The 62,750-nt window shown below is 44.6% G+C and overlaps 1 protein-coding gene across 2 annotated transcripts; it reads left to right on the forward strand.

Moving 5' to 3' along the window:
• Nucleotides 1-34,435: 34,435 nt before the first annotated feature.
• HAO2 (hydroxyacid oxidase 2) lies at nt 34,436-58,374 on the forward strand. 2 transcript variants are annotated; one of them, XM_045546933.1, is made up of 8 exons: nt 34,436-34,545; nt 45,810-45,948; nt 47,896-48,047; nt 49,749-50,032; nt 51,566-51,775; nt 56,381-56,539; nt 56,904-56,973; nt 58,046-58,374. In XM_045546933.1, the coding sequence occupies exons 2-8, from the start codon at nt 45,818-45,820 to the stop codon at nt 58,099-58,101; spliced, it is 1,062 nt and encodes a 353-aa protein (XP_045402889.1). In that variant the 5' UTR covers nt 34,436-34,545; nt 45,810-45,817; the 3' UTR covers nt 58,102-58,374. The 2 variants fall into 2 exon arrangements, with proteins under 2 accessions (XP_045402889.1, XP_045402890.1); XM_045546934.1 differs by lacking the exon at nt 34,436-34,545 and adding an exon at nt 41,258-41,338.
• Nucleotides 58,375-62,750: the final 4,376 nt, after the last annotated feature.

The following is a 62,750-nucleotide window of genomic DNA, read 5'->3' on the forward strand; positions in this document are numbered from 1 at the left end:
TGGGAAAAGCAATGGCTCCATTAATTAAGTAGTTTAGTGGTTAACAAACATTTTCTTGAGCTCCTAATAGTGTGGGGAATTGTACTAGGCTTCAGAAATACACGGTCAGTACCCTTAAAGATTTTAAGTTTAGATGGGATGATATATGTGTAAATAAATAATTGCAACACACCATTTTTTAAAAACCCACAAGTAAGGTATTTACAGGGACCGTGTAAGCACAGATGACTATAGGAACACTAAGGAGATTATTTCTAAGTGTTTTTGGGAGGTGAAGTTCAGGGAAGTGACATTAGAACTGGGTTCTGAAGTACAAACAGGAGTGTGATAGTGGGTAGTGGAAGAAGTCACCTCGAGGAACAGGAAGAAAAGGGCTTTACAAAGGCCTAGACAAAAAATGTGGCTAATTATTTTGGGAACTGGAATTCAGTTGGTAGTTGGAGCTTGTACTGTGAGCTATATTGTCAGGCAGCATCAGGATAGGTCAGGCCAGATCACAGGGACCTTGACTACTCAACCCTGGAGTTTGGATTTCATTGTGTGGAAAATGAGAAACTTGCACAATTTTTTTGTTTATTTCTGTGGGAATTTTCTACTATTTCTATAATAAACATAGGTTACCATGATCATCGGAGGAAGCGTGTCATTTTCCAAGAAAGGATCACCCTGGTGTCGCTGTGGAAGGCAGAAACACAAGATCAGAACTAGAAACAGGAAACCAAGTGTCACAGTGTCACAGTACCTCAGGTGCAAATTGCGGAGAAAATGCACCAAAATTGGAGATGGAGGGAAGGGAAGGTATCTGAGAGAACAAGAAGGGGAGAGACAGGGGAGTTAGGGACTGAGTGGACATTGGATGGAGAGGAAGGGGTCTAGCATGACTCCCAGAGGCTGCCTGCATGAGACTCAAGACAGCTGCCTTTTATGGTTTCTATATTCTCAGACAGGCTGAGAATGCCCTTAGGACAGAGACTTCTGTGTTCTAGAGGGTTCTCACCATGTCTCGTGCAGAGCCCTGCTCCTTTCTGGCTCTCTTTCTGACGGTGGACTTGAAGCCTGGGGAGTGCTGGGTTATGATGAGTTCTGGTTAGAGTTGTCAGGTAAAACACAGGACACCCAATTAAATTTGGATTTTGGAAACAATAATAATAATTTTTAATATAACTAGGCCCCAAGCAATATTTGGGATGTACTCATACAAAAAAAATGTTTGTATGAAATTCAAATTCAACTGGGCATCCTATATTTTCATTTGGTAAATCTGGCAACCCTAGCTCTGGCGTGTGTGTGTGTGGGGGGGGGAGTAATGGGAGGACGCTTCATTCTCACAGAAGGTGGGGAAGGCACTAGAGACAAAACAATGAGAGTCACACTGAAAGAGGCAGTAGAGCAAAGAATCCCTCCTGAGATCACTAGCTCCCCATCACGGAATGCCCTGACTAACAACAATCCAACCATTGGCTTCCTGTGTAACTTGCTTGTGGACAGAGATTGCGCTGATCTGGGGACAAGCCTTTCTGACACACATGAACAAGAAATAGAGGACTATTTAGTGCATGGCTTTTTAGTCAATCTGGGTTCAAATTCTAGCTGCATGGCTTTGGGCAATCATTTACCCTTCTAATCTATTTCCTTTTTTGCATAAAAGAAATAGGTTAAAAGGATATTTTAATTATTTATTAAATTTAAAGATAATTATTAATATTGCATAATAAAGATTTTGCAAAATAATTTTTGCTTAATAATAATACTTTACCTTCAGAGACCACTTTAGTGTTTTCACATTCACTTTTTTTTGTTATCATATCCTCACAATAGCTCTGTGACATAAACAGTACAGGACAAGTTTGACCATTCCCATGATACAGACTTTTAAAAAGAAGAAGAACATTGACCAGCTTGGTCAAAGTCACAGCAGGGGAAATTGGTTAGTACCTGAACTGGAACTCTTTACCTGATAACAATATGAAGACTAGAAGGGAAATGGGACCTTCCAGTGGTTCTTAACTCAAGAGATTTGGAAATGTGAGAACAATTTTGATTGTCACAATACCTGGAGTTTCTGCAGGTATTTAATGTCTGAAGCCTCAAATGCTAAACATTCTGCTAAACATTCTCCAATGTGCAGGACAGTCCTGGCCCCAGATTCCAACAGCCCCCCATTGAAAAACAGTGGTATCCCTGCCCCCTCATTTTGCAGTTGGAGAAACTGAGGCTCAAAGAGGTTAGATGACAGGTTCTCCTCGGCTTTTACATATGAGATAATCAAAAACTGTTTGCTTAGTAAGAGATTTAGAAAGGGCAATGGAGCCTTTTGGCTTTTGCTCCTCTACATGGAGAATGTGGTGCCCTAACACTGCAGTCCCCAACCCCTGGGCCATGGACTGGTACCAGTCTACGGCCTGTTAGGAATCGGGCCACACAGCAGGAGGTGAGAGGCAGGCTGGTGAGCTAGCGAAGCTTCATCTGTATGTACAGCCACTCCCCATCGCTCACATCACTGCCTGAGCTCCACCTCCTGTCACATCAGCAGCGCCATTAGATTCTCATAGGATCGCAAACCCTACTGTAAACCACACGTGCGAGGAATCTAGGTTGCACACTCCTTATAAGAATCTAATGCCTGATGATCTGGGGTGGAGCTGAGGCAGTGATGCTGGTGCTGGGGAGTAGATGCAAATACAGACTATCTTTAGCAGACAGGTTAACAATGTAATAATAACAGTCTTAAAGTGCACAATAAATGTAATGCCCTGCAAAAAGGTTGGGGACCGCTGTCCTAACATGTTGGTGTGGCCATGGGAGGGGAAAAGGCCATTGAGTTCCCATCCCAGGTGCACAGCTGGCCATGTGGCCAAAAGCAGTTCCCTTGTTAACCTTGAAGACTCAGGTTCTGAGTGGGAGACACAGGGTCTCCTGTCTAATGCCCTGTGGTGTCCCCTCATGCAGATGCGATGAGGACGTGGAAGGAGCCCTCCAAAGGAAGGCACTCATCAAAAGCAGAGTTAGACTTCCCAGACCTATGGCTCTCGGGGTCCTCACGGTAAATGACAGCACAAGAACTGGCCAGGCCATCCTGGCGGGGTGGGAGCCCTCAGCAGCGGTAGGACCCAGTGCCCAAGCCACACTATTGGCGCGGGGTGTGCAGCTTACAGCCAGCATGGCCTTAAGGTGCATCTAGTCCAAACCGAACATTTTACACATGAGGAAATAATTAAAATGCAAGAATCATCTTTTCATGATTTTACTGCATGCAGTACAGTGCTAAGCGATCGACTCAAACTGCTGTATTTAATTCCCACACCAATTCTGTGAGGTAGAGGCTTGTATCCCCTTTTAGACACGAGGAAAGTGAAAATAAAGAGTCTAAGCACATTTGCTGAGGTCCAAAAGACGAAAGCGGCAGAGGTGGGATTTGAATCAAGGTCCTCCGGGTTCCACAGACAGGATACTGCTCCCTGGTACGCACTGAGGATGGGAAAGGGACTTCTTCAAGAGGGCCCCTCTGCCTCTAGGGACTGACACCCAAGCCCCCACTCCTGCTTCAACTACTTGGTCAGGCATGGAGATTCAGGCCAGGGGGGCGTGGTGTGAAATCACCCCCTTACACACATACCTTGTGCTGTGGGGAGGTCCCTGAACTTCCTTTATAGCTTTCATTCCTCCCAAAGTAGCTGCAAAGAAGATGTGATGTGAATATTAAAAGCCCCCGGCTGGAGGACTTGCCTCCCCCACCCCCAGTCTGGAGCCACAGAACTTCAAAGCGAAAGGAAGTGCATGCAGGAGGGGGGAGGTGTGCGGTTTTCCCCCGGGCCCCTCTGAGCTGTGAACATTTGCAGACCCCCAGGCCCAGCCCCCCACCAGGTGTCCCCGGTCCGCGCCCCGCCCCCACCGCGCCCCGCCCCTCCTGCTCCCGGCTTTCATGTGGATCAAGGCCTGGAAGATGACAAGCCTCCTGACTGATAGATACACGGAGACTTCGCTGGTGATTTATTGGCTTTCTGCACCTGACGAGAACCACTAGGTCTATCTGAGGAGGGAAATATATGGGCTTTCCTGACTCCAAGTGGCAGCCCCGGGGCTAGCATGTGATGTCAAGCTGGGCAGGGGAAAGCAAAGCTGTGCACCGGCCTGTGTATTGTAAGCCGGCCCGGGTCGTAAAAGTGTCAGCACGCGATATATTTCTTGCGGGGGATCCTCTCTGGGCTCTTGCCAGCGCCTTCTCTCCCGTGGTTGGCAGTCCAGGCTGGGCTGAGTGTGCAGCCGCCTTAGCCGGGGCTTTACATAGCCAGTGCCCCGAGGTCGCGGTCCCTACGCCCTGTCCAGTCCTTACTCCAGCCTGGAGTCTCTCACAGCACACCTGGCCCTGGGGGACAAGACGGTAGTTAACAGCTGTCACTCCTGTCGTTGATCGCCAGGTGAGGTATGGAAGCTGGTTCCATCCGCGTGGGTTGGCCTGACTTGGTCCATTCTTTGTCCCTCTGGCCCCCACCCCCCATGCCCAGGCTTCTTCCTCCGGGTTGACCAGGGACTAGGTCTTGTATCTTTCAGCTGCGAGTCCTGAGGGTTCTCAGACAATTCAGGGTGAGGGTGGGGCAAAGAGGAGGCCGCCAGATGTACTGCTCACAAGTGAGTGGGGAAGGCTTGAGGAATAAAAGCTAGAAACCACGCTTGTACCCCCGTGGTGACTGAGAGGGCTTTACGATTCTGATGAATCCCAGTGTTTCTATCGCCTAGCTGTTCTGTCTGCAGAGTGTAGGTGGACCCCCGGGCCCACAGCACTCAAGAAATATGTGTTGGTTATTCTTTCCTAGAACTCCATTCCGCCATGGTCTTTGGAAATGGGCTAACTCTACATTTTGTTTGCAACGGTTTTTTTAATGTCTAAATTGAGCATATGCTTTGCTCTCGTCCTTCATCTTCCCTCTTTTTCATCTCCTGCCCTGGTCTTGGAAAAAACTTTTGGCGAGTGCATGTCCGGCTGGATGACCTCGTACGGTTGTCCAGTGGGGAGAAGGAGCAGCTGGAGCAAAGAGAACACACAGAGAACAACAGCGAGAGCTGCGCTGTGAAGGGGTATTCGCAAGGTCAGTCCATACCCTGCTGGCCTCACCCAGGCGGGGGTGGATCTGCCTTCCCTCCCCATACCCTACCTCACTACACAGACACCCACAAGCAGAGTGGCACTCACCCTCTGTGCCCCTCTGTGCATATTAGGAGAAGGGCCCCCCCCCCCAGAGAGCCCAGGGCCTTGCTGGAGTTTTTGGCTCAAGGAGCAGAACCCAGGCTGAATTTCAGCCCCACTAGTCCCTGCCAGGGGTCCCCGTACAGGGTCAGCCTGCACCACCTAATGGGAGGCCCAGCCTTCATGCTCCTCTTTGAGACTCGCCTTCCCCTGCCAGGCTGCCCTCGGAGCTCATTGTAGACACCTGGAGCCCAGAGCCGGATTCCCAGCTCTGCTGTTTACAATGTGTGATGGGGCTCACAGTTAATCTCTCTGAGTTACTTTCCCCTTTTGTGACGTGGAGCTAGGGCTACTTCTCTCGCAGGGCTTCTGTGAGGGTGAAGTGGTTCCCGCTGAGCACTCGTCTAATAGTCTAGGTGCATCCCCACGCGCATCTAATGAGAATCCCTTTTTGCAAGATTGAGGATTAGGAGATAATTCTAAATCTTTGAGCTGGAAGAGCCTTTAAGAGCTAGCTGTGTCCATCTCAGGCCTTAGAGTGAGTAAGGGATGATTGGACAGCAGGGGCTCAGGCCTTGCCAACTACAGGGCTTTTCTGCAAATGCCCAACACGAGCCCTGGAGTTGCCTCCGATCCTCCTGCCACAGGCTTCATCGCTGTATCTGCCACCCCAGTGCTGGCAGGGAGAGGCCAATGTCCTAGATCCCCTAACACCCAACACTCCACACAGGCTTGTCACCAAGCAGGCCCTCGGTGAAGGCTATTATGCCGGCCTGAGCTGACCCAGAGCTGTGGAAATTGCAACTGTTCCTTCACTTCATTGCACACCTCACTGGCAGTCTGGAACTTTTCCCAGAAGATTTAGATGATGCCTCTTCTTTGACTTTCATGAATGTGTGAACACAGCCACCCTCCTCATCTTTGTCAGCCCATCCCTTCTGGGCCAGGACATGTGTAGTCCAACAAGGCAGTGATCCAGGAGAGGTGCCAAGGCACTCAAGAGTTCTGGAAAATCCTCGGATACCTGAGGCTCTCACTTAGCAGCCTCCCAACATGAACGGAAAAAAGACCTGGGCCCCTGAGAGGAGTCAAGGGAACAACTTCGTAGGTGATCTGAGGACACACCTGGGCATCTGGGAAGGCCACCTGGAAGACTCTTCCTGGAACATCTCAGGACCAGCTCATGAGCCTGACTTTCCAGAAGCACCAAACTCCCCCTCCCTGGGGAAGCAAGGCTGTGGAGTATAATATTTAATTGTGTGCTTTCAAGAGGGGCTGACCCGGGCAGAAATGAGGATGATGTGGCCCCGTGCAAGGTACTTAATGTCCCTGAACTTCGTTCTTCATCTGTTTGCCTCCCCCAGTGTCCTGAAAGTACCACAAAATACCTATGTGTTTACCCAGATGATAACAAAACTAAATATTGACATGTTGCTTCATTTTCTCTTTAAACATTTTTATGTTATCACAATATCCTAAAGTTCTATTTTGTTTGTGCCTGGTTTATAGACCTATATCTGTAGTAAAAATAAAGAAATACATAAATACTTCAGAATTTTATAACAAATGAGTGTAAGTTACCTAATTTTTATGTCCCACAGATGGCTGTCTAGAGTCAACACAAACCTACCCCAGAGTCTGATCTTGGCCTTAAGTCAGTAACCAAGGAAGGTCACAGTTCTGCATTCATATCAGGCCTTAAAAAGATTTGGAGCCTGCCGTCATCCTCTGGTTTCTGAAATACATTGTTGGGCCAAAGCTTTCAAGACATTTTTCCTTCTTTGCTTTCTATCACAGCCATTTAATATTTTAGACATTTTCCACTGGAGGCAACAATCACAAAGATTAAAAATATTAGGCCTTTTTTGTTACGACAAGAGGCCCATTCACCATTCTGTGGCAAATGTGTCTTACTCTTACTTTGTAAACCTATATCTTGCTCTTGCTCTATAATCCTATCTTTCTCTCCTCAATAAACCTCGTTTCATGCTTACCTCAATTTTGGTATGTCCAGTCATTCTTCGGCCAAGAGCACACTGAGAACCGAGAACAGACAGATTACTGACCCCGAACCATGACATTTTGGTGCCGTGACTCGGATGATTCTGTCTTAGGTTTGCGGGGTCATGTACAGCCCCTCTTCCTACGAATCAGAAAGGAGATGTCTGGACCAGTACTTCGGCCACATGGCCTGGGATGTTACCTAGGGACACCCAGCTCTAACAGACCTCAGTGATGGGTGCCCAGAAATCAAAAATCCCTCCTAACGCCCCTTTGGGATACATTCTCTCAGACTGGGACAAATTTGATCCAGACACTCTGAAGAAGCAGCATTTAATCTTTCGCACAACTGCCTGACCACAGTACAAGCTGGACAGCGAAGCACAGTGGCCGCTGCATGGGACTATAAATCACCCCACCATCTTACAGTTGGACCTCTTTTGCAAAAGGGAAGGAAAATGGGCCAAAATACTGCTACAAAAATATTAAAGACAAAACAAAAGAACTTTCTGATGAGAAGGTCAGTCTGTGGTTTGGATCTTGGGGAAGAAATCAGGAAATCTGAGTATACTTCCTATTGGATTATTGATTCTCTACACTTATTTGTGAAAATGGGCAAATCTTTTATACCAGGGCAACCTTTTCCTGTAAAGGGCCAGATCTTAAATATTTTAGGATTTGTCAGCCATACAATCTCTGTCTCAACTACTCAACTCTGTCAGCATAGCATAAAAGCAACCATAGACAATATCGTAACGAATAAGTGTGGCTGTGTTCCAATAAAACTTTATTTGCAAAAACAGGCAGCAGACAAGTTTTGGCCCACGAGCTATATAGTCTGCCAACCTCTGCTTTGTCAGACTTAATAGCAAACAGAGAGGAAGATTCTTTAAAAGAAAATGATATTTATTTTGAAGTAGCACTGCAATGGGAACGAGTGCCGTAGCAAACTGTATGCCTATTCAAAGAGGTTGAGGCAGGGGTAGTTTTTAAAAGTAAAATGAGGATTACATAAGTTGTTTGAACTAATTATCCTTGGCCAGTGGATCAGTAACAAGGGTAGCGTCAGTCCAAGGTTGGACAGGTGGTTGCTGGACAGACATCCTTGCAGAAGTATTTTCTGTGTGAGGTTGCAGTGGCTTTTGTGCCAAGTTATAGTTTTTGCAGAGCCTTTTGTGACAGCTTTGTTATCAGGAATATGTGCATAAGAAGCCTCCCTTCATAGTGTTCCCCAGCTCCATTTGTCAGAGTTTTAACACAAATGACCCCACTTTGATTTAGACAACTTTCCTAGCTTCTTATCTGTACCTCTCAGTATAGAAACAGACATACTAAAATTTTTCCTTAGGTCTGGGGCTAGTTACTACTAAACATCCACCCTAGTCTCTGGCCAACCTTAAGGAAGAAGCCAAAGCGAGTAGAGGGGGAGAGAATGAGACCCAGTCAGGCCAGCCCCCACAGTGAGCCGGGGGTAGAGGGATGTGGTACGCCTCTAGCACAGTGCCCGGCACGTGGTTGGGGCTTTATTTCCTGAATAAATAACTCTTTAACCAATTGGTTGATTTATGGGAATATGAGTTTGCTATTTAGTTGTCTCAGAGTACTCTTGGTCTCAAGGTCAATCCCAAGCTTTAATATCTCACCCCACAATCAACCTTCTTTGCCAAAGTCTGGAATGCTGGCAGTTCTCTGTGGCTATGCTCTGATCAACTCTAACGCTCCCTTGGCAAACCTAAACTGCCTTGGGCACCAATGTTACCCAAACATGCCTTGAATCCCCTGACTTCCCCCCAGTGATCCTTTCCTGTGACGAGCCCTCCCCATTCCCCTGGGCCAGTGGCATTGAGGAAATCACTGACCAATGACCCAGATGGCTTCTCGGAATGGAAAGAAGGTCAGCTTGCATCTGCACATCTTAGAACATCTCGTTCTTGTTTCCCCCACCAGTTAGTCCTGTTGAAGTTGTACATTGAGTGCCCAGCCAGGTTTGGAACTGAGCAGGAAGGGTCACTGAGCAGAAGGAGGAGGCAGCTCACTGTCTTCTGTGACTCCTTCACCACCTTTGTCTAAAGAAGTCTGGCTTAAGAGCTGGTCGGGCAGACAGATTTCCGGCTCTGGCACAGATTTCCAAAATTACTTCTCTGCCATGACTTATCATCTGTGACTTGACATGTTCTACACACATGGGCATGTTGTACACATTAAGACATGCTTCCTGCATTAGAAGATTTCCCCAGATTGGGAGCATTTTCCTGATGCAGAATTGAAGATTGAATTGAGGCATTTATATTGACCTCAACATCCATGGGTCTGAAGGAGGTTTGGGACATTTTCCTCCCTTCAGGGGTCCACCCCTATTCTAAAGAGCAGCGGTATTTATAATGAGGGCCCAGGACATGCTAGGGGGAGAGCTTGCTGTCTGTGCAGTGGAGGACTGCTGTCTCCCTGATCGGCAAGGTATGACAGCCTGGCCTGAGCCAGCCTTTCTCCTTCCCTTTCTACATCAGGAGAGGCTGCGGGCTGTAGCTCAGCGTTCACCTGGAACGCCTCCGGTTGCTAAAGGGCTGGATGGAGACTCTGAGACAACCTGATGGATCATCTCATAAACAGAGCCCGCAGGAAGGAAAAGAAAATTATGCCAGCAGAATGCACTTACGAGAAATAGATACGTGCGGTGCAGGGAGAAATGCTTTGATATTAAAATTTTTGTAACTTAAAAAGGCATGAAAAATGATACCAACCACTAACTAATCAACATTCCTTTGTGAATGCAGCTTCAGTTCCTAACCAAAAACACATCTCTGCTATTGTCTTGTCTGGATCCAGATGCAAACATGATTAATTAAGTTTCGGGGAGGAGTGGGAGGGGCTGGTCTGGATGGATGGCTCGCTGAGGGCCCTTTCATACACAGGCCTGGGAGAATCCCTAAGGCTGGGCGCCTATTTCCCTCCAACTGGCAGGGCTTGCCTTGCGTGCACTGACAGCCACAGGGTGCAGGGACTGGGCTGCCCCAGACCCGCGGAGTGAGGCAGCAAGAGGCTGTGAGGAGAGGCTCTACGAGCAGTAAGGAGAAGCTCTTGCACCTCCTGTCGCCACTGCCCACGGCATGGTAGAGTAGCACATGCACATGACACGTCTTGTTGGGAGAGCTGGACACTGCTACCAAGTAGTTTGGGACCTTGGGCAAGCTGCCTCTGTTTCTGCATTTGTAAAATGAGGGATTGGATTAAAGGTTCCTTAAAGTGGCTTCCATTTCTGTCTTTTTATTATGGTGCCTGAGGTCCGTCACACATAGCAGGTGTCTATCAGTTGATGGCCAGGCAAAGGGGCCTGTGACGGTAGGGCTGAGAAGTGGCTGAACCGCAGAGCCCTGAGCAGCATGGCAGGGACCAGTGGACCTGCTTCCTGATCCCTGCTCTCCTGCAGTCGTCGGCCCAGTGACTCTGAACGAGACACCCAGCTGCTCTGCACCTCAGTGTCCCCATTAGAGAACAGAAACACCAGGCCCAACTTACCCTGGGGTGTCAGGAAACAAGCAGCATTCTCTTCCTGTGCTAGCTGGTCAGAGGGGACAGTGACACAGTGCACAGAGTGGTGCCTTCTCTGGGAGTCTGCTCCCCGGTAGGAGTCGAAGGCTCTCTGAAGTGCACTTTAACTGAGTGGTTACGAGGGTGGAATCCAGAGTCAGACTGTCTGCATTCAGGTCACCCAGCATCCTAAACGCCAGGCAAGTTGCAAACCTCCTTTGGGCCTCATTGACTTCATCTGTAAAATGGGAATAATCATCGTAGAGCATACCTCATAGGATTGATGGGAAGATTAAATAAAGTAAAACATATAAAATGCTTATAATTATGCCTGGCACATTCAGCAAGTGCTAAATAAGTGTTAGTATTGTTACTGCACGCCACCCCTCCTCCAGCTTTGGATGCCGACCAAATGTCCCTTTAGTGTGCACAGAGTCATGTATTCTCCCCAGGGGAGAGTAAGTGGGGCTGTCCGAGCCTTCAGCTACACAGAGTAAGCACGTTCATTCATTCATTCGACAGATATCGCTGAGTGCCCTTAGCTAGGTTTGGAGAGACAGTGTCACGTGGAGCTCCCAAGCTGGCTGAGAACTGGCCTTACCAGAAGAGCACACAGTGGGTGTCTTCCCTGCATGCTGAGCAGGGCAGGTTTGTGAATGGGGGAAAGGTTTCTATAAGGCCAGCTGGACCCCAAAGTGGTGTCAGTGCCAGGTATAAGACTAAAAGCTTCCTATCAGACTTAAAGACCCTAGTGGGGCCAGAGCCAAGACGAGGGTTTAGTGAGCTATTTATTGGGGATTTTACTGCCTCCTTCTAAAGCCAACTGATCCTACTAGTGTTTATCCTCTCTCAATGTCAGCTGTGACTGGCTGATTTTTTAGATCACTCGCCACACCCTCTCAAACATTAGAACAGTGAATTGTCCCAATCAAGGTCTATAATTTTTTTCTTCAGTTCCAGAGGAAAGATGATGACTTTTACATGTGTATGATTTTATTCCTCGGAGCATCTGTGAAATATGCAGCATTCTCTTATGTAGCTGGGAAGTGACTTTAAAAATATTGTCTCTAATCCATCTTCATATTTTCAAGAGGTAGATTATTATTCCCATTTCCCAGATGGAGTAACTGAGAGCAGAGTCAGGAGACAACTTGCTCAGAGACCCAGAACCACAGAATGATTTTGTGATGGGGCCAAGATTGGGTTCTTATTTCCTGCCTCACAGTCTATTGCAACCCAGGAATGACCTTTCTGGGCAATGTTAGAAACATGACCATATGAAATGGAGAATTTAGATTGCAATCCCCTGGACTATGTCCAGGACACTAAAATGAGTGTACTGCTCTTGTGAAATGCATTCTAAGAGCTATTACTGTTCTGAAAGTAATTTAGGGCGAAGCACATCTTCCGTGGAGACTCCAGGCGAATCCCAGCCCCTTTCCCCACTCCAGCCCTATGGACAATGACTTGCAATCCACAGCAACAAAGATTTAACCCCTGTACTGTGAAGGGCACTTCTCTGCTAGATGTTTATAAAGGAACCAAAATGAGAAGGAATTTCCCTTGAAAGATCAGCATGAGGATGAATACAGAGATGAAATGTCGGCTCCAGCCTGTGTATGCACCAGCCCTGCATATGCAAGTCCCACGCAAGTCCCATGTTCCATGCTCCAGCGGACCTACTAAGAAGCCTAAGGACCACAGTGCTACCTTCAGCAGCTGCCAGGGGCCCTCCTCTCCCCATTCTAGAGAGGCTCCTACTTCCCTCCAATTTCAAATGACTCCTAATTTCAGGCTGCTTCTCTTGCCCTGGGACTTTGCTTCAGCATTTGTGCTTTGGTTTCCCTATGTTTTGTTCTCAAGACCTTGGATTTGGACTCATCCCTCTGGCACACCCTCCTTTCAATTCCTCCATTCTTTCTACACCAAAACTGATCTTTGGTCCCTATACTAACTTCCCTTAAAACTCAGCACAATTTAACAGATGCATGTTGAGTGTTCAACAGGCACAAGGCAACTATTCTTGGATTTGCAGATCATTCAAAAACAAAAATGACACTGGTGCTCTCTTCAAAGAATTTATAATTTAATAGAGAGGAGCAGAAAAGAACTGGTTGGGTTTCTGTCAAAAAAATGGAGGAGCTGGGTGTGGAGGTGTGCACCTATAGTCCCAGCTACTCAGAAGACTGAGGCTGGAGGATCATTTGAGCCCAGGAGTTTGCATCCAGCCTGTGACACATAGTGAGATCCTGTCTCAACAACAACAAAAAAAAAAAAATAAAAAAAATAGCTCTTTGCTGCATGCATATTTGAAAACTGGCAGGAGTTTACCTAAATTCTTTCTGGAAACAACTGCATTGGTTGAAAGTGGATTTAAAAGAGGATAAAGGTGCGGTAAGCATTTGATGGATTTTAGTTTCACATCGGACAGAGTAAAAACGTTTACAGATGTTGGCACACATTTGCTTGCCTTTTCAATGTAGGAGACAGAAAGCCCTATAAACAGATTTTTCCCAGGGAAATGGGAGAGAACCAACCATGGAGAAAAAGGGGATTTATAAGGATATTATATGAGTCAGCCTGGGCTGCCATACAAAATACTAGACTAGGGGGCTTAAACAACAGAAATATATTTTCTCAGTTCTGGAGGCTGGAAGTCCAAAATCAAAGTGTCAGCATTGTCAGTTTCTGGTGAGGGCTCTCTTCTTGGCTTGTACATGCACCTACTTGTTGTGTCCTTACTTGACAGAAAGAGAGAGAAAGAGAGAGAGAGAGAGAGAGAACGCTCTTGGATGTCTTTTTTTAAGGGCACTAATCCCATCCTGAGGGCCCCACCCTCATGACCTCATCTAACGCTAATTACCTCCCAAAGGCCCCATTTCCAAGTATCATGACCTTGGGGGTTAGGACTTCAACGTATGAATTTGCGGGAGGAGAGATACAATTCAGTCCATAGCAGGTATATAAAATTATTTTGTCAGATTTCAGATCAAAGCTAAGTTTCTCTAAGATTGTATTGTTTAACATTTGAAATTAAATGAATTAATATATGTGAAATGCTCGTGTCAGGTCTGTTAGTGTAGGTAGGAAAGTGAGACCCGAGCAGAAGTATGGAACAGGCCATGTGAACAAACTGGATGCTAAGTAGGAAAACACACTGCGAAGTAAGAGCAGCCGTGTCACAGAATGTTAGCTAAGAAAAGTGAGACAGGAGCAGAGAAAATATGAAAACAAGCAACATACACAAATGGGATGCTGAATAAGAGAACATACTGTAACCATAACAAGATAAGGGTAACCACAGCTATCACAAAAAAATATATATATATATAATAACAGAAACAACACAAGGCACATTACGCAACATTACAGTTTGCCACCCCCCCACAGTGGGCTTTGGGTGCCATGACACAACCAGGCCTAACCATGCTAAGGTGAAACCTGCCCCCCACCATGGCAGGAAGGAGACAACATCCCCATTGGTCAAGTAAAAAAAAGAAAAGAGACAATGTCAGGAAGGAGGAGAGACCAGACAGGAGAAAAAGGGATGACACAGAGACCCCAGTGCCAACCCTCTGCTGGGACGTGTGCCCACTCCTGCCCCTTTTGGAATGTACTATGGCTTGCTGATTAGAAACCTACAGAGACCCCAGTGCGAATGTGTGCCTGCTTACATCCCTTTAAGCGTGAACTTTGGCTTTAATAAACTTTGCTGCTTCCTGCTTCAAAACTATCTCTTGCTTTCATCTTCGATTGCAAAAAGACAAGAACGGAGGAGTTCAACAGCTGGTAACAGGTCCATAATATGGACTGCATCAAGGTATGCTCGTGTTCCTGGAATCCTATTTAATATAGCTTTAATATAATTTTTTTACCAGAAATGCATAGGACTATTCTTGTAAATTACCTGTTTTTGTTGGCATTATTACCAGCTTTTGTTTCAGCATCCATAATCACCTGAGTATTCTAACTAGGATGTCTGGAAGGACACTTAATTTTTCTCTCTCTTCTCGCTTTGTTTGCACAACCTTCGACAGTAAGATAATTGAGTTGTGTGGGAGATTTGGGGAAACTATGCTTGAGATTTTAATGGCCCTTACAGATACTAAACAACTTTTAGAAAGGTTACCTGACTTAATTTTTGAAACAACCTTGAAAGAAAGGTATCATTATGACCCTTGCCCTAATTTGAAATGAGGAAACCTTGATTTAAAGGGATTAAGTGCTCAAGGTCACCTATTCGTAGCATCGAAGAGGCAGTGTTTGGGCTCCACCCAGGTCATCTCATGTGGAGGCCAAAGCTCTTCTTAGTCCACAGATGGCTTTTTAGAACAAACAAAACTCCTCTTCTTGGGGATTACTGGACAGTGCCTACCTACTGCCACAGAGACCCAGCAGTTGCACAGGCAGTGACAGCAAACTGGGCATGAGGTAACGTGTAGTATTAATAGACATGCTTGCCACATACATCTTCACCCACATCATGCACCTGTGCCCTGAATAGCCGCCTATAAACAAAACACTGTAAAAACAGGGAGCAAAGACACCAAAATGCTTGGCTTCAGAAAGAATTATCCAGAAATAAGACAGAAAGCATGTGAATGGAGCCGTGAGCAGGTAGTACCTAGTTTTTTCCTGCCTTCCCTCCATTTGTATCCTTCCCCACCTCCAAGCCAACAGATGGAGCCCTTTAAGCTGAGTAGAGAGAGGTGAGTTGAAGAGGACATAAGAGGGTCAGAGGCAGTGTGGAAGTTGTGCATCCTTTCAATTCCGCACCCCATAGTCAAATCACAGATGTGGGTGTGTCTGGTGGGATTACACAAAGGAACCCCTTTTAAATTTGGGGATCTGAAAACAGACAGATCGTATGCCTTGCTTCCTGCATGAAGTCTAGAGAGATGCAACCCTGGCCTGTTGTTATGTATGAACAGTGGGGTAGAAATGGTGACATGACATAATGGAGCCAGAGGCTATCCTGAGTCTCCTATATCCTTGAAGGGGTGTGAATCGCCGTCTGAAAATACCCAGGGTTCCTAAGTGAGACACAAAAGCCATCCAGGAGAGAGGAAGGCCATGGGGCCTTGGAGCCAACACAGGGAACACCATATCAGAAGCATGCATCCCAGGGACAGGACTGCTGGTTCTGGAAGGACACAGCTGCATCACACGGGGTTGCTGGTAAATGGGAGGGTACCTCGGATGGGCACAGGACAGGGTACCTCAGAAGCAGCAGGTCAGCAGAGCACCAAGGCAAACCAAGGCTGAGAAGTAGATGTCCAGCCTGCCTCCTCCCCTGTCACCCAATAGTACGTTGGCGAGTGTGAGAGTAGCTAGCCAGACAGCAGTGGCTGAACAGCACTCTCCCACTGAAACAAAGACCAGTCAAGGATAAGGAGAAAGTGGGAGAAGAAAATCTTGACTGTAACGTGGTTATAATAATGGTTACACTAATTGCCTGTAATGGCTGGGAAAATAGTGACTGTAACTGGGTTTACCTGAAAGTAATTACATTAATTTTTCTTTTCAATTTAATGAGGATTCAAGGTGGAAAGTAAGGCCAGAAACAGGAAGAATAAAGAAAGGCACTTTTTTTTGCCCACCTGTGTCTCTTTTGTGGACAAAGGGTTGTTACAATTGTTTATCGAGTGTCAACTTTATGTCAAGTACTTTATTCATATCATCTCATTTAATCATAATAACTTTATCATGTATGCATTACTGTCCCGACTATGTAAGACCAGGGGGATTAAGTCACTCTACTATTCATCAATAAAGCCAGGATTTCTATCTGTATCTATATGAGTTATTTTTGGGATTGGAGGGAAGATTTTATATAGTATGTTATTTGTTTGTACCTTTGACTTTTAAACCATGAGGCCATATTGTTACCTACATAACAATAAATAAAATTAATAAAACTAAAGCTCATGTTTTTTTACAACACATTATCTGTCTTCATATCCTCCCTGTACAAAAGCACATTGATATTCACAAACCACTGGATTTCTTTCCCATCTCCTCTTTACATGTATCCAAAAAGCACTGACCCCTGAGAGCTAGACCTCGGCTTTATTAGGGATGAGCAAGCAGTGTAGGCTGAGATGGGCTCATGCTCTTGAGAGAAAACACAACTATTAAACTTGGGAGGTATAGACACCTTAAAAGGCCTGCAAGACTTTGCCCATTAAAAATGTTTTTCATAGAGTTAGAATATAGAAAGCCGATATTCATAAAACTAATCTGTCCCAATGGATATTAATTGAATTTTGAAATATTCTGTGAATTTCTTTATGTTCATATAACCAGACTCAGAAACTTAGATTTTATAAGTCAGAGTCCTCTTAAGTTTATTTTTAACTTTTAGCTTTAGCAAGATACTGTATGAATTTGTTTTGTAATTTAATATCTTAAAATAATGCCCCTCATTAAAATTTATTATTAGAAAGCCGGGCAGGCCTGGTGGCTCACACCTGTAATCCTAGCACTCTGGAAGGCCAAGGTGGGAGGATTGCTTGAGCTCAGGAGTTCAAGACCAGCCTGAGCAAGAGCAAGACCCTGTCTCATCCAAAACTAGAAAAATTAGCCAGGTGTGGTGGCATGCAGTTACTCAGGAGTCCCAGTTACTCAGGAGGCTGAGATAGGAGGATCGCTTGAGCCCAGGAGTTTGAGGTTGCTGTAAGGTAGGCTGAGGACATAGCACTCTAGCCTGGGCAACAAAGCAAGACTCTGTCTCAAAGGAAAAAAAAAAAAAAAAGAAAGGAACAAAAATGTACTATTAAAAAGCCAAATAAAAATAAAATGCTTTTTGGAAAAAAAATGTTTACTCATTACCTATGTGACTCCAGACTTTGAACAGGGTGGGGACATGGATGGGATATGCTGGGAGACCCCACATGCTGGGGAGATGAAATGCGGTACAAATAGCAGAATATCCTTTGCTCTCGAGTCTCTGCTGTGCTCTAAACACGTAGCCAGCCACCAGCACCCATTTCCCATCAGATTGCTGGTGGCCCTGTGGGAAATGGGATGCCCCATCTGAACAAGGGACAGAAAACAGAAAATCATTGCCTTGATTGAATGAAGACTCAGGAGTTAAATTTTCATTTCATATCTAATCATTGGAAGTGGAAGAGAAAGATTATTCTAAAACTGGTTTTAGGAAGGGGAAAAAAGAGAATGATACTTCCAATCCCTCTGATCCACAATATTGACGATTTTCCAAATGGGAATCATGACCCTTTTCTCAATATCTGTAACTATAAACTTTGGAAAATTAGGAAGAGAAAGAAAAAGGAGAATGAGGGGAAGAGGAGGAGAGTGGCAGCAATAGTTGAGATAGGTTTATTTGTGAGTGGTTTTCATTTGTATGTGAAATTATCTCTGTCACCTATTTGGGGTATGTATATAGCTATAGCTCTATGAATTTTCCACTTAACCCTTACTTAGCTCATGTATGTCATACTCAAGTTCAGAATCTCATTTTTGAATCCTCCTCCCTAGCATCTCAGCAATGCCCTCAAATCATCCATGAGTTCTAGGAGTTTACACAGTTGGAAGGAGGTTTATAATTATCTTCCAAGGGGAGAACTCAGCACCCTCCAGATCCACCTAATCTTGTAGGCCCAGCATGAATATACGGCTACTCTTGACTTCTGATGTTAAGATAGACTTGCCCAGGTCACTGTAGTCCCCCATGCAAAGATTACAAGTCTTCTGAGTGCACATTCCCTTACTCAGCCATCATTCTCCAGAGCACAAACATTGGTGGTAGGTGCTTGTGTCTGGAGGGGCTCCCACCATGAATCTTATTATGTGTGCTCAGATCTACCCTCCCCTGCTCAGGTAGACAGCATCATTAGTCCCCATTCTCCACCCCTCCCTATTTCCACGTCCTTTGCCATGTGACTTTGGAGTCACACTTTCTCCACTAAAGGGGCAGAGTATATCCTCCCCCCACTCCTTGAATTTAGATTGGGCCATGTGACTTGTCTTCACCAACCGAGAAAGGAAGAAACAACAGTATGTCAATTCTATGACTGAGCCTTAAGAAACCTAATGTATCTTTGCATATGAAACTGAACTGAGCCACCCAGCCAAGGCCCACCTAGATCAGCCAAGCTCCAACAGACCCACACGTACTTAAACAAGCCTGTTGGAAATCAGCAGAACCACACAGTTGAGCACAGCATAGACCAGCCAACCCTTACTCAGATAACAGACTCCTGAGCTAAATAGTGCTTATTGCTTTTGCTCCTGATATTTTGTGGTTGCATGTTCCACAGCATTAGTGTGGTCATGGTTAACTGGGCCATTGTGCTCTGGCCATTGTGATTCCCCCTTTCCTCAAGATAATTTCATTTCAGGGATATTATAGATCTTCCCTATCCCTGGTCTTGGTTAGGGGCTCCCCTGGCCTACCTCCAATTATCACTATAACTTTGATCCTTGAGACACAAAGTTGAGATCTTAGCTCCCATTTTCCCAGAAGGCTCCTGGGATCCTTTTGCAAAAAATTCATAGCCCCTTCCTAGAGCTTCCCTCCCCGAGAAGACAGGCAAGTTTGTGAAGGCTCAAAAATCAGAAAGTTCACTTTCATTTTTCTCCCAGAAGATAATAATCTGATCAGCCAACTCTTATGTAAGTGACAGGTATTTCTCAGGATGTACATTTATAGAGACCTGAAAGTTTCTTTGGCTAGAAAAAAAGTCTCTGATAGTGCACTGTATTAGTAATATATAAATAGAAGTCTTGGTGAGGTACCCTATTATACATACAGTAGTCCCCCCTTATCTGTGGTCTATGATTCCAGTCACAGACTGAAATCTGTGGTCAACCACAGTCTGAAAATATTAAATGGAAATTTTCAGAAATAAACAATTCATAAGTTTTAGATTGCATGTCATTCTGACCAATATGATGAAATCTCACTCTGTCTGGTCCATCCTGCCCATGACATGAATCATCCCTTTGTCCAGCATATCCATGCTGTATATGATACCCACAGAAACACATTACATCTTAGTGCAATGTGTTGTCTTAGTGACTTAGTAGCTGTCTCCATTATCAGATGAAAAAACACAGTGCATATAGGATTCAGTACTATCCACAGGTTCAGGTAGCCACTGGAGGTCTTGGTATGTATCCCTCATGGATAAAGGTGGACTACTGTGTAATTATTGGGTAGTGATTTTAAGAATTAATTTTACATTTAATAAAACTGAAGCATAGAAAAGGTGTATGTCTCCCCAAGATTCAAACACCTAAGAAAAGATAGCCAGGATCAGAACTAAGATTTTCAAGTTCTCCATTCAGTTTCCTTGACATTTAAACCATTCTGGAGTATCTAAGGAATCCTAATAAATAGATTTCCTCTTTGCACGTGTGCTATACAAATTGACAAATAAAACAAAGAACTGGCAAATGGAGAATGAAAATACCATTTGTTTCTGATAGAGACCAGGTTGGAGGATATGGCTATTAGCCAAGTGGACCTGCCAGTACTGAACCCAAATGAGGAAAGAAACAAAAATTCTTCCCCAGAATAGCAAAATTAAATGCCTTCTCTGTGAGTGATTCACTCCCAACAGGAAGAAGAGTGGAGCTGAGCTGAGCATGCTCAGATGCATCAATTAGTTAAGAAACCCCATCCTCCCCAGAGGAAGGATGAGTAATGGAGAGGAAGAGGCAAGAGTTACACTAAATTAGTTCCCTTTAACAAAAGGAAACATTGTGAGATGGGTAAAACTATTCCTACAGTATACCAGCTTTATTTAATATCAATCTAAGTTAGGCTTCATAGAAAAGTCCACATCTCACCCTCCCCTACTACTTCCGTAAAGCCAGATAGATATGTCTTCTATCTCTCTGTTAACAAAGACCATAGCAATTTTTCCAGCCTTAAACTCTGAAGTACTGTGAGGTAGAGCGGGATGGGGTGTATATGAAACCATCCTGAAATCATACCTCCATATTCAACCATTTCTGCTTCTGTACAAAATTGACCTGGCTGGCCCTGAAACAAGAAAACCTCTCTTTCTTCAATTTGTTAACTAATAAGCGACTATCTTAATTCTAATAATGTTGTCATTTCCCGTCCCACCTACATCTTCAGATGTAGTGGTGTTCCTTTTTGCCCAAATGAGTTTACCTTCTTCTAGAAAAATCGTCTGTTAGCAGAATCTGGATCTTAAATAAGTTGCCATCTTGGCATATTTCTAATTCATTACCAAGTGCAGCTGTGTATTAGCTTTTTGCAGCCAGTGCACAATGCACAATGCACAATAAACCTTTAAAGAATAAGAATTGATAGATGGATTCCCCAAACCAAGACAGCAAAGGCTGCCAATTGCCAAAGCCTTTTATAAAGTGGGTAGAGAGCAGGGATGGTTCTCATCATATCCTGTCTCCACCATCTTGATTCATCTACAGTGGAAAAGGGGGAGGGAGAGAGTGTGGAAATGTATATGTGCATGGGGTGTGTGTGTGTATGTGCGTGTTTCAAATTGCATTTTTTGGCTACATATCTAGTGAGATGATTAAAGCACTTTAGCTCTTTGCAACCAGCCCAGCCAAAAGTTTGACTATGCTTTGCCTTGCCAATATGGTTCTCATTTGCTTTCAACTTTATTCATTTCTTATTATTTGTTTTTCAGAGAAAAAGACAGCAAGAAAAATCAACCTTGGGCTTCGTTAATTAAGGCCTGCATTCTTGTTGGTATATTTCAGGAAGATGATGGGTAACTTTTGCCCTACTCTCTGGAGAACCTTATAATGTGGTTCTATTCATTCATCAGGGCTCAGTGCAGTCTGCGGGCCCATCCCAGTTTGGTGGTCCTAAAATTCTTTTTTATATGGAATTGTGGATGTCATATCAGCTTGTAAACTAATGTTTCTCTCTGCAGAGCTCTAGCAAGCAACCACTAGGATAATGTCCTAGATCTTCAATGGGAAGAAGACAATGAGCAAGGATTTGTATCTGACTTTGTGATTTTTACAGTAAAAAAAAAAAAAAATAGAAAAAAAGTAAGCACTGGATCTCTTACTCCTCCTACTCCCAAATGCCAAGCATTCTAATTCTGATTCCCTATTTACTTGGTATGTGAGATCCTGACCCATCTTAAGCTAAGTCTCATTTTTCATGATAAAGAAAAGTAAAGGCAGGGAACTTTGAGGCTATTTTCCCAAATGGAACCAGATAGTGTGAGGAAGAGAAGCCATATGTCTACCTCCTCATTTCTTCTCCTCTTCACGTTTATGCCTCTGGAAAGACTGACGTGGTTCAGTCACTTAGCCCAAGCCCCTTTTATCATTTTCACCAAAATAAAACATTCAGGCTGGGATTCCTTAGATAACAATGGATCCTTAAGGAAAGTCCTCCATCCTTTTATTCAACTATTCTGCTCAAGGCAATAGTGTCGGCATTGTAGGGATTCAGAAATGAATTCACAACCTATATAAAAGGAGAGCATGTACAGGACAGAACAGACAGACATGGAACAGAAAAAGGAGATGTATAAAGGGATGGTGAGGAGGAGAGATTAAACACTCCCCTTGCGATGTTGATGTCACTGTTCCTTGATTTGGTGACTCTTACTTCACATACCATCACAATTCTAACCTACTCCTCTGGCACTGTAGCCAGGTGAAACACGTTTAGGGTAAGAGACACAAAAAGGCCCCACGTACTCTGGGTGCATGTGTGGGATGGGTCAGTGGTCAGTTCCTCTTGCTTTGACCAAGGTGTTCTGAGCAAGTGGAAACATGGAATTTCTACCCGCTGAGACGAAGAAGCTTGCAGGATTGAATCGTGGGGCACTCCAATGTTGAGAAGTCAGGACCCGGAAAGGAGACTGAGAGGCCAGAGAACTGAAAGAGAATTATGTCTGAAAGCCAACTGAAGAAAGAGTTTGCAGAAGGTAGTGATGTCTCAGATGCTGCTGATATCTCAAGATGAGGACTGAGAATTAAACTTGGAACTGCAAGCAAGAGTTCTCACCCATATGGCACCCCGGCCATGAGTCTCCATTCTTTGGTGGCAGCAGATTTTGAAACCATGAGGTTCTTTCCTCCAGTGGCTGCCTTGCTGGGCACCACTCAGTTCCAGCCCTGCAGCCGTGGAGGGCAGAGGAGTCAGGAAGCTCCTCGAGGCCCCAGTTTTCTCTGTTCTGAACACTCCTGCATCCTCACCCAGTGCCCTTCTGCTGTCTGCTCCCTCCTGTTACACTTCCCGGACTGTAGCCACTGCCACCTGAGATGTGTGAGAGTGGGCAAGAAGTGACAAAGCTGGAGTGACAGTGGGCAAGATGAGGGGGCCAGGGAGGCTTGAGGCCACACCAGGCTGCTGGGGGAGGAAAATGACAATGCCCCAATCCTCCTGTCCGCTAGCAACAAAGCCACTCTTCCTAGACCAGGAAGAGAAGACTAGACCTGGGGTGAGGGGGAGGCTCTGAGAGCACAGCATGGCCCCTGCCTCCAGTGGCCTGGCCAGGAAAGTCCCTCTGGAGACGTTTATCTCCCTGCACCCTCCTCCACCTGCCCCATCGCTGGCCACTTGCCAGTTCCAGACCTTCAAGACTGTGCTGTCATGCCATGTCCCACTTTGGATCTGCAAGTTCTTCTTGGGATCGAATTGTACCTAACACTCCTCTCTGTCTGCTCCCACTCTGCATTCTCCATGCTTTTACTCAAACCTTTCTTGGGGATTTTTATGTACGTCTCTGCCTTTCGCAGTAGATTTTATACTCACAGGGAACCAATATTCTGCCAAATCCCTCTCTCTGTCGTTCACATTCACCCTAGTACCTTACTGTACTCGTTGGGATACCGTTGGCCAAAGTAACAGAAAACCTGACTCAAATGGATGCAAATGACAGTGTATCATCTCATATAACAAGTCCCAAGGTATAGCATCTCTGGGATTGGTTAACGTAGTGCCTCAGTGGCATCAGCAAGGGCTCAGTGTCTCTCTATCTTTTTTCCTCTGCCATCCTCTGCATGGTGGCTCATGACCTGGGCTTAGCCCTCCTCAGAGTCACGAGCCTGCTACGACCTACACACGTGGCAGTGCTACGACCTACACACGTGGCAATCTCTAGCAGCCGCTCTTTGTAAGAATGAGGAAATCTTTTTCAGAAGCTCCCTGGCAAACCTGCCCTTACATTCATTGACTGGAACAGAGTAACATGCCTGCCCCTAAACCAAACACTGGCATAGAAAATGGGCTTCTCGTGACTAGACTAATCAGCTTTTACCCGTGAGCAACGGTATAAACTTTTCTGAGCAGGCATCTGCGGGATGGGAGCAACTCTTCCAAGTGCACATTTGCATGGAGGAAGATGAAAGGCCTGAGAAAAATCAGGGCTCCACTGGCAAGGAAGACATTGGAGTAGGGTGGGGATGGGTTGGGGGATAAATTTGGCATGTGCAGCCTACAGTGGCTGCTAAAGTAACACATGATAGCAATGTTCATTGAATTTCATTTCACCTTAGCTTGGATTGTTTCATCAGTTCTGGAAATAGAGCTGTGAGGAGATGGGACCCAGATCCGAAAGGCTTTGCGAAGGAGAGGGAAGAAAACTTGTAGGGCAGGTTGGGAGCTGGAGGCCTTGCCCTGCTGAAGAGTCAGCGCAGTGTGAAGCCTCAGGAGGGCAGAACGGAAGCCAACACTGAAATGCTTCTACACACCAAGCGCTGCATTAGGTTATCCGCACACATTATCCTATTAATATTTAAGCCTCATAAAATCCCTTCTAAAACACAATCATTCTCCTCTTACAGATGAAGAAATCAAGGCTCAGAGAAGCTGGGTAACGTGCCAAGGGTTACATGGCTAGAGCAGAGCAGAAAGAGTGATGTTGGCCGCTGACGATGGCTGCAGGTCCCAGTCTCCAAGGCCCCGCAGCAACAGAGACCTACACAACAAATACTTTGTTATTATCTGGGGCTTTGGGCCCCACCTCTCCATGAAGCCTCCTGGCAAGAGGCACCACTAGTGAGAAGGAAGATTTTAGGAGGGTGGGACTACTGGACAGCATCAGGAATGGAGAAGCAAAGAGGAAACTTAAAAAACCCAACTGGCTAAAATAAAATACCCAAAAATCAGTTCTGTAAAATCATTAATTTGTCAAATGATCAATTTACCAAACTAGCAATTACAATTGAATTCCTGTTGTTGTTAGTGACTCATAGAGTTTACAGCAATTCATGTTATTTGCAATAGTTTCAACAAACTTTGCAGAATTTTTCTAAATTTCGTTTCCCAGAGGCTTTGCCACACACAGCCCGAGGAACTAAATATCATAGGAGAAGTCTGCATATGGGAGAGCATTGTACGTGTGAATCCTTGATGAAGGAGTGCCCCCCCCCTCCTTTCAGGGAGTTTGAGCGCACAGCCTCGGGAGGAATGCGTGTGAAGCAGTGAGGGGCGGCCACGCAGGCAGCCAGCAACGCCCAATCAGCCAGGCCCATGCGTGCAGAGACCTACGTGGCACCCCTCGCAGGCAAGCTGGGGCTAGATGTTGAGGAATCCTAAATGCCAAGTTAGTGAGTTTGACATTCCTAGGGGGTGCTGAAGGATCACTGAGCACCGTAGTGACAAGAGTATAGATGATACCTGCCACCGTGCCTGGCACACAAGACACACCCAATGCACACCCAGGAATGAAGAGCCCACCTCAACATGCTCCATGTTCTTTTGCTTCACCTTGAGCAGCAAGGCTGTAAGCACCCTCCTCTTTATAGCAGAAGCCAATTGCACTGCGAGCAGGTCGGCTCTCCGCAGGTAGAGGCCATAGCTACATCTTTTATATTAGGGTATAGGGCTGCCGAAAGTTATTACATTATTATTATTTCATTATCATCACCGTTATCAGTTGATAAGTAGCTCTCCTGCAGAATGGAGCATGGACGGTGCCGAACCCACAACTCAGAGGCTGATGGCTCAAAACTATCAAACCCTCGTGGTGTGGGGACTACTTAGTAGGTAAAAATTAAGTATTCAAGGGATTACATAAAATAATGCATATTGTCTCAATTTTATGATCTTCTTTATGAGAATGTTTAGAGTGTATTTAATGCCACTGAATTGGAAGACCAAGCGCTAAGATCTCAGTGAAACTTAGCTTACTCTGTTGAGGCAAATTCTCCTCCTCTCTATCATCCACCCAGCCCACTCCCAAAAACAGCAGCTTCCAGTTCAGCTCCAGCTTCAACTACCTCTCCGAAACTCTAAGCCTGGCCTACGTTAAACACGCTCAGGACACTGACATTAGCCTACAGTGGGCAAAAATCATCTAGCACAAAGGCTATTTTCTAATAAAGCGTTGAATGGCTCATGTGATTTATTGAATACTGCACTGAGAGTGAAAAACAGAACGGTTGTGTGGGCATCCAAGTACGGCGTCTACTGAGTGCATATCACTTTGCACCATCTTAAAGTGCAAAAATTGTAAACTGAATCATTGTAAGTTAGGGGTAATCTGTATATATACACAAGTTGCACATATTATGCGTATATATGAGTTATGTATAACACATATACATATACATTTGGAGGTCCTCCATTAATGCGTTTGTCTCATACTCTATATCTGCCTATTCAATACAGTAGCCACTAGCCATGTGTGATTGTTTACATTTAAATTTAAATGAATCCATGTTAAGTAAGATTTCAAATTTAGTTCCTCTGTCGAACTAACCACATTGAAAGCGTCCGCAGCCACGTGTGGCTTGTGGGTATTGTATTCTTTCTGTATGAACAATCATTCACGTTTTATCGGGCACCACTGCCCTGTGTCACTGTTGGTGTCTTTCTGCATCTCTTCATACGAGTACCAGATTCTTGGAAACACAGAGGAGGTATATTTTTACTTCAAGAAAGCACTCATTCTTTTCCCATTCCATTCAGCAAAGCCCAAGGCTAGGATGGGGCTCAGCACAGACAGGGCCTTAGCCTGGGTTCTGGGGGGGACAGAACTGGAGAGCACCGTCTGCCGGGAGTTCAAAGGAATCACACTTTCACTGTTTCCCTGCCGCACGGGCACCAGCCCCTGGCTTCTGTGCGTGCACTCGAGAGCCTGAGTGAATGGCAGTGACGACGTATTTCATGAAAGGTAAATATTTACAGTCAGTCTCCAGCAGATGTACCCTGTGGGTGGGGGGTGAGTGGGTGGGTCAGCCAGGCTGTCAGCACAGGAGCTGGGGTCCCGTGGTCATGCTCTGGATCTCGCCGGATAGGTTACTATGTGCCTAAACTTGACCCTGTTGCTGTTCTGAAACCAGAGCAGGTGGGGTGGGGGGAGGGGTCTGGGGGATCTAGGTGCTGTCAGGAGCCTCCAACTCCAGAAGGACCACAGTGTGCTTGGAGCTGGAGCAGTTTTCCTTGTGCTGTTTCTGAACATTCCCAGAGAGACACAGAACAGCCATCCAGACAGTGTCCTGGGACACTGCTGGCATGGAGCATAGAGACAGGGAAGCGGCTGCCATGCACATGTTCAGCGCTCACAGACAAAGGGAGGCTCCCAAGGGTTCACATGGCTCACCTCCTGCTCCAACAAGGGTGGTTGCCAGCAAAAGAGAAGCCGCAGGAATGGAGTGAGATAACCGTAACACTGGTTCTCAACACCGGCGGCACAACACCCTCTTCTTAGGATACATAGTTAGTCATTACCCCCTTTACCATCCTAAGCTTAAATTCATAGATAGTTTAACCCACCTATGCACATTATTATCAAAATCAATATAATGTCTTCACTTTAAAGTAAAGGTGGAAACATTATATGGTTTTAAAAATGCATTTCACTATGTATATACTCACACATGAACAGACTAGAACACATAATTGGGTCACATGCTTGCACAGACATGAAATGATTACCTGAATTTAAGAGAAGTGAAAATATCAGAAGACATTCTACACAAGGAGTACAGGAAAAATAAAACAGCAGAAATACAGGACACTAGAATAAAACCTGTATTCAGATAAATAACAGCAGATCAGCCTGATTATTTGTACACGATAAGAGATAAAGGGCAATAACCTTAATGAAAGACACAAGATATGTTTTACATTTGGGTCAGTGAAGACTGGAAAGAAGAAAAGGAGACAAGCCACAAATGAAGATCAAGAATTCAGCAGAAGCGGGAACTTAGGAAGTAGCTAAAAGAAATGTAGGTCCTCTGAGAGTCCATGGAAACATGGACAGGGAGGGATGGGAATTCCCACTCTACATGAGAGGGGAACTAGAGCCAGTTTGCTGTTTAGTATTGAAGAGAGGGGTGGCCCCATATGAGCAGAGGACCAGGGACACCTGGGAGTCTGGATCTTTGGTTACAAATCACAGCCCAGGTAGTATTGCTGTCACTGTGTGAGATTTCTCGGCAGAATAAACCACGCACCTGGTTTAGGGCAGGTGTTCAACAAAGGTTGATGTCAACTGAGTGAATGTGCCATTTGGTGGATGGCACTCTTGTGTAATTTAGACCAGTAGCCTACTTATATCGAGGTTGTCATTTATTGAGCTCCACTGTGACAGTGCTTTATGTATATTACCTAATTCTTATAACAGCCCTGTAAGGTGTATATTATCTTCACAGGGATGAAAAACCAGATTTAGGAAGTAAAATCCAGATTTGGTGGAGCCCTTGGTAGGGTGTGATAAAGCCAGGATTCAAGCGCAGCTGTATCACATTTGAATCTCACCACCACCCTAGCGGGGAGGTGGGTAGAAACAGGAATCACTGTTCCCACTCTGGTTTTGAGTCCCCTGAGGCCAAAGGCAGTGATGTGACTTGCTGCATGCTGTGCAGCGTCCCTCTTCTGCCGGCATGGTCCCTATCTCTCAGCATGTGCAGCATAGCTTGTGATATTTCCATCATATTTTGTTTTAGGGATCTCAGAAATCAGCTGTAATCTTAAGCAAATTAAATTAAACTCTACTGGCAGGATATGAGCATGGTAATTTATCAACTGTTTTATAATAGAGACCAGAAATTTAAATGTCACTTGGGGCATTTAGTTAAGATCTGTGCTCAGTATGGGAACAATTAGCTGACAGATTGCAAATAAATTCTCTGATTACTCTCAGGGATGGAATAGTGGCTTGTTACAGAGCCACTCTTAGAGATGACGGTGACCTGGTTTGAACAGCTGTCATCAAAGTGGTTGTTGGGTTTGCTCCTGCATGGTGGGCTGAACTGTCCTGCCTTCCTCCCTCATGGCTCTTGGACAATCTTCCCAAATTTCCATGCTGGGCCTAAGGTCCCAAAGAGTTGAAAACCCTTCTCCTATCAAGGTTATTTATGTATGAAGCATCTCTTGAGGGCAGAACACTGTCGAAACTGGGTTGTAGAAACCAATTTTATGATTGTGTGAACTGTTTTGTCTAATTAGTGACCATGAGCTATTAGAATCAAGCCTAAGTGAAGTGAAATAACTGAACTCTCGATACTCTGAAAGTGGGAATGTAAAATGGTATAACCACTTTGCACAACTTTTTCTTACATTATTAAAAATACACCTACCCTGTTACTCCGTAATTTTACTAGGAGGCAATTATCTAAGAAAAATAAAAACATGTCCACAAATAAAATTGTGTAAGAATGCTCATAGTAGTTTTATTCATAAAAGCCCCCCAAACTGGAAGTGATCCAAATGCCCAAAAACAGGTGGATGGATAAAAAAAAAAAAAATGGATGATATCCATACAATAGAACAGTGCTCAGCAATAAAAAAAGAATAAACTACTCATGCAAGTAACAATATAGATGCATCTCAAAAGCATTTTGTTGAATAAAAGAGGCCAGACATAAATGAATAAATATTTAATTGGTGCGAATAATTTGAAGCTCTAGAACAGGCACATCTACGCTGTGGTGACAGAAGTCAGAACACTGGTTACCTCTGTGGGTGGGAGTGCACTGGCTAGAAAGAGACAGAAAACTTTCTATGATGATGAAAATGTTTAATATCTTGGTCGTGGTGGAGGTTACACCCGTTTTGTCAAAACCCATCAAACTGTACACTTAAAATGAGTGGGTTTACTGTGTGTAAATTATATTCCAATTTTAAAAAGTAGAACCTGAGATTGCTCCGCTACTGGATGACCACGACTGTGTCGTTTCCACTCCGCCTTCTCTTCCTCTCGGTGCTTCAGGCCTTAGATGATCAACCCTCCGTGGAAGTAACTGGGGTAGGGGCCTGAGCAGCGGGGTCAACTGTAGTTTAATATATAGAATTCTAGACAGCCCATGACTCTAGGAAGCAGATTATTCAGCTTGTGAATCAAACAGTTTCAAAGAACAACAGTGATTGCTGCCACCCCTCAGCAAAGTATGAGAGCAGCCCAGCAGCACATTATGGAACCTGAATGTCCCTAGTTCAGGGGATCGACCCTGAACACACAGAGGTGACTCTCAGGGAAGAGGACTTGCAAATTCATACATTAAGGAGGAGAAGAGCAATTTCAGGCAGCTGCCTTTCAGAGGCACTAAAGGCTCCACTTACCACAGTGCCCTAGTGGGCCTGGTTAGTCCACACGGACCTGCTGCAGCTCATCCTGCAGTCAGAACCATGGGCTCTAACTGGGAGTCAGTGGTGTCCGGGATGGGCAAGGGGACAGGGGTCTGATTAGACTCTTAGGACTCATAAAATTACCCCCATGGAGCTAATTGTGCCAACATAACCTGGTGTGTGCACGTGGAGTCTCCCTAGATCTGCTGAGGCCCTTGCAAGTTCAGAAATGTAAACATCAGTCCAAGAACCAAAGATGCCCTGCCCTTTCCATTAAATTGGCTGCACCCTTCTGGTGGGACCATGATGGCAAGGAGAGAGAGAAGGGGGAGCCTGGGTAGATCTCAGAATGAATGGTGCAAACTGCATTCTACCCCTGCTTCTTTGAGAATCCAGATCAGGTTTTAGCATCTGCTCTCTAATTCTACAACAAACAATCATCATGCTGCCACTATGTGCCAGGCTCTGTGCTGGGCAGTGAGACTCAAGAATGAATACAACCGGGCTCCGGGCCTCAAGGAACTTAAAGTCCTGCAAAGCCACACTGTAATGGACCAACCCCACTACAGTGTGACAAGTTTCTCAGTCTCTTTCTCTCTCTCATACACACACGCACACTTGGCCAACCCTGCCTGGCAGCACTGAGGAAGGCTTCACAGATGGAGAGACCTTTCTTGAAGACTTGGAAATCTCTAAGAGTTCCTCACCCACTCAACCCCTGGTCTCCAGCCCTCGGCTGAATGTCTGTACCCCAGTTAATGATACAACAGGATCTGTGGGCTCAGTTTCAGACCCAAGGACTAGGGCTGGGAACAGAAAATAGAGATATATGTTCAAGGGCAGCTGAAATACCTGTCTGTCTGACAGTGTTCCTTGGTCACGCCAGCCAGAAACCACCTGTCCGTCCTCTGATCTACAGGAAACTCTCTGGACTATCCATTAAAAACATAATAGTTAAGTGTGGACTCTGGAGTCAGAACGCCTGGCTTTGAATCCCAGCTCTGTTGCTTGTTAGCTACATGATCTTGGACAACTTACTTTTTCTTTGAGTGCTTCTGTTTCCCTATCTATGAAATGGAGATAAAGATGACCCCTACCTCATGAGTTACTACATGTACGTGTTATTAATTGTTATCATTGAGGATGATCCTACCATTCATTGATCATTTACTGGCACTAAGTGCAATGCTAGGCCCTTGACACACCTTGTCATTGCTCAGCTGTGAGGCAGCCTGGTGTCTGAGCAGAGGATCTCACAACAGTAGGCAGCTATCGGGAGGACATTGCTGCTTTCTCAATAGAAGAAACTTTCCCTCCTGCTCCAATCATCCTTCACCTGCCACCTAACGCACATGTAAGTTATGTTTGATCCTGGATCAGCATAAACCTTTCAAAGAATACAAACCGTCTCCAAGATGCCAATGGCTCTCACATCAGCAGGCTGTTGATAGTGGATCCCACACCATCTCACACACAGACATCCACGTCATGACCCCAGACACCCAGCAGGTTCTGAGATCCTGCTCTCTTGTCCTGTATCCTCACCTGACTTCCTCCATGATCTTGGCTTTTGCTACCTCACTCACTTTCACATCCAGAAACTCCACCGGCTCCCAACCACATCTGATCTCTGTAGCAAACTCAGTAGCAGGAGGGACACATTTCCTTTCCCGTGTTAGACTCTATTAAAAAAGGATGAACAATACAGCCCCATGACCCAAGTCCTGGGCCTATGACCAAGATCTTCAGTGGTGCTTCATGAGTCCCTCCCTGGGACTCACTCCACAGAGTTGCTGCCAGCCATGGTATAGCCACTATGGACAGTCTCATAGCTTATAAGTAGCTTGTGGCTGCCCTTGGTTTGACCTAGCCCTGTCCATGACTGGTTTGGCTTCAGTTTTTAACAACCCAAGGTTGCTATTAACCTGACCACAGCTCTGAAGGGTCAGGTAGGTCTTCAACCATGACGAGCTTACAGACTATGAAGTCCAGGGTTCATCCCTACATCCTAGAATAACTTCAAGTGAGACAGATAGCAGGGCGGGGCAGGACAGCAGTGACTCAGAGGGCCTAGCGTGCCCTCCATCATGGGCGATTTAGGCATTCTATTCTGTTTGTGGAACTACATTTGCTCTCTAAGAGGCTGGGTTGTGACAGCTCAGGAATGACCCATCATTTTTCTTTGCCCAAATTAAGCAAGCATATTGCTGCACAGGTACCCCATGGCCACCTGAATGAAGCCAGCAACTCTTCACAAATTCATCCTGAAACATCCTCCATGCCTGAGGGTGCTGCCCAATAGAATCCAGCATCAGATCCAAGACTGGCCTGTCTTAGCCATGAACCCATTCTCTGGAATTCAAGAGGTACTGCAAAAGCCCTTACCTCCAACAGCTCTGCCTGTGGTCCTATATCCCGCCATTGGGATTAACTCACTTAGGCTAAAACATTAAACGCTCATAATTAAAGTATATCACCTTGGAAGAGAGGATGTCCCTTAGCTCAGTGCAATGATCAGATTCAAAAGGTGCCCAGGATAGTAATTATTAATAGTTGGAACTTGAGAATCTCCTATGAGAACCTCCACGGTTCTATCTACTGCCAGCACCTTTTAAGGATTAAGTCATTTAGTTCTCATTACAGTGTGGGGACATAAGTGAGTGGCCGAAGACTGGAACTCGGGCGTCATGTTCCAGCGTCTGTGTTGCTCACCCATGACTGCCTTCTGGAAAGGAGGGGCACAGTCCAAGATTGGAAAACGGCAATGGAAGGGGATCAGGGGACTGTGGGAAGCCAGGTGACATGAGAGCTGACCAAAGGCATAGCTTAGAGGCTGATTGTGGAGGGGTGAAAATCACTAGGGAAAAGGAATTTCCAGATTCCTGGACTTCTGGCTACTCTTAGAAGCATTTTTGAGGCAATCCTCCCATCTAGTGGCAAAATAACATAGCACTCACCCTCCAAGCAAATATGGAATGAGCCTCGAGTCGGGAAGTTTTGACAAATCAGCGGGCTGGTTGCTGCTTTTTACTCCTACAGATTCTAAAAGACAGGCAAATCCCACTGCTGTGACCACTGAAACAGCCCAAAATTTCCACATGCTGCTGTGTGCTGGCTATAGGGTAGGTTCAAATCCCAATTCTGCTCATTACTGTGGAAAGGCTTTGGGCAAGTTAAATAACCTCATTTTTCTCTTCTGAAAGATGGAGAAAATAACAACCCATATGTCTGCTGTGAGGATCAAAAGAAGTAATACATGTAATGTGTCTGGCGCATGGTAAGCACATAACACACGTTAGCTGCTGTTGAGATACTAAGAGGTGGCAAGAGCTGGGATAGGAGTGGGGAGGAAAGGACCTGGATAAATTAATGAGTGACCTTTAATGAACCCCCACCGAACTGTTCCTGAGAAGTTAATTATTTTTTCCATGTACATTTTTGTTTGTTTTTCCTAGCCTTCATTCTACATGACTGAATCATTTTTTCCACTCAAAATTATTAGTAGTTCTTCCTGCGAGGGCTCCATAGGGTGCCCTTCCACCCTCCTGGCTTGGGTCCCCAGGTTGGGGTTACTCTTCTCCCATCCCCTTCTCACCTCACCCCCCAATAACCCCTTCCTTTTCCAACACAGAGGCTTTTATAATTTCCTACCCACTCCCTTCCTCTAGCCATCAATGATGAACAGGGGACAACATACAGTTTGGGAATAAAGAAGTAACTTGTTTACTTTGAAGTTTAATTTTGTAAAAAAAACCAAAAAAACAAAAAAAACTTCTAGCCGGGCATGGTGGCTCACACCTGTAATCCTAACACTCTGGGAGGCCGAGGCAGGCGGATCGTTTGAGCTCAGGAATTTGAGACTAGCCTGAACAAGAGCGAGACCCCATCTCTACTAAAAAAAAAAAAAAAAAATAGAAAGAAATTAGCTGGACAACTAAAAATATATATAGAAAAAAATTAACCAGGCATGGTGGCACATGCTTGTAGTCCCAGCTACTCGGGAGGCTGAGGCAGGAGGATCACTTGAGCCCAGGAGTTTGAGGTTGCTGTGAGCTAGGCTGATGCCATGGCACTCTAGCCCGGGCAACAGAGTGAGACTCTGAATAAAAAAACTTTTAATTTTGAGATATATTTGCAAAGCCAAGTCGACCTTGCTCTGGCCTCATTACTCATTTACTAGTTAAAAGAACCTCAGTTAATTTTGAACCTCTGTTTCATGCATGAACTCTGAGTGAGAGACTCACTGTTTCCTACTGCATCTAGCAGTGGGCCAGGCTGCCTCTAGACACACCTTTCCTTGAGAGCTGGAAGACATTAGAATCAGGTTTGTTGTCATGTGTGTTCTGTGTGCTTAGAACTGGAAAAGAAGATGAAGCAGTAGGTAGGGTGGGAACAGAGGCTGTAGGCTGTGGGAGACATCATGGAAGACAACTGTGAACTCACCAGGTGATAGCCTTGGCAGAGAGGGAGGATGCAAGGGGACTGGCGAAGGAAGACTGTTTCAAGGAGACTATGAACAGATGAGGGTATATGTAGGGATGTTAAGTCTTAGAACCACATGGTGGAATATTTGTGGGTGTCCATAGGAGGTAAAACGGGGCAAAATATATTCACTTGAAAGGGTTCTGAAAATCTGAAAGGTACAGTCCTTGCCTTCAGGGATATACTTAGTACTTTGACTACTTCTTCCTGGCCACAGGCGGGAGAAAATAGTGACATGACTACTGCTTCTAAAAAGCAAAGAAGTTAATATATCTCAAACAACTAGATTGGCATAGTTTCTGTGACGAATGTGCTTGTTTGGAACTAGGTACAAATTACCATGTATGAAGAGCCTTGGGAGATGGCTATTGGGTGAAGTTGAATCTACAGATCAGTTTTGGGAGAATGCCCAAGAACACTAATCAAGACAGGGTGGTGTTGGTATAAAGACAGACAATAGATGAATGGAACAGAATAGAGAGTCTGAAAGTGGGATCAAAGGGAAAATGGCTCTTTGTGGTCTTCTAGCTTCTAATAGAAAGCAAAATTCCCCAAACTTTTACTCTTAACCAAAGGCTCTTATTCATGTTATGAGATCCTTTGATTCTCACAAGGTCCCTATGAGATAGTCATGTCCTAACTGTATAGCTAGATGAGAATTGGAGCTTGCCTAGAATAGATGGAGCAGAACAACATCTGTGTGATACCATTTGAGAGCCCATAGGAATATTGCCAAATTCCTGGGCAGCTCCCCCGGAAAAGGACTCTTGTTATGCGCTAAATCCTATCAACTAACAGACTGTGAGCTACTGAAGTCTGTCTTCTCCTTTCTTGAGGACTGAGACCAACATGATAAAGATTTTTTTTTCAAATCTCTAGTGTTTAGCAAAATGCCCAGATATATTAAGTTAGATTAGGCCATGCTATAGTAAAAAATAAACCTTGAAAACTTAGTGGGTTAACACACACAAGTATTTATTACTTGCTCCTACAAAACCAGCTGATCTCCAGGGCTACTCTTTTCCAAAAGGCAATTTGGGGATCTCAGCTGCCTTTATCATACAGCTCTGCCTTCTGGAGGACTGGAAGATGGTTGCAGATGAGGAGACAACAGTGGAATGTCGTATAGCAGCTCTTGGATTCTTTGCCCAGAATTAGCGCATGTCCCTCCCACTCTCAGCCCACTGGCTGGAGCTAGTCCTATAAGCAACTGGGAAATGCTGGGGAGCACATGGCGGGCAGTAAATGCCTCTGCCATCCTGGCTGAGAATGTTTGCCAATAAACCTTGTTGAAGAAACTAACGAGTAAATCTGATACAGGGTTTAAATTACACTGTGACAGAATGACTCGAATCCTGAAGCGGCTTTCAACTTCCAGAGCCTCAGGTGAAATGAACATGTCACCAACAGAAGGAAAAATGAAAAAGGATCTGCTTTTTATTGACAATCTAGTCTATACAAGTCACTGTTCTAGACACTTTATAGAGACCATAGTGTTCAGTCCTCATGATGGCCTGATGGGACAGATCTTAATATTCTCTTTTCACAAATAAATTTTGTGTGGAGCCATGATGACCAAGTGGCAGAGCTGAGATTTGAGCCCACATGGGCCAAATGCCAAAGCCTACAAGGGAGTTGATCTCCTCTACTCCACTGACTCCCTTGGCCATGAGCGCCTCATAGAGCAGTGTAGCAGTAGGAGGAATGGCCTTCAGAAATGCAATCTGGGGCAGGTTCCCTAGGAAGAGAGGCCAGGAGGAAAGCAAGGAGTGACAAGGCTGCACTCTGCGCTGGGCTCCCCCATTCCCCAAAGCTCTGCCCTTCTCCTCTCTCTGCTGCTACCACCCGGTGACTGGCACTGAGAGTCACAGCTACACCAAGGCCTGGAGTCAGCACCTGTTCTGAACCTCTGTGTGGTTCTGACATCTCTTTCTATTCTTGTTGCTCAAAGAGGCAGGGCCAGTGATCTCACGGTGCCACACAGGACACCCTTCCCAATGGCCTGGATTTTGTGAGAACTGGCCAAGCTCATTTTATGCAGCTCTCTGACCCTACAGGACAGAGACTCAAATATCTGCTCCATGCCACTGACACTCCATACTGGCTCAAGGACATCGGAAACAAATTAGAAGGATTCCAGGTCAGGTTTTGCCATTCTTGTTGTGTTCGCTTGGATAATTCACTTGGATTCTCCGGGTTTTAATTTTTTCCTCTATAAAATGGGACTCTTACACATCCACTCTCTGCCCTTGTCCTACTGGGTTACCGCAAGCATCAAATGGAATAATGTATGCGAGAGTGCTTTGTAGATTAACAGGAATTTAAATGTAAGAGGTTATTTTTTTAATGACTGGCTAAATAATGAAAGTTTTTTTTTTAACTTTATGATTGAGTCTGATGATTTTGTTGAGGGAAGGGAGCAAAGCTGCATATGCCTGTGACATTTTAAACCTCTAATGTCCTTGCCACCTCTGCCATTCCATAAACCACACGTGGGAGCACATGTTTTCTTCTTTCCACAGTGCTTGAGAGCCAGGCCATTGGAGTCAGAGCACATTACTAGATGTGTACTATTGAACAAAGCATTCTAACCTCTTGAACTTCAGGTTTCTCATCTGTGAAATGGGAATAATAATGTTTGTGTCAGGGACTACTATAAGGACTAAAACACTAATGCACATAAAGCAATTTACACTGGGTGTAGCACATGGAGAATGGCATATTGTGAAGTACTTGATAAGTAGTTGCCATTTTATTGTCATTATTATTATTCATATTAAGGAACCATCATGCTGTTTTCAAGGCTCTTTGCATAATGAAATTGTTCCATTGTTCATTAGAATAAGAAAATCCCCAATCTTCCAAAACACTACATGAACATCTGGATCAATGTCTCCCAGGATGTCCTAAACTGTCTCCCACACCCTATAGAAAGCACACAATTTACAGCATGGCTGGGCTCCAAAACCCTGCATGGAAAGCATTTGTTTGGAACTCAGAACATACTTTCCCAGAGAAAGAATGCTATTAAAATAGTGGTTGGATTCCCAGGTGACTGCAAATACCCACTTGATTCCCAAAGTAGCAGAAAATTGGCATATTTGCAATGCAAATGACTATGAAGCAATGTTGTTATATTGCTAGTCATTTACCATAACTGAAAACTGTGTAATAATTTCTTTTCTCTCTCATGAATGAATGCTGGTGATGAGGATAAAACAGGCTTTATTAGTGACAGAGTTTAGTGGAAATTTAAAAAGGAAATCTTAAGGTGCTTTGGGGGCACTTTCAAAGGCTTTCGAAGTTCTTTACTAGGTCTAATGCTACTTCAAAATTTCTGGACTCTTGTTTTTGACACAAGGGATTAGGTAGTGCTAATTTCATCCTCCACAGTGGAGTTATTTTTGGTTTGCAAATGGAAAAGGGAAGGAGATGGGAGAGATTAGGATAAGAGAAAAAGGGGTAAGAAAAATTTCCTGGAGAAAATTACTCAATAGTTTAGAGAAATTGAGAAAGGAGAAAGAGGCACACATACGTAGCAAGATGGATTTCCATCTTGGTCTGTGAGCAGGAAAAACAGCTGAACCCACACTCTCTTGTAAAAGGAAAATGGTGACCTGACTGGGCAAATCGTTCCTGTTGAAGCCAGACAATGGCACCACAGGGCCAGAACAACCTGGAAAAATGGAGGCTTCCTGACTGACGAGGAGCGAAAGCTGGGTTGAGCACCCAGCTATTTGGTCTTGGCAAATAAGCCCAAATAATGTGCTAGTTCGCTGTTCTGCACTTGATTGCCATGAAGAGAATGCTGAACTAGAACATCAATATGACCTCATCTAAGCACAGGTCTTTATGTTTACGGGTGAGGGAAGGAAGCATAGAAGGTGGGCCCCTGAAGGACCTCAGACCAACCTTAAATTTCTGGTGGCCTCAAATATACTATGGACTAAACAGAAATATATGAAAACTTACAGTTTTTCAAATGAGGAAACTGAGGCTTAGAGAGAAGGAGCTTGCCTCTGCTCATGTAACTAGTGTCAGTAACCGTCCCCACTGAGGCAGGCTGCCTCTCAGGCTGCCCCAAACACGAGTCCACTGATCGGATGGGGCATGAGTTCATTCCGTACCTCCAACTTCGGGTTCAGTCCCCTTTGCTGATACGTCCAAGCAGGTCAGAATAAGTAGAGGAGGACTTGGAAGGATAAAACCCAGCATAGATGAGCTGCGTCTCTAGGAATCTTAGGTCTAGGCTGAGAAGCTAATTCTCATGTAAAGAGAAGCCAATTCTAGGTTCTGTTGCCAGACTATCCAGAAATAATTGCAAGAGCCACATATTATTCCAGAAAGAGCACTGAATGTGGAGGCAGGAGACCTGGGTCCTGGCTTCATTTTTTAATTCTGCTACCAAACTTGCATACATCTCCATCTCGCTAAGGTCACTCTGAGCTCCATCAAGAACCACTCTTCTTTCTAATTGTCTTCCAGTCCTCAATAGGAAGGTTTTTTGTGGTCATTATGGCCAGGGGATGCAGGACAGTGGGTAGCTAATGGCCTAATTAGGCCATGATAGCTCCAGGATGAGCATGTCCCCAATATAAATGTCCCCCCACCCCAAACCTCAAAAACTATTTCAGTCCGTGATATGCAAAGCTCCTAGAGTAAAACAAAGATGTGAGTCACCCCCCATCATAACCAGAGCAGCAGTCCTGAAGAACCCGAACCTCAGACTCCTGATGGCAGAAGATGCTTACCAGGCAAGAGGGGAAGTTTCATCAACGGGAAGGAAAGAGGCTAATGAGAGTGATTGAGGAGAGGTTATTATTATACAAAACAGAATAAAACAAAAACATGGCCTGGAAGGGGTCCTGAATCCTCGATGCACAATGTCCGAGGGCTCAGGGAAGAGGCTAGAACTGATTCTGGACAGACAGAAACCAGGACTCAATTCTTACAGTATCTGACTGCTACACCCACACAGCCACTCTGTCTCCTAACTCCCATAGGAATGTCATCCTTGGCCCCTCAGACCACTCCAGTGTTAGGAACACTCCGGTCCCCTTTTACTCTGAGGCCTGACCTGCTGGTACTAGGAATTCAAGTCCTTCCCACTGCCCTTTCTTCCCCATGTTGGGGGCTCCTTGGGGGCTCCTCTGCCTCAGTCACAGGGGCATTTTCCCTGTCTTCCCTGGACCCAACACTGCTGTCAGCACGTGGCTCACGTGGCCCCCAGCAGCTCAGCCCCCCTCCTCCCTCTCACACAGCCTGTTCTGCTGCCTCGGCCCCCTCTTGCTGCAGTTCCTCCCCTGACAGTGTTGCCACTGCCGTGGTGCTGGCTGTACCCTTCGCAGCCGCTATCCTTGAGGCTGGGGAAGAGTCACCACTCACCCAGTGACCAAAGCAATCTCAGCCATGTTTGAACAATGTAATCTCTCAAACCAGGCCCCCATAGTGTGGCCTTGATATTATCTCTGCCGTTCCCCTAGGAAACTTAGTATAAATTCCTGAGAAACTAGGCCAGAGGGTCTTGAAGGACACCATCCCGTAGCACCAAGCAAGCGTACCTTAAAGGCAGTCGTAAGAGGCAGAGTGCTTCCCCCACTGAACGCCCACAGCCTACCTGTGGTTTTCACCCTGAGACTTCCCACAGAATGCCTAGGGGGTTTTCCATGCAACTATAATGTCTGATAACCCAGAGTTCTTAAAGTGACACCAGCATGAATCATATGTATTATATGAAGTTGTGAAAGGAAAACAACTTCTTATTGAGCCTGTGTTAGATCAGATTGCAGTACTGAAGAAAGCAAGTTCTTCCCTGAAATGCCTACCAACTCCAGTCTACATTCTTCCTCCTTCTCTTGGTCAGGGAAAAGGGTTTGAACTTCAGACTGTTAGCAACTGAACATCCTTGCTCTTAGATCTTTGCTTCCACATCACTAGAATGCTAATTGTGCTTCCTTATTTCTTACTGTAAGACAAAAAGCATAAAGGGATTAAATAAGCTAACATGAGCTAAAGTTCCTGGAACAATGTCCAGCACTTGGTCAGTGTGCAGGAGTCTTACTCCTTTCTCCCCTGTCTCTTCCTCTTGGGTAGTTGGAATAGAAAAGGAAAGAAAAAACAATATTGAAATGGAGATGAAATAAAATGAGAGTATAAGAAAAACATTAGATAACTTGCATCCTCCCTTTAATTTCTGGTGGCTTCAAGGATGTTGGTACTTTGAGATGAGAGTTTACCAACCTCTTCATTTGCCAGCAAATTGGTAAACTCCGCTTTCCTTTTCCTTAAACCATTTGTCCGTGTTCTTCTGATGTGGCCTCGGGGACAAGTGCCAAACTTTTGGTAACAGAATTTGGTGTCCCTTGTGGGCCCATTGGTGTCCAGGTGGAATGGCACCCTGTTACTGCTGGAAGAGGCAGGGAGCAGCCCAGGTCAAAGCCAAGGGTATTTGCAAGTAGGAGCAACTTCTTTACAAGGTAAGAGAGCAAGGGATGGCCCCAAGAGGGGCCTTTTTTAGCTCCAGGGAACTTCCATTTCTGTCTTCCCAAGGTAGACACAGCTCCCCACAACCTGAACTGAGTTGACAAAAAGGAAATAGATTTGGAAAGTGTCTGGATGCCAAGGCCTTTTTTTGGGTAAGTTCCCCAGTGTGCAGGCCAAGACCCTGATTCACCCATATGAGGGGGTTTTCAGGCCTTCCTGTTGGTTTTGTTTGTATTGAAGTGCCTTTTGAGGGTGAAAGGCATTTGGTTGAGTGGAACTAGGGAAATTGGTTTGAATTTGGAGCCCATTTGCAATTCCCAGTGAACAGGGTAGGGGGAAGACTAGGTCACCATTTGGGGAGGGTTTCGAATCTTCCAGTTGGGGTGGCATTTATCCCCTTTGGATTCCCATTTGTGAACTTTCCAGCCCTATGCCAGGGCATTTGAGACACCATCTGAGATGCCATTGTGGGTGGCATTTATCCCCTTAGGATTCCCATTTGTTGGATAGGCCCTGACATTTTTGTATCCCCTGTGTTGTCTGTTTGTTATTTGTGAGTTTTGTTGCAACATAAGGAAGCTCCAACTCCCATTTGATTGATAAGCTGTGGCATTTTCAATTGTTTTCATTGGAAATTCTCTATATTGCTTATGTTTGCTAAAGATTATTGTCTGCAGTGTGAGGAAAAGTGGTGGTTGGTACTCCTTGTATAAAGTGTGAGGAAAGTGGTGATCGATGGTCCTTAGTTTATTCTGAGCTGTTGGTTCTTTTGTGGTGGTTGGTACTGCTTGTATGGAGTGTGAGGAAAAGTGGTGTTTGATGGCCCATGGTTTATTCTGAGCTATTGGTTCTTTTAAAATTCAGAGCTCAAATGGTCAACCGCCACTATAGAGTTAAAATGTTGAGTCTCAAGCTCTCTGCTTGAGATAAACTCATTGTTTATGGTATACGAAATTATCAGTGTTTGTATGATTTTTGATAAATGAGGTCCCCCAACCCCCACCAGAACCCCCGCAGCCAGCCAGGGAGAGGCACCAGGTGGGGCCACAGCTTGGGAGTGGACTCGGCAGGAGGGATGACTGGCACACGTGCCCACCACCAAGGGGCACGCGGCAAGGGGGAAGGAACGCCTGCCACTGCCACCATTTTGGCACCACGGGAGGGTCCAGAGAGTGTGCCGCCTGAACTAACTCTTCAGTCCCATGCCCAGTAAATTATGACTCAAGGTCCTCCTGGCAGCAAACTCATTTTGGGCTAGAGGGAACCCATAATCGGGGCAAGCAATTTGTGGAAATATCAGAAAGGGGGGATTGAATGTCCAAAAACAGCCGCAGCATCCTTTGAGAGAGTCAAAAGGAACGGGCAAAAAAGCTGCCCCAGACTGACTTTTTGTAAAGAAGAAGGACCTCAAAAGGAACATTGCCCAAAATTGCAAAGGACTCTGGGTGGCAGGAAGCCTCCAGGAAAGCAAATCATTTTTTTTTTTTAAGTCCAGGACTCAGACAGTAAAGGAGGAGCCCCCTGCCTCCAAATATCCCCACAGGATGTTGGTGCTTTGAGATGGGAGTCTGCCCGCCTCCTCATTTGCCGGCAAATTAATAAGCTCCTCTTTCCTTCTTAAAAAAAATTTCTGGTAGCTTCAAGTCTGGTAGGGATCAAACTGAAATATACAAAAACATATTGTGCTAAGTTCTTCCTTCCCTTAATTTAGGAAAAGATTTGAACAGTGAACTTATACTTCTCTTCAACTATAAGCCTTACATTGGACCTTGAATAAAAATAATGATCTATTCTACTAAGTTTTACATATGTTAGAAAAAGAAAAAATGCATATTTATATTTTTAAACCTACAAAATTCTCTTAAATTTAATATAAATAATTTATGTGAACCAACCATTTTGCTCTTTACATGAAATTTAAAATAGAAAACATCTACCTTTAGAGGCTACTGGAAAACACAATTTCAAAACCATCTCTTATAATAACTCGCTGCCTGATTTTGCAAGGGTTACTTCATTTCCTAGGCCTCTTTCCCTTCAAATGCAAAATGGGGAGACTAATACCTTCTCTTTCTACCTCACAGGGGAGTTGAGAGGAAATTGCGAATAAAAAAGAGGCTAAGAAAAAATTAGTAGAGGTATAGAAATGAGAAAAAATAGTTTGCTATATATAGGGATGCTGGGATTCATTCTTTATTTCCAAGGTGCTTTCAGATTATATAATTCCCATGATTCCAGGCACATAATTCTGAGTAAGTCTGAGCCATTTATTTTGGATTAGACACAAGCTTTGTGTAGTCTCTATGCTAGAAATGTGCAGAACAGCATTTCTGTGAGTGTGTAAGGTTTAGGATATGCAGATTTGTTGAGATATAAGGAGTTGAAACCTGGTGGAGAATTCTCATCCAATAAGGCAGAGAGGAGATAGACGGCAGGTGGGGGGGAGGGGCATGCAGTTAGGCTAGTGCCATGTACTAGCCCAATGCCTGGGGACACAAAGTGTGTTGGGGTCCCAGGTTCAATGCTTCATTAGAAGTCAGAGAACTCAGCATAAATTTGAGGCTGTGATTTATTACAGTTGAAAGAGACAAAGCAAAATTAGCAAAGGGAAAAGGCTCTGGGGCAATATCTGGAGGCAACTGGTTATAAGCTTCAAGAGTCTCTCCAAGTAGAGTCACGCAGGACGCACTTAATTCCCCAGCAACGAGATGAGACAACACATGTAAAATGTTGTCTACCAGGGAAGCTCATTAGAGACTCAATTCCCAGAGTTTTATGTTGGAGGCTGGTTATATGGTCACACTCTTGGTCACTGTCTGCCCAGCCGGTACCACATTGTACAAACATTAGACATAGCCAGCCTTTCTAATCAGGAAATGTGGGGACTCTGCAGAAACCCAAGTTCCCAGATGACAGCCAAGGTCCAACCTTGCAAGCAGGCTTTTTGAAGAATAGCATTCTCAGGTCTGCAGTGTTAACTCTATTAAGCACATAGAGATATAAATAAGTAATTGCAATGTAGGAGGATAAATGCAATGATTGATTCATCTGACTAAGCTTTATTGACCCTTTGAAGGGTGGGGTAGGAATGAATAAATTAGAGACGAAAGCTGTACTTTGTCACACTCAACTCAGCACCTCAATACTCCCTGCTGCCTGCTCCACTGACAAAGTACTTTGCCTGTAAAAAACTCTGTGGCTGGGCTCCAAATTTCTCCTCCCAGCCTCCATCCAGGACCTACCGCCCATCCCAAGAGCTCTGCTTTCCATCTGGCATATAACTTCTTCCTGTTTAGCCCCTTAGGTAAGTGTTACGGGCTACTCCTCTGGCATGAGCAGATTCTGGCTTGGCTCCAGATGCCCTCTGGCCAGTTCTGCCCCATCCCTGCCCCAGCCCCAATTCCTGGTGCCCATATGTCATCTGGCTTCTTTGGTCCCTTGTCCATTTGAGGAGCCACACCCTGCCTGGGTGAAGCCCCAGTTACTCCACCTCTCCCCTTTCCTCTGTCAATGACTTCAAAACCATCCTGTTTCTACCCACAGCCTCTGGCTAATTTTCACACTACAGCCAACTGCCCGGGAGTTGGCAAGAGCTTTGAACTTCAGCTTTCTCTACCTTTCCTTCTGGAATCTTCTTATGCAGGAGCTCTGTGTGCTGTCACTGAGTGGAGCTCTATGTGCTGTCACTGAGTGCAACCTGTGCCTTCAGCATCTCCACAGCTCCTGTGCCCAGTGCCCTTGCTCATACAGGAGAGACTTACCAGTGACCTCCAAACCCTGCCCTCTTTCCTCTTTCAGGATTGGTTGGATCAAAAGCACCAAGCTCCAGGTTTACTGGATTCAAATTGGAGATGGGAATGAATGGAGGCCACATACCTTGTTTCCTAGGTCCCCAAATTAGCAAAAGGAACAAAGAGGTAGAGGCAGTGACATTTGGACCTCCTAATAATTTTAAGCAACCTGTTCAGCAATGCAGACAAGGAGTCACAAAAGTCAACTTTCTCCCCCTCACCCCGTCACCCGCAGCCCCAGCAATTCAGACATCCAGAGGTTCCCGGGAACTCCCTCGTATCAGCATCAGTTGGGGCCCAGTTTTCCCACATAGTGACGTGAATGGCAAGGGCAAGGAAGAGCCACCAAGAAACGAAGCCTGTGAAGCAGCTAAAAGCCAGGTCTGGCAGTGAATGGCGTGACACAGGCACATGGGATGACAAGAGAGAGCCCTGATCAGACTTGCATGTCAGAAAGATCCTCGGCAGCTGGAGGGGGACAGATGGAGAATGAGTCTGGAGGCAAGAGACAAAAATAAGAATTTTTTGTAATATCTTTTAAAAGGTGGTGGGGCCTCAACTAGATCCAAGGCAGTGAGCGTCAAGTGGAGGAGACACATGTGAGGATTGTTAGGAAGAACAAATCATCAGGACTGGGGAGTGGGGGTGGGACAGTGCAGGAGCGGAGCTCGGGGTCAGCGGCTTGGGCCGAAGCCCAGTTAAGATGAAGAGTGCAGCAGAGGCATGTTGGATCCAAACAACTTCATACCACAGCTTCCCCTTCACCTCTCCTCTGCTTCTCAAGGGTTCTCACTGGGCTTCGTTTTGTTTTGTTTTGTTTTTTCCTTTGAAGGTCCAGAAATGGCCTTGGTGTGTCTAACAGACTTCCAGGCACAGGCACGAGAGCGGCTCTCTAAGTCATCCTGGGATTATATTGAAGGAGGAGCTGACGACGGCATCACTCGGGACGACAACGTCGCAGCATTCAAAAAGTCTGGTCTTCTGTAGCCTGTGTATTGTTAAGCTAACGTGCACTGACTGAGAGATCCTGGGACAGTAGTAGTCCTGGTTTCCGCCTCCAAAAAAACCCCAGAATACTCCAAATATAATAATATGGCTTTTTGTTATTTTGTTGTTTTGCTTCGTTTGGGGGGGAGGAGGAAAGATGGATAAAGAGGGAATTTATCTTAGGACTAGCACAAGGGAGCCGTCCTCCCTCTGCTTCCCAGCAGCTGTGCAGCCTGACACAGTGAGACATGAGTCAGGATGAGGAGTTGTCGGGCAGGAGGAGAAGCCTGCCTGGTAGGCCTAGATCTCCCGAGTTCCTAAAACCACCGCGCTTGGAGGAGAAAATGTTAACCAGGAGAGAGGGCTCAGGTCTAGAGGCAATATGACGATCCAAGGAGCCTTAGGAATAAGAGACTGATTCAAGGGAGAAGAGTTGGACTGGAAAAGTAGGAGACAGAGCATCGGTCAACCAGCAGCCACCCACAGGCCAAATCTGGCCCACAAGCTAACAAGAGTTTTTTATTTTAAAATGATTGAGGAGTTGGGGAGTCAAAAAAAGAAGAAGGCCTTGTGACATGTAAAATTATATGAAATTCAACTTTTTTATATTTTATTTTTTTTAGAGACAGGGTCTTGCTCTGTCATCCAGGCTGGAGTGCAGTACAGCCTTGAACTCCTGGGCATAAGAGATCTTCCCAGCTCAGCCTCCTGAGTAGCTGGGACAACAGGCATGCACCACTATGCCCAGATAATTTTTGTTGTTGTTGTTTTCGTAGAGATGGGATCTCACTATGTTGCCCAGGCTGGTCTTGAACTCCTGGCCTCAAGTGATCCTCCTGCCTTGGCCTCTCAAAGTGCTGGGATTACAGGCAAGAGCCACCGTGCCCAGACTGTAATTCAAATTTTAATGTTGATAAATAAAATGTTTATTGGAACACAGCCATGCTCACAGTCATTTACTATTGTCTATGGCTGCTTTTGTGCTACAACAGCAGAACTGAACAGCTGTGACAAAGGCTGAAATATTTACTATCTGGCCCTTTATGGAAAAAATTTGCTGACTCCTGTGATAGCAAGGTCAGGAGAAAACTGAAAAATGGGATACAAAGTAAGCACTATATTCTACATTTTCAGACTTAATTGGCACTATACTAGGCACTTTAAATGATTCATCTCATTTTGTTTTCACAAAACTATTAGGAAATTTGGATTATTAACCCTATTTCACAGATGAAGTAACTGAGGCTAACTTACTCCAGTTTGCACAATTAGTATTTTCAGAAAATTTTTCTAAGTTTGTGTACAGAAATAACAATAATAATATTTCGGAAAAAAACTAGAAATGTTTTGACCCCGAGGCTAAGGCATCCTCAGGGTCTTCAAAGTGTGTTTTACATATCTATTATTTGTGAATTCTCTTCCCTTCTTCTAAAGCAGTATTTAAGCCAAATCTTTAAATGAATTAGCTGCCAGCAAAAAAGTCATGATCCCTCTCTGGGATTTGTCCTCTTTCAGTGGCCTTTTCTTACTTTCTGGAGACTTGTTTCTAACTGGAGAGGAAACTCCATCCTGCCTGTTCTTTTCGTTTCCAGTCCTTGCTATGATGAATCAAGTACTGAGAGTCTAGCAGGGAGGCGCAGCTCAAAGACAGACCCGCGACAGAGGGGGGCAGGAGTGGTGTGGGCCGTGTGAGCATGAGCAGTTCAGAGACGGCTGGTGAACGTGGAAGAGGGTGCTGGGAGCGGCTTCCTGGAGAGGGGCCTCCTGCTGGATCCACACTGCTTATCCAACTCTCAGCCAGCTGAACCCACCAAGGTTTCAGGGGACCCAGTCGAGTTCAGACCTGCACCAGGAATCAGGGGGCCCCACACAGCACCTCCATGCTGAAGAGGCATCCCACCAACACAACATCTCTTTGTTGCCTAGCACAGAATCCGCCTCCGTCCCCGATACCTGAGAGATGTGTCGAAGGTAGACACCAGGACCACGATCCAAGGGCAGGAGATCAGCGCCCCAATCTGCATCTCACCCTCGGGGTTCCACTGCCTCGCCTGGCCCGATGGGGAAATGAGCACAGCAAGAGGTATGAACCAAGCCGCCTGGAAGCCCCTTCCCAGAAGTCTAGAAATACCCAGGAGGCCTTCTTGGGAGCAGGAACAGGGAGCCCCAGGGTTTCTCTCTAGAAGGGCCTTAGGGACAGCAATCTGGTTGACATTAAGGAAGGAGGGAAAGGGAATGCTTAAAACTGTGTATGTGTAACATTTCACCTAAGATTGAGACAACATAATAAAGAATCGTTAGACTGGGAGAGGGGCCACAGATAAATAGGAAGGTGTTAAAATCCCACCAAGACATCCCTCAGAAGAGGGGTGCCGGCCCCTCTGACTCATACTGTCTGTGGGGAAAGGGATGCCCAATGTGGCCCCAAAGGTAGGCCTCTCTTTGGCCCCTTCCGGGCCAGGGCTGGGGCTGAATGGTGAGTCTCTGAATGTAGAATGAGGAGAGAATCATGACATTATGTCCTAACACAAGGCCCTGGCAATTGCTCTTACCCAGATATTCCACTGTCCTTCTTAACTGACCTTGTCATCTTGTTTGACAGAAAGTTTCTGGTTAGGTTATGTCTCCTTCTTAGTAAGCCCCATTCTCTCCCCACATCCTCCACCACCATCAATAATAATAATTATTATTATAATTATAGAAGAGAAGAGAGGGGGCTGAAAGAACTCTTGGGACTCCTTTGTAGCCTTCACTGTAGGTCAAGTCTGTTTTTGTGAGTTGCCCAGGGCTTCCTTGGGGTCCCTTCCTTTGACTCTGTGACGTAGGAAGCAGTGAATCCAAGGATTCTGGAGCTGAAAGTAACATCCCTCTTGATGAGGTTAGGGAACAGATCTGTCTAGGTTGAACTCTGAATAGCCTATATGAATATGACCAGTTTACTACATTTTACAGTTGAATGTCTCATTTGGGGGTGGGGTAAAAGAATGGGGTATCTCCTGTTGACATGAAGAATTGAAAATATTAATTTTCGATTAGACCAAATTTCCTGCCCATGGGTTATAGCATGGCAGTGACGATAACCTGTTTGGGAATCCCACTGAAATGACTAAATTAGGAAACAAGAAATACACAACTTAGCAGCAGCAGCTTCCACCTCCTCACCATCATCATCATCAACCTCATTATCACCAGCATTCGTACATCACTTTGCAATTTAAAGAATGCTTCCATATCTGGTATCTTATGTAGTCTCCCCACTATTCTAAAGACAGGTGTTATTATTTCCTTCATTTTACAGATACAGGAAACGAGAGGCTCAAGGACACGTAGCAAAGAAGTGGTAGAACTGGCATTCTTCTAATTACAGATATCATGCTTTTTCCACTACAAAGTTTAGGCTTCTCCTCTGGGATTACATTCCCTCATCCTCTGCCCTCTCTCTCTTCTGCTTCATTAGGTATTTATAAGAAGCCCACTTTCCTGTCTGAAGGCTGTAACACACCCAACGTGGTTCTGAAGGCTAAATGACATCTCCGGTTGGAAATATTTTATTAGGAATATAGGATTTGTATGACAGGTTGTACAGAGGAGGACCCAAACAGCTTTAGGCCTCTCAGTCTGATCAAATCACCTCCCATCCCTGCCCTACAGGAAAGTAGAATGAAGTTAAGCTTTATCTCACAGGGCAAGCTGGCCAGAGAGCACACAGACTCCCAGGGCTTCTCACCCCAGTCCAGATGCCTTTGCCCTCCAACCTGAGTGGTGTCTTGTCTTTGCTTTGCAGCCGCCCAGGCAGCCAAGATCTGCTACATCACCAGCACCTATGCCAGCTGCAGCTTGGAAGATATTGTTGCTGCCGCTCCAGGAGGCCTCCGGTGGTTCCAGCTCTATGTGCAACCAGACCAGCAGCTGAACAAACAGCTGGTCCAGTGGGTAGAATCCCTGGGTTTCAAAGCTTTGGTCATCACAGTGGATACACCCAAAACTGGAAACAGGCGACATGACATTCGAAATCAATTGGACTTGAAGATGAACATAATGCTAAAAGATCTTCGATTACCTAAAGAGGTAGGAGAGACGGCCAGAGCCAACAGGCAGGCATTGCAGGAGGCAAATTTCCTTCCCCCTTTCCTCTTTTCCTCCTTTCTTTCTTTCTACAAGTATTTATTGCGAGCCTGCTCTGTGCCAGACACTGGGGGTGCAGCAGTTCAAAAAGCAGATCTGGTTCCTGCTCCCCAGAGCTTCCAGATAAGCAGAACATAAGACCAAATGTCCTCACCCCTGTGGCTGCCCCACCTTTCAACAGAAGTGTTCTGGCTAGAGCTGGATGCCGAGAAATGGAACGGCCATAGAAAGGATTTTTGCATGGAATAGGTAAGTAAACTAAAGAAGTTCATCCAACATTTTCTACTTTATGGAACACTTAGAAAATGATCATTTTGGATGGCACAGGTAGATAAACTTGACTCTCTGAAGAGGATGCTCACAGCCTGTCTAGCCAGCCCAGGTCCCACTCTGCTGCCGTGAAGACTGAGGAGTCAGTATCTCTGCACATCTAGAACTTATTTGTGGAACAACAGGGTACTGTAGCACATCTGTTTGGAATCTCTGAACTAGGTGACTACAAAGGAAACTTTCCCCATTAAAATCCTATAGTTGATCTGGGAGGCCGAGGCGGGTGGATCGCTCGAGGTCAGGAGTTTGAGACTAGCCTGAGCAAGACCCCGTCTCTACTAAAAATAGAGATGAAAATTGTCTGAACAACTAAAAATATGTATAGAAAACATTAGCCAGGCATGGTGGCGCATGCCTGTAGTCCCAGCTACTCGGGAGGCTGAGGCAGTAGGATTGCTTAAGCCCAGGAGTTTGAGGTTGCTGTGAGCTAGGCTGACGCCACGGCACTCACTCTAGCCCGGGCAACAAAGTGAGACTCTGTCTCAAAAAAAAAAAAAAAAAATCCTACAGTTGAATGGCATGGAGTGCCCCAGAGAGAAAAAGCCATGGCGAAGTTGAATCCCTTGGCTACAGTAGAGATAGAAATGTCAGCCTTTTCAGCAGTGGGCAGCTGTGATACCTAGTCAGGTGACTCAGCACTTCTACTCATTAAGCACAAAATGGCCTTGAGGTTAAAATTTATCCAGATCCCAGAGGCACACTGAGATCTATAAATATTTGCTATACATGGTAAGCCAAGGGCAAACAGTGGGTAAGATTATTGAAATATTGCTTAGTTCTTACTGTCCTGTGCCTAACTGAACCCTAACACATCACACTGACCAACAAATGCATTTCCTTATCTATCTCATATACTGTCCTCTGAATTACTTTAAAGAAGAGAATGTGTCTTATTTGTCTTTGTGTCCCCAGAGCCTGGCATAATTATTGAGCAGCCACGCAATCAATGGTTAATGCATAAGCAGTTGAAGTAGAAATCCTTTTATATAAATTTTGTTAAGAAAAGAAGCTAGAAGTGTCACTGGATTCTTTTGCTTCTCTCTCAAGCTTATAAATGGCCACTCTCCAAAGTGTGTCTCTGCTTTGGAATGGATCAAACAGTCTTGTAGGACTTGAGGACTAAAGTTCCCCTTTTATTTCCTACAGAGAAATTCCATACCTTATCTCCATACATCTGCCATAAGCCCATCTCTCTGCTGGGATGACATCTCCTGGTTTCAGAGCATAACCCGATTGCCCATCATCCTTAAAGGGATTTTGACAAAGGAGGACGCAGAGTTAGCTGTGGAGCACAATGTCCATGGTATCATTGTTTCCAACCATGGTGGGAGGCAGCTTGATGAAGTTCTCTCTTCAGTAAGTAGGATGACTTCAAAGGGGTGTGTTTTTCTGAGTGCCGTGTGTGTGTGTGTGTGTGTGTCTACACCAAGGTAGTCTATGAAATCTGGGGCACCTTCCCCCTTCCCATACAATATACATTGGTATATACTTGTGAATTTTAAGGACTTATAATCATTAATAATAGCTTAGCATGTACCAAGCTATTTTTACAAACTTTACATATGTCATCTCTAAGTCTCATGCCGATGCTGCAAGACGGGTGTTATTATTTCTGTTTCACAGGTGGGGATACTGGGGTTTAGAGACATTAAGTAACTTGTCCAAAGTCACATAGATAATAAGTGGTTAATGTGGAATTTGATAAGAAAGCTGTTCCAAAAGCACCTCCAAGGTCTCCTGCCTTCTGGAAGGAGTGTTCAGCTTCAAACTTGCATATCTGCATGGGTTGTAACTTCATAGTTTCCCATCTGACACATCCCAGGAAGAAACAGTGTTTCACTTAAGCAAAAGTAGTAAATAACCATCTTTCACAATAAAACTAAAAAATGTACTAAGGAATACTTCACTAAAATCTATGATGGCCTATAATTTTTTCCCCTAACTCATGAATTTGTCTGTGATAGATGGAGTTTGGAGGGAAGAAAATGAGAAAAAAGAGGATAGGGAAAGAATCTTTAAATGGGAATTAGTTGTTGATTTATCTTCATGTAGATATATTAATATTTCTGCAAAAGTTCTATTGCTGCTTGACTTGTTTTGAGAAAGGAAAGTAAGGTCTTGTCCTCTTAAGTTTTATTGACCTTGTTACTATATGAGTAAAACATTTTCACTGCACGTAAATGATAAAACATACATAAACAAAAAGAAAAAGATAAAAATCACCCCTAATTTCAACACTATCACTATATGTCGTAATTGTACCAAAATGTACTAATATTTTGGTAATTGTTGTCATTAACTTTCTAATGCAAACATAATTTTTTGTGTTTAAAAAAGACTATCAATGATGTTTTGTAATTTCTTACTTTTACTTAGCAATATATTAAGAGCAATCTTTTTGTTTCAATATTTATGCTCTTCCTGTTTTTAATGGTGTATAGCATGAATGCTCAATTTAGATAACCAGCCTCCTACTGTATTCCTTCCAATCTTTCGATATTTTAAACAGTGTATTAGTGACTACTCTTAAAGCTAAAATCTTTAGCACTTTCTCAATTATTTCTTTAAGATAAATCTCAGGAATTAGAAATGCTGCCTTATCCAGTTTGTACATTCGGAGACTTGTGATGCCAGAGCCACAAGGTGCCAATCACTCACCTCCTCCTCTGCGCCAGGCTCTCAGTGGTAGAGAACAGGGAGAGGAATGGCAAGACCACGTGGAGAGCAAGGGGCAGGCTTCACTGTGGCTCTCTGGTAAAAGCTGGATTAAAGGGTATAGTCAGGCCTCCTACTTCCCATCCCATCTCCCATGCTGAGCTCTCTAACCCAACCCCCGCCAGCGTGCCCACAGCCACCTCTCACGTGTCCAGTAATTGGCAGAACGGAGAATGCAAGAGCGCATAGCAGGCCCTGTCCCAACTGTGCTTACCACATGGGAGCAGAAAGCAGCAAAGAGCCCACCACTGACAAGCGGCAGACAGGGTGGAACATAGGCTTTTAAAAGAAAACAAATAAAAACATTATGCAGTAGATGTCAGGCTTTTGTTAATCAATTTAGCAAGCTTTGCTCCCTTGGGAGGACTGAGAAATAAGTGGAGAAAGAAGACTAATTCTCCCATTGTGCTTCCTCAATGGAGAGTGAGTATTGGCTAAGGCAGGAGCCTGAGAAAGAAGAATTTCTCGCACCCCTTTAATTCTGTTGTTTTCCCAAGTCATTTGGCTGAACATCCAAACCCAGAGTCAGCCAGGAACAGCACCAAGATTAGTGTGAGGCTAGTGAGGTATTCACTTTAGGCTCAAAAGTTAAGAAGATGCCAAGAAAAACTTAGTAAGGTAAATAATATTTTAATGCATTGTTTTTAAAATGTAAATTAATACAAAAATCCGTGGTGAACAAAATGTCAACGCTTTAAATAAAGATAGAATCCACCCCTGCATTTATATAACCCTGCCTCACCTCAGCCTAGTCCTGGCCCTGGGTCCAGTAAAACTATTCATGAAAACAAGCTCCAGCTCACAGGTCAGAATTTTCCATTTGATTTTTTTAAAACATTGCATTCAAATATCATTTATCTGAGTTTTTGGCACCCCCTGAATTTTGTGCCTGAGATAAGTGCCTCACTCCCCTCAGGCTGGTGTCTGCCCTGTGAGGGGTGACACTTTTTGAAAGAAGCCCCCACTTCTATGAGGTTTCACATCCGACATTGTCTTTGTGCTTCCTCCTTTATTTCTTTAAGATAAATCTCAGGAATTAGAAATGCTGCCTTATCCAGTTTGTACATTCGGAGACTTGTGATGCCAGAGGCACAAGGTGCCAATCACTCACCTCCTCCTCTGCGCCAGGCTCTCAGTGGTAGAGAACAGGGAGAGGAATGGCAAGACCACGTGGAGAGCAAGGGGCAGGCTTCACTGTGGCTCTCTGGTAAAAGCTGGATTAAAGGGTATAGTCAAGCCTCCTACTTCCCATCCCAACTCCCATGCTGAGCTCTCTAGCCCAACCCCCGCCAGCATGCCCACAGCCACCTCTCACGTGTCCAGTAAGGATATGTGGCTGTTGGCCCCAGAAGATTCTAATGAATGTCCTATTCGGACCTATTAAAAATTAACTCTGAGGCCATACTGCACCCTAAGCTGAAATTCACTCCCTAGTCTATTTCTCAAATTATTGTCATCTCCACTGTCCAGTATGGCTCACTAAAAGAATGTTTACACATACATTTTTTTCATATCATAAAAATATTTCAAATAATACCATGCTGGGACTATAAAAATATCCCTTATTTGGACCTGAATTCCCTCCAGTTATTACATGTAAATTCAAAACATAGTCAATTCCCCCCCTCCACCTGTAAATTAATTCTTCTTATTTTTTTCAAGAACTGGTTGTATAGTATCCACCTGCAAATTAAAATAAGAAGTTCTTTCCTCCCTAGTTTCTTGTTCTGCTCAGTCTCAGACAAAGGATCTCAATCAGGTAGAATAATGATGGATTCCTTTGGCAGCAAAAGGTCCCCTATGGCCCAATTTCAACTCCTCTCCTCTGGGTATCCCTCGGAGAAACATAGACAGGAACCCAGAGGCAGTTCCAGAACTTCTTCCAGGAGGGTGCTGCTATCACTCCTCTTTACAGACTTGGAGGTGCCCAGAAAAGCATGGATCAGCCTGGGGCACCCTGTGTGGTCAAGACCTATTGACCTGTGTTAACGGAAAAAAAGCCAAACTGTGTAAAATAATTTTAAAGAGATTTACTCTGAGCCAAATTTGAGGACCATGACCCAGAGCAGCGACCAAGAAGTCTTGAGCAAGTGGGCTCACTGTGGCTGGGTTACAGTTTGGTTTTGTACATTTCAGGGAGACAGGGGTTACAGGTAAAGTCATAAATCAATACGTGGGAGGCATACTTTGGTTTGGCCCGAAAAGGTGGGCCATCTCAAAGCGGGGGGTGGGGGGGGTGGGGGGGACGGGGTGCTTACATGTTATAAGTGGGTTTAAAGATTCTTTGACTTGTAATTGGTTAAAGACGTGAAGCCTTGTCTAAAGGCTTGGAATGTTTTAACATAAGGAGCTGTTTATCACAGATAAGCCACTGGACATATATTTGTTGTGTAAATTGAGGACCTGCAGGTTTGTCTTGAATACCATTAGGCCTGTTAATGGGTTACAAAGGATGTCCCCAAGAAGGGAGGGGGGCATGATGAGGCATGTCTGACCCCCCTCCTCCTGGCAGACAATTTAGTTTTAAGATATTCCTTTGGAGGGGGTCCATTTAGTCAGTCGGTGGAGGGGTGAGCCTTAAGATTTTATGTCAGTTCACACCTGGAATTACAGAGGCAAGATAAGAGAAATCAGGCCAAAGTGATAAGCCGCTTCTATTTTGCCTTTCAGGGGCTTAAACTTTACTTTTACAATGATGTTGTTCCAGTCCTATCTCACTGCACAGATAAACCGTAAGGCACTCAGGGACAAGTCGATCAAGCGGTGCAAAGGAAATGACGTGCAGCCCCGTTTCCCAAGTCAGGTTGCAGCCTAGACACTCAGGCCAAAATGACTAGTTCCTTAGCAAGGGAGCACTTTTCTAGCTGTGCCACCCTAGAGACAGAGAGGGCAGAAGAAAATTAAAAGGCAAAATGTTGTTTGAAAAGAAGAGTGTTAAAGTGAACATTATAAATAAAAAACGTCCCCTTTAGGACGTAAAGAGGAACCAAGCCGTTCTTCCAAGCTGTAGACAATCAAGTGAGTCAGAGAGAAGCTAGATCAGAGTCAAAGCAGAAAACGGCAGGAGGGAGAGACCAAAGAGACGCCCCAGGTCCCAGCAATGCAGCTGCGGTGGGTAAGCGCCAGCAGCCTCAAGCATGGGAAGGAAGAAACCGTCCAGGCATCCCTCCAGCTTGGACTCCGGGTCCCATCCCACGTTGAGAGTCAAACCAGAAAGCCCCCAACCTGTGTGCATCTCCTTTCCAGATTGACGCTTTGACAGAAGTGGTGGCTGCTGTAAACGGGAAAATTGAAGTGTACCTGGATGGTGGGGTCCGAACAGGCAACGACGTGCTGAAGGCTCTGGCCCTGGGGGCTAAGTGCATCTTTCTTGGGAGGCCGATCCTATGGGGTCTTGCCTGCAAGGTGAGAGTGGAACGCGGGAGCCAACTGAAAGCTTCTCATTCGTTTCCATGCTTTTCTGAGGTTTACCCTCCAAGCTCAGCCATGTTTCAAGGTGCCAAGATTCCCGCAGGACAGTTACACCCCACCCGCATCTCCACACCTCCTCAGAAACATATTACAGACTCACAATAGCTCTTACCCTCTACCTTTTTCTCTGCACTTTCCTTTATTCCCACCTGTAACTCTAACTTCACAGATGTCCCCCGTCCTCCCCACCACAGCCCTGACTACATCTAGAATTTATACTCAGCTGATGGTCAGAATGTTCCTTCATGGCTCTTTTTGTCTCTCTCTTTCTCTGTCTGTCCATCTGTCTTGGGAGCAGGGTGAAGATGGTGTTAGAGAAATTTTAAACATTTTGAAAAATGAGTTCCACACTTCCATGACCCTTACAGGTAAGGTTTTTAAGTTTTTTTCCTAATTTGGAGCTTAAAGTATTATGGGAGGGCTAATGAACATGAACAGCAGCCCTTTCTTCTCGCTAGGCCTTTCCTAGCTTGGTCGCTGTCCAGAAGAGAGAACAGGGAAAACATATCTGAGACAAAGATTAAGCACTATTCTGTGCTCAGTGGAATCTCAAAGCTCTCCTCAGGGTCATTATCAGTTCCGGGGAGGATTACCTCCGGCTCTGAATTCCCGCTTCTGCCAAATTCACTTATTCCAGGCCTGCTGTTTCTGTCCACTTCCGTCAACCCAGGCATGAAATTCAACCCTTTCCTATGTGTCTGTGTTTAGGAAAAGACCCTCTCTCATTAGTTACATTTTTATAGATAATACATTTTGCCCAAGTTATGGTGCATACAACACAGATACGGAAAGAACTTCCAGTTAAACATTATACAGGCTGTTATGACATTTTTCAGCCTTCTTGTCACCAGGGCCTTCTCACTGCCTGCTCGGGCCCACGGCTCCCCAGCCCGCACCATTATGCTATCTCTTCTTTCTTCCTTTGCTTTTTACTTCTTATTTGGAGTTAACCTCTTCAATCCCTGTGTCCGGTCTCAGCTGTGGTCTTCATTTTGCATATTAATTAAGATCTTCTGCTAAAGAAGAGTCTTTTCCCTTGACAGAGCGTTTCCTCAGAAGGTAGCTGGTATATGGAATACTCACCCATCTCTCTCACTGCCCCTGAGTCATATTGCTCCCTAAGAGATTCTTCCCCCATCCCTGGGCCTCAACAGAACTGAGATAAAGATCAAGGATGTCTACTAAATGCTAAAAGGGTTTTTACATTTTTTACCTTGACATTTTGATATGACTGTGTTCAAAGATGACGTAGGCACAGGCTCGTAAAGTAATTCCCAGTGCAACCAGTATTACATTACTTGTTCTCTATAGAAACTGTTTTATCAGAGTGAGTGCAAAAATCAAGTCAGGTTTGTTCCCATTGGATCATCCCATAGCCATGATGGGGTGGGTTGCTGGTATTTTAGAGAGATGAGCCTTGTAACTGCATTTTTCTCTTAGGCTGCCGGTCGATCGCTGAGATCAGTCGGGACCTGATCCAGTTCTCCAGATTGTAAGGAAAAAGAGCTAATAACCAGACTGCCAAGGCTGCTCACAGGAGGAAGACAAACTCACAGCATGGTGTGCAATACCGCCCTGCCTGGGCCCATCCTATGAAGCGGCTCATGCCTTGTGCCCTCAAGCCCTCCACCCCTATGCTTCAGGCCCTCCAAACCCATCTGCCTCAAATATCCCAGGCTCTTCTTTGCTTTGCTGACTTTTATATGTTGTTCTCTTGCCTAAAATCCTCCTCTGAAATAAAAGATCTCAAAAGGGCAGATCAACAGTGACTGAAACAGCTATTGGGTTATATTATTCACATACCCTATGTATCTCTATGAAATAGCTATGGAACTTTGTACTCTGGACAGAAGAGCTATGTATATAAAACATTCCTGAACAACAACCACAATCTCTATCCATCAAACAGTGCAGCATAGGCCAACCAGATGAAAGGAAAGGAAAGCTAGTGTAGTTAGAATACTTAGAAGAGTAGCGAATACTTTCCAGAACGCTGATCTTTGAAAAGAGGCTCAGGAGCCTAAGTTTGATGTCCTTGTTAATGGGTTGGTAAAAGGAAAAGGGATCCCAGTGTCAGACCCTAACATTTTATTCAGGTCTCAAATTGGCCCCTGCATTGGTGGGCTGATAGTTTGAGGCCAAGGTAAGGTCTTCAATTTAGCAGCAAGGATGGAGTGCTTGTGCTGAAAGTTTAGGGACATACTAAGAAAGTGCCATGTCTAGGAGCAACTGTTTGGCTGACACAGCAGTCACAGCTGCATTGTGGGACGGGAGGCCTAAATGACCATGGACCTCGAAGATGACCTTTAGCACACAGATTGGCTAGCAAAACTTATGTCTTGGAAAAGATGGAAGCTTCATGTCTTGGTCTGTTTGTGCTGCTATGACAAAATATCTGAGATGGAAATGAGCACATACTTTTAGCTGTGTTCCCTCCTAAATGCCACCAACATATCAATAAAGGTATTTTAAAATACAGAAAAATCTGAGATTGGGGAATTCACAAACAACAGAAATTTATTACTCACAATTCGGGAGGCTGAAGAGTCCATGACCCAGGCACCAGCAGGTTCCGTGTCTGGTGAGAGCCTAGTCTCTGCTTCCAAGATGGCACCTTGTTGCTGCGCCCTCCAGAGGGGGTGAACACTGTGTCCTCACATGGCAGAAGGTATGGAAGGGGCTCACTAGTTCCCTTAAGCCTTTTTTTACAGTTGCTAATCCCATTCACGAGGCCCCCACCTCTTAATTGGTGATTAAGTTTCAACATATGAATTTGGGGGGACACATTCAGACCATACAACTTCATAAGATCAAGAGGAATATGGTACAAGGCTGACCTTGGTGTAGCCTAATGCATTCACTGCTGCAAGGGACTTGGGGAATTTTTTTTACTTTGATTCACAGAGCCAAGGCCACAGACATGAAAGAACAGAAGAACAAATGAAAGTCTAAAATATTCGTGGTCATGACCTAGAATGTCACAGGAACTTACGGCACACTGACTAATGTCTTTTCCATGTGCTGCAATGACCTTTAAGAAAAGTAGCAAAAAGAAAGTTTCAAGATAATATAGATTCAGGGACTTTGGGAACAGATTAAAATTAACTATCCCAGTTCTTCACCAGTAAATAAGAAAGGAGATATCTTTATTTTGGTCATATTGGATAGTTTTTACTAGATAGATGTAGGCTTTCTCAATAAAGTACTAAAGAGCTAAACTAACTGCAGGGATTAAAGTCTGAGAAATATTCTGTTACCCAGGGGTCCCCAAGAACATGGTCTCAGACAGTGGACAGACTCATGAGCAAACTCCACCACCAGCCACTTCACAGGGCATGGGGCCGTACCTAGACAGACTTGGTTGTCCTCTGGCCCATTCTCCAGCCCTCACACCCCTACCCCCATCAAGAATCAGCATAACAGATGGTGGGGCTTGGTGCACTTTCTAGAACTTCACTCTCTGGAATTTCACTTCTAGATCATAGAACTATGTCTCAGACACATTTCATTTGTGTTAAGTCAATAACTTTGGTCTCATTATTCTCCTCATATCAGAAATAAAATGAGAACATCTCAGTATCAAAGTGTTCCTTGTGGTAAAAAAAAAAAAAAAAAAAAAAAGAATAAATCAACAGCCTTGAAGATAAGTCTTGAAACCAGAGAAAACATTAGTAGGATAACATTCCCCCCACCAACCACCCCACCACAATCTCATAAATCAAATATTTTTTCATGCTTTCATGCTGGCTAGTGAACATGTTACAAAATTCCCTGAAGTTTCCTTATTACAGGGACATCAAGGCAGGCATAATGGCCTGCTTAAGGTCATCTCTTCAACCCTGAAATCCCCACTGAGGACTCGGTTGAGTCATTCCAGATTGGTTGGAGACAAAACTGAAATAAATCTCTTTAGCTGATGGTATTGAAGCAAGTTGGTGTACAGACAATGGAGTTAGCTTACTTTACAAGAAAATATATTAATAGTATAAGTTCTCCTTGTGTACACTTATCGTGGTGAAATTTGTGCTCCTTTTAAGTCCTGGAAACACGTATGTGTTATTTTTATGTTACTTTTCCTTCTGGGCTCAGAGGGCTAGATCCAAAATCCTAAGGGAAATGATCAAAGATATTATCAAGATAATGCCAAAAGGCTGTTCTCCATTGCTCAGAAACATGGAAAAGGATGCCCACAGTAACCTGAAGAGATGAATAGTAAATCTCAGAAGAAATCTCTTAACTCCTAAAAATGTCCTACATTGGAATGCAACCTGACATAAAGACAGGCAAAAGACCTGAGCAGACACCTCACCAAAGAGATATGCAGATTGCAAAAAAGCATATGAAAAGATGCTCAATATAACGAGTCATTAGAGAATTACAAATTAAAACAGAGATACCACTGCGTATCTATTAGAATGGCACAAATCCAAAACACTGACAACACCAAATGCTAGCAAGAATGTGATTATCAGGACCCCTCATTCATTGCTAGTGGGAACACAAAATGGTACAGCCACTGTGTGAGATGGGTTGGCAGTTTCTTATAGAACTAAACATGTTCTTACCATATGATCCAGCAATCATGCTCCATGATAATTACCCAAATAAGTTGGAAACTTATGTCCACACAAAAACCTGCATATTAATCTTTGTAGCAGCTTTATTCATAATTACCAAAACTTAGAAGTAGCCAAAGTGTCCTCAGTAGGTGAATGGATAAAGTGTGATAAATCCAGACAATGCAATAGTATTCAGTGCTTTTAAAAAAGTGAGCCATCAAGCGACGAAAAGACATAGAGGAAACTTAAATGCATGTTACTAAGTAAAAGAAGCCAATAAGAAATGACTGTATAGCATATGATTCCAACTATATGACATTCTGGGAAAGACAAAACCAAGGAGACAATAAAAAGGTAAGTGGTTGCCAGAGTTAAGGGGCACAGAGGGATGACTAGGCAGGGCACAGAGAATTTTTAGGGCAGTGAAATTATTCCATATGATACTGTAATGGTGGGTATATGTCCTTATACATTTGTCAAAATTCAGAGATTGTCCAAGCCCAAGAGTGAACCCTGATGTGAACTCTGGACTTTGAGTAACGATGTATCAATGCAGTTCATCAATTGTAACAGATGTACCATTTGGGCAAATGTGCAGGAGTTGATGGGGGGCGGGCTGGGGGGCGGGGGGCTGTGTATGTGGGGAGGGACAGCAGGGCCTGTATGGGAATTCTGTGCTTTCTGCTTAATTCTGCTGTGAACCTAAAACTGGTCTAAAAAATAGACTTTATTTGAAAAATTAAATGACATAATACATGTAAAACACCTTATACACAGTAAAGAACTTAATAGTAAATGTGTTAGAGCTCATATGTAGCGCACCCTATGTGCAGGAAGATGTGACTCCTTGGTTTGATCTTAACTGATCATTCCTTAAAATAAATTTCTGGAGTGGACTTACTGAGTCAAGTGTGTGAATGTTTAAAATATTTTGTCAGATACTCACTGGAAATTTGCATCAATTTACACTTCCATAAATCGCATGCCTACCTCCCCACATCTACACCAATACTGGGTAACTGCAGTTATTCTAATATTTGGTAAACTAGTCGTGATTTTCAAACTGGATTCAGTGAAGGGTTAATGTTCTCTGTAATGCAAGAGAAATCCCCAAGGAGGGAAGGCAGCTTGTTGGGGGATAAGGCAATCTAGCCTCTTTTTTTTTTTTTAAACATTGGAGTTCCAAGAGCCAAAATGGCAAAACACCTACACACCCGATAATAAGGAAATAGGTAAGTGATACATAGTACATTTGTATGATGGAATAGTGCATGGGCATAATGTTTTCAAAGAATATTAATGACATGAGAAAATGCTCTTAAATATGGCTAAGTGCCAAAAGCAGGACATAAAACTTTATCTCTCATTATCTTAGCACAATATCCACACAAACACCTACATACACCCATGCAAGCATATTAAATCACACCAACAAAAAGACGAGAAGGAAACACACCAACATTTTAACAATGGTTTTCTTTGGGTATGATTCTTTACTTTTCTTCTTTGTACTTTTCTCTAGTTTCTAAACTATTTACAATAAACAGGATAGAGTACTGAAACATGCTATAAACTGGATAAACCTT

This window comes from Lemur catta, chromosome 3 (assembly GCF_020740605.2).
Source record: "Lemur catta isolate mLemCat1 chromosome 3, mLemCat1.pri, whole genome shotgun sequence".
Classification (NCBI taxonomy): domain Eukaryota; kingdom Metazoa; phylum Chordata; class Mammalia; order Primates; family Lemuridae; genus Lemur; species Lemur catta.

Coding starts and splice junctions, on each gene's coding strand:
- HAO2 (XM_045546933.1), top strand. CDS start 45,818: ATGGCCTTGGTGTGTCTAACAGACTTCCAGGCACAGGCACGAGAGCGG. Junction 50,033..51,565: donor ATCTTCGATTACCTAAAGAG/GTAGGAGAGACG, acceptor TATTTCCTACAG/AGAAATTCCATACCTTATCT. Junction 56,540..56,903: donor TATGGGGTCTTGCCTGCAAG/GTGAGAGTGGAA, acceptor TCTTGGGAGCAG/GGTGAAGATGGTGTTAGAGA.